Genomic DNA, 60,948 nt, shown 5'->3' with positions numbered 1-60,948 from the left:
GGTTTCTCTGTGTAGCCCTGGCTGTCCTGGAGCTCACGCTGTAGACTAGGCTGGCCTCGATCTCAGAAATCCTCCTGCCTCTGCCTCCCCAGTGCTGGGATTAATGGCGTGAGCCACCACCAGCTAAAAACTTCTGCTCTTTTGTCCACTAGATGTGACCTTAGTTCTCAGAGTTTGAAATCTCGCTTGGGAGAAAGTCAGGCAGTGCTTAAGTCATACTCATATATTCCACGTAACTTTTCTTGAAAAAAGATGTAGGCAGATGCGTAGGTACCTAAACGTGATTTGCCAGTCAGGACAGGGCCTCGTAGCCTGGAGAACCGCACGGAGCTGAGGTGGAGAGAGGTCAGCTGACCCAAGCTAAGCCAATAGGAATCCCCCAGTCAGAGCGCTAAGTTTGAAAAGGAACCCTTGGGGTCCTCAGAGGGGCTTTTGAGGACCCGCGCCCTTGCGCTTGCGCGTGCTTTCTCACTCTCCGCTTTTGAGGATCTCTTGACTAGAAATAAGCTGCTGCCGTGCGACAAAGGTGCCGGAAAAGTCAGAAGATTCTCCCGACCCTCTCACTGAGGTAAATGACAGACATTTCTTTTTAAATTGAACTTATTTGGGATGAAGGACATAGACACGGGGTTTTGGGACTTATCAATCTTACGGGTTTTTACGGGTTCCGCCTTGGATGCTCGAAGGTCAATTTTGTGTTACTGTGTAGAGGTATTGGTTCCTGAGGTGTGCGTCACTTCATTTTGTGACCAATCTCTTCACATTCTCTATTTAAAATATTCCACACATCGTTTCACCTCTTCTTCAAAGATTTATTTTAGTCCAGGTGTGATGGTGTACTGGTGGCTGAAGCAAGTGGATTTCGTGTTTTGTCACAGCCTGGGTAGAGAGTTAGGACTTGTCTCAAAAACAAACAAAAAAAACAAAAAAACTATTTTTTTCATCTTTTACTTGAGTCTATTTCGACAGTGAAGCCTTAGGGGGCCTGGTGGTGGTGGAGGGGGAGAAAAAGAAAAACCGCACCCAAATAAATAAATAAAACCAAAACCTACAGAACACCAATTTTTTTTTTAAATACAGAACACCTTTTTTTTTTTTTAATTTTTTTAATGCTTTGCATCAGCCTGGGTTTATGGTAAGACCTTGTGTTCCTGCCCTGATTAACTTGTAAATTAAAATAAACTCTTTCCTCCAAGAGGAAAAACTAACCAAGAAACAAATTAAAAACTCACAAATCCACTATTTTTTTTTCCATTGAGTCAGTATGGGTACATGGTGAAGCCTTATCACAAAGACAAAGGAAGAAACAAAAACAAAAAACAATTTTTTTCTTCCTTTGCCTCTTAGTCTTACTAGTTTTATATGACATGCTTTTTAAAATAGTAGAAAAGTGACCAGTGGAGATAATTTATTCATTTCCCTTTTAGTTTATTTAATTTATATTTTAAAATACTTTTGTGTCTAGTACAAATATCTGTTCATTTACCTGTTGGAGATAAGTGTGATTTCATTTCCAAGGCATTTTGAATTTTTTTCAGTGCCCTGCTGTGACTGGTCATCAACTTTGTGATCTTTTATCTCTGCATTCTGAGAGTAAGTGTTGCAGGTATTTTCTTCCATGACTGACTTTTATCTTTAAAGCTTTAAAAAATAATTTTAGGGTTCTAAAATATGTTCTCTCAGATATCTCTACTATGGACATTTTACAAATACCAAATCTAGGAGATTAGCATTGAAGTACAACTTATTATAGATTTCATTTTAATTTTTCAGTGTTTTTTATTTTATTATAAATTTTCCCTATGGAGAATTTTATATATGGATGCAATTAAATATGATCATATTCACCCCACATTTCTTCTCTCCAATTCTTCCCACATTCCCTCTCTAGCATGTCCTCTTCCAAACTTTGTCTGCATGTCTTTTTTTTTTCTTTTGATACTCCACTGACTCCAATTAGTGCTGCATATATGTTATTCTAATCGATTCCCTTTGTATTTCAGAACGCCATTCACAAGACTTGGCTGAATTTAGTTGTCATTTCTCCATAGTCCCATTCTGCCATATAAGCCTGAAACATTTGAAGAGGATTGGTAAGAATTTTTTTCAAGTTGCTGTGGGTTCATCCTTTTAAAAAATTATACATTGTGTTGTTATAGTATTACATTTCCAGTATGTACTTTCTGCTCCTTTGCTCCTGTTCTCTATCAGTGCCCACTCCTTCATTATTCTCCTTACTTCAAACAGACTCTATGTTGCTCTTATTGCATATTTTTGTGCAACTATGAATATATATTAAATCTAAGTTTTTCCTTAGAGAAAGTATGTAATATTTATCTCCTAAATCTGGAGGATTTTTGAGTAACCTGATGATTCTTTCTCATTGTTGTTGTTCTTTTTTTTTTTTTTTTTTTTTTTTTTTTTTTGAGACAGGGTTTCTCTGGCCTCAAACTCAGAAATCTGCCTGCCTCTGCCTCCCGAGTGCTGGGATTAAAGGCGTGAGCCACCACACCAGGCTGGTTCTTACTCCTATGTATTTTCCTACAAATGCCACCATTTTGTTTCTCTTTCCCACTTGGTCTTAACTCCAGTGCATGCATACACCTTACTTCTAGAATCTGTTCACAGTTGATAGAGTTCTAGGATGAATTCACTCCTGGATTATTGTAAAAAGCAACATCAGAAAAGTGAATGTGCAGGTATTTCTATGGTGTGTTCTTTTAGATTTCTTTGGATGCTATGCCTGGAGAGTAAAATACTTCTAGATTTCCTTTTCTACAGGAGCCTCAATAAGGATTTCCATATTTTCACCAGCATTATATAAGAGTTCCTTTCTCCCACATCATCACTAGCATTTTTTGTTATTTAGCATCACAAATGTACTTTTGATTATCAGTTTTATTAGGGCTAAGGAAGTTAAGCATTTATGAGTACATTTATTAACTATTTATATTTCTTCTCTCGAGCCAAGTTTAGTTAATTTGTTATTTACCAGTGTGGCAGCTTCTATATTTGATACTGAATGTTTTAGGTTCTTTAAAGTGTATATGAATTCTCTATAAAATGTTTATAGCTAGAAAATAATATTCCCGTCCTGTTTCTTGTCACATTGTTGTTTCTATTGCTCTGCAAATATTTTTCATTTCATCCAATTTAATTTGTCAGTAGCTGCTATTGTTTCCTGAGCTGTTTCCAGAATGTATCTTAGGGAAGCTTTACTATGCCTGTGCCTTAAAACTGTTTGCCTTGTACTTATTCTTTAAAAAGTTTCAAGATGTTGCAACTTACATTAGGACTTTCATTCATTCTAAATTGATTTTTGTAATTAGAGACAGGGATATGAGTTTATCTCTCCACATTTACATAGCTAGTTTCATTAGCTCTTTTTGTTTAAAAAGGTTTTCTATTCTGTCATTGTATATTTGGGCACTTTTTCCCACAAATCAGGTGATTGTGGATGTATAGTATTATTTCTGGGATATTTATTCTCTTCTAGCAACTTGGACATCTCCTTTTTTGGCACTAACATGCTATTTTTGTTTCTATTGTTCTAGGATCTAATTTGGACAATCTAATTTTTATTCCAGTGAAGAAATTGAAGAAGACAATTAAGAGGGACAGACCTTCTACAGTCAAGAACCAGTGAGTAAATATTAGCTGCTTTCAAATTATATCATAGAACGATAGCAACAAAACAGCATGCTATCGCCATGAAAAGAGCTGTGTTCATCTGCATAAGAGAGATCACTAATAACATGACAGAAAATACTGGGTTGTCTTGAAATCTCCTCTGTCAACACTACTAGTCTAACACTCCTCAATTTAGCCTCTGGCAGGTTATTTGGACAAGAGCAAAAAGCAGCCACATTCTTTGCCAAAACATCTTAAGTGTGGTCTCTAGGCCTGTTGCTATTGTTACCCTCTCAAACCTCTCCAGCTGAGACTATTTTTCTCTTTCAAGTTTCTACTAAGATTCCCATTGATCCTCACATAAAGAGTTTAACCACTTTCCTAATTGAAAACACCAAGGTACAAGTTCTATCCATAAATAGCATGGTCAGGCGAGTCACAGCAGTATAGCATTCTCTGGTACCCACTTCTTAGTTTCTTTTCTATTGTTATGACGAGACCCTATGATCAAGACAGTATAAAAGAAAATCACTTAATTGGGGCCTTGCTTATAGTTTCAAAGGGTTAGTTTATGATCATCATAGTAAGGAGTGTGGCAGCAGTAGGCAGAAAGACAGGCATGGAGCTGGAGGATTATCTGATAGCTCACATCTGAAATTTGCAGGCAGAGAGAGGGGGAAAGAAGAGACAGAAACTGAGACTGGGTCTGGCATGGGGTTTTGAATCCTCAAAGCCAATGACACGCCAAGAAGGGCAAACCTCTTAATCTTTCCCAAATAGTTCTACTAATTGTAGACCAAGTATTAAAATTTATGATTCTATAGGAGGCCATTCTTATTAAAAACACCATTTTATTTTAGTCTACAACTTATGAATATTGGTTCCTACAATTTTTACCCTTTTCATTTGAGATATGAGTTTGGTTGACAGATAACAATTAAGCTATGGCAGCAAGACAAGTCAGCAGGGCTTTTTTTGTCTTCTGTAGCCAGGGCATACTATCAGAAACTGTTAGTAAGTCACAGCTTATGCAAATGTAAGTCATGGAGAGGGCAGATTTTAGCCCAAGCAAGCAGTAGTTGTTAGCTTAAGCCATGTGGCTGCGGTTTTATGAAGGAAAATATGAGCAGAAAGAAGGTTTGGAAGCTTGCTGCATCCTTAAGGAAAGCTGATGATGTAGTCAACAACATGTGGAATTGTGGGATATAAAAGATCCATCCATCTAATAAGCCCTTTAACATCAGACACAGAGATAGCGAATTTTTACTGCTAAGTTTCATTCTTTCTTTGAGCCAGTATTTCCTCACCATGTCCCATTCCTCCTCTCTTTTGGAATAGTAATGTATATTTTGTGACATTATATGTTAGAAGTATGTGATTTGAGTTTTGGGTTTTGAATTTACAATGGTTACTGTTCAGAGATCACATTGAGTCTCAGGAAAAATAAAATCTTTAGGCCCTCTCCTCTACCTTTAAGCTGTCTTTAGATTGTGGAGGCTTTTGAAGTTTGACTGAATGTATTTTGCATTATGATATGGCTCCAGGCCTATGGGAGCCAGGGAATGGAATGTAGGGGTTAGAATGAGAATAGCCCCCATAGACTCAAGTATATGAGTATTTGGTTCCCTGTTGGTAGAGTGTTTAGGAAGGATTAGGAGGTGCGGCCTTGTTAAAGGAGACTTGTGTCACTGGGGAGTGAGTTTTGAGGTTTCAAAAGCCAGTGCCAGTCATGTTCTCACTTACTATCTTCCTCCTGCCTGCAGATCAGGAAGTAAGCTTTCAGCTACTCCTCCAACAACCATACCTGCCTGCCTGTCACCATACTCCTCCCCTTAATGGTTATGGACTAAACCTCGGAACTCTAAGCAAACCCCTTATTAAATGGTCTTATATTTTTCCTTGGCCATGGTGCCTCTTCTCAGCAATAGAAGTGTAACTAACACAATAAGCCTAAGGCTAATTCTGACTATTGATTGCTTTTCTCCCTCACATTGTGTACAACATTGAATGAGAACTCATCCTTAGGGAAGTGAGCTGAAGGCTGTTTCAAGCTCAGTTCCTCTAATTCCTGTGCCTGAAATGTGTGGTGTCTACCAAAATAGGGTCATAACTTTAAGTCCCGGTAGTCAGCTGTGGGTAATGGCAATAGCATATATTGCTTGTGGAATTCCTTATACTCCCCTAAACTGATAGCAGGAATTTTCAAAATCCTCCCTGATTTCTTCACAGAGCTATTGATCTCTAGGGTGTAATGTTTAATTTTATTTAAATTGTTTCATTTCTGCAATTTTTCTTTATGGGGATTTATAGTTTTACTGCTTTCTGATCAAACGAGATCAAAAATATATTTTTTTAATTTTAAATATATTTTACCTGCTTATTGACCTAAATTATCATCTATATCATGGAATATCCCATGAGCTGTTGAGAAGCTGTGTATTATGTAGCTATTGAGTATTCTATAGAGATTTTTTTTCTGGTTTGCTGTCTTGTGATGAACACCACAACCAAAAGGAATGTGAGGAGGAAAGCGTTTATTTCACCTTCTAGCTTTTAAGTCCATCATCCAGGGAAGTCAAGGCGGGAACCTGGAGGCAAGACCATGAAGAAAGGATGCTTACTGGCTTGTTTCTCCTGGCTTACTCAAATGCCTTTTTATACAATCCAGGACTACCTGCCCAAGAGTGGCTTCTCCATCAGAGAGCTGGGCAGGCCCTCACACATCAATCACTCATCAAAAACATGTTCCAAAGCCTTGCCTATAGGCAGTGTGATGGAGGCAACTCCTGAGTTCCTTCTTCTCATATTACCCTAGCTTTTGTTAATTTGACAAAAACTAAACCAGCATAATATCTAACTCTATTTGATCAATAGTGAATTGTGTCTACAGTATACTGTCAAATTTATGTTTGTCTTATTTATCATTTTACAAGATTTGGATATTGTCATCACACACTGAGTAGCTACAGGATTGTTTGTTTTATATTATATACATCAATATTCAGTGCTTACATATTTATATTGATAATAGCATATTGGTGGGTTCTTTTCTTTATTAATATTTATTGGCAGTCTGTGTCTTCTGAAAAATTTGTTTTGACTTGACATCTACTTTATCAGATGGGAGCATAGTCCTGGTTGTTTCCTGCTTCCAATAACCTAGTATTTTAAATTCAGCCCTTTCATTTTCAGTTTTTACTTTTTTGACCAAAAAGGTTGATTTCCTCCAGGCAGCAACCATCTATGCATATCTGAAATGCAGTCAGCGAGTTTATATCTTAAATTCATTATTTAGAACTGTTGTATTTAAGATTATTATTGAGAGCCTTTTTCATTCAGGGAAATCTTTTGTTTATTTCATGGTTTATTCAATTGTCCTTGCTATCCCCCCACCCCCATTGTACTGGACACATGATGGTTTACAGAATTGTAGAGCTTTTTCTACAGTCTTTATCTTATATGATCATGAAATTTGAGGAGTCTCTTGCTTCCTCACAATTAACACTGTATTTATTCCTCTCTTGTATGTATTTCTTTAAATGCATTTCTTATATGCTGGCTTAGTAGCATATATAGGTTATGCTATCAGGAAAATCTTTATTTGTTCATTGGTTTTAGGATATAACTCCTAGTTATAATGGCTCTTGACTTTTATGTACTTTAATGCTTAAATTACATCATTTGCTATTTTCAAGGCTTTTCCGTTTCTGCCAAGAAGACTGCTGTTATTAGGTTTGGTCTTCATTTTTAAGTGAAGTAGATGGCTTTTTTTCAGCTTTTAATGTTGTGTCTTTGTTCTTTAAACTTAGTATAATATCCATGGTTATATAGCCTTACATTTTATTCCTAATACATAGTACAAAAATTATTTTCTTGTCATGCCTGTTTTAGAGTTTAAGTGCCTCTTGTGATTAAAGTTCATTTCTTTCTGTAGCATCAGGAAATTTTCTGGTATAATTTAAGCGACTATATTTTCTATACCTTCAGGTTACATTTTGTCTTCTGGTCATATTCCAGAGCCTTGTGCTAAAGAGGTTTTTTTCTTTATTCATTTATAATTGTGAAATTTCTTTCAACTTTTCTTCAAAGCTTAACTTAGTAGTGACAGGCTCTGTGGTTTTTATCGATTGGAATTTCAGAATTTCTGCTTGTTTTCTTTTAAACCCATCATGACTTTCTCATCTATGTTTCTCCCCTATACACACATGTTCTGAGTTGATTTCTTCATTTCGTTCATATGTGTGAACGTTCCTGAACTTTTTTCAAGTATACTTTCCTGTTTTAATAATTGATGTAATTTTATTTATGTGCATTTGGTGTTTTGCGTGCATGTGCACCTGTATGGGGGTGTCAGATACCCTGGGAGTAGAGTTTCAGACAGTTCTACAGTACTGCTATATAGGTGCTGGGAGTTGAACCAATTTCTTCTAGAGGAGCAGCCAGTGATTTTAACTGCTGAGCCATCCCTCTAGCCCCCTCAAGTATTCCGTCAAACTATTTGTTCAGCATTTTAAACACTTCAGTATTTTTTTAAATGGTGTATGAGTATTTGTATTCATTTGCCCAGTTTTCCATAATTGTTATATTTTTGTGTTATGACTTCTATACTATTTTGGATGTGATATCTTCAAGTTTACCTTTCTCACAGTGGAGGGCTCATTCTCAAATCCAAAAAAGAAGAAAAGAGGCCACTGTAGTAGCTAACTAAACTATATAAAGAAACACAGAGAAAGAATTAAAGCCAGCGAATGTGCCCCAACAAATATGAAGCAGATACTGACAGAAATTATTATTATTGGACAGTAAACTGTGAAGTTTAAACTCAATTTGGTTAAAAGTAGAAGTTTTAATTGTACCCAATGGCTAAGAAAAGGAGCACATAGAGTTGCGAGGAGTTTAGAGGTGGGGTATATCTAGGATTTGTGGGCAGGACTGGTGTCAAATATGAACAGAATAGATTGCATGCATGTATGAAATTTTCAAGTAATTAATAAAAGTGTTCTATTTTAAAAGTAGAAGTAATAATGAACTATAAAATAAAAGAGTACAGACTAGGGGAAGGAAAGAGATCACCAAGATTCGTGTTGGAATTTGGGTCTCACTGAACTCATATATCACCCAACAGTAGAGCATCTGTGAGAGGAAGGAGGCTGCTGCAGCCTAAGGCCTTCGTGGGTCGGGAACTCGAGAATCTCAAGTCTCTGCAATCTTGACCCTTACTGAAGGTAAGTGGCACTACACGTAGAGCTGCTGCGTGGTCTCAAGCATGGGATTATATGAGTCCTAAGGTGTTACCTGGTGGTGGGGTTTACTCATTGACACACTGGTGATATGGCATCTGAGCTGTGGCTCATGAGGGTCTGCTGCTGGCAATGTTTTCAGCGTGTCCTTGTCTGTCATTCTCCAAACCTCATCATTGCCTTCTACAGGTGTCTCCCACAAAGCCAGTCTGGCAGCCTCTCTCGAGTCCTCATTTTGCAATTGTTCTTGGTTTCTTATTTACCAGAGTGTTTTGCCCCAAACAATTAGCCTCTCTCAAGATTGCACCTCTGAAACACTAAAAACAGGAAACATAAGTTTTTTTTTCTTTATTTTGACTAGTGCCAACTGCAGCTTCACTGTCCCTACATTTCTGAGATTGAGTTAATGCTTATGAGAATCATGGGCTTAACTTTGGGGCCAGAGTGTCTATCTTGTTCTGTTTTGTTTTTATCAGAAGCACATTATATTTGGAAGTGAATTTTCCTCAAACCAACTACCCCCACCATGGAACTAGTTTTGGAGTTTTGAGAGCTTGCTACTCTTGGATGAATCACCTTTCTGTGTCTCAATGACTTTTACTTGTCCTACCCCTTCCTGGTGTTTTAATGCTTGTCCATTTCAATAGTCTAATTTTCCTTACCCTGACTTCTCTTTTATTTGTTTATATAGATTTGTAATTTTAAAGGTATGATAGCCTGCAGCAAAGTGAATTTTTAACCCACTGTATGGTTGTGAACACCTTGAACTTCTTAGTCCATCTGCTTCTGTAAGACTCTGATAAGCCTTAGCTTACCAGGGATGCCCAGAGTGAACAACATGGAACCAGGGATTGATACAAAAGCAAGAGGAATTTTTTTTTTGTTTCAGCATGCTGGGGTCGTCATCCTGCAGAGAAAGACAGGTGGTGACCCCAAGCAGCATTTTTGGCAAGTTTTTATATCGTTTCCAGGGCAAAATAGAGCATCAGCAACTAGGCACAGTACGATTGGTGGAACAGTGTACCCTTTAAACTGATTGGTCTTTAGGGAATGACATAGTAGGGGTTAATTACCTCTTCATTCTTGCCTACATGCTCTCTGACCTGCCTCTTCCAGGAGGAAAGGGGTATCTGTGTGCTCTCTGTCCTGTCTCTTCTAGGAGGGGAGGGGTGTGATAAATTTTTCCATCTGCTGTGAGCTGACCTCTTCATTTTCCACTTTTTCTTGTGCTTGCTTTAATCCTGAAGCTATTGTGGATAGCCATGCAGCTCATATCCCTGTCCTCTGTACTGCTCTTGATATTTTTGTTTCAGGACCATCAACTGTACTTACCTATACGATCTTTAATGAAAGAAGCTAAGAGATTTAGAGTGTAAAGGGCAAAGGTCAGAATCAGAAACAAAATGATCAGGGGGTCCTAACAATGCAGAAATCCATGTAATAAACCAGGGGGAGCTGTTAAACCAAGACTCAAACCATCCTTGGGCTCCTTCCCTTTCTCTCATTCTCTTGAATAGTCCCTCTTTGTCCTTTGCCATAGAATCTTTAACAACCCCAGAATGGTCTATATAAAAGCAACACTCCTCAGCTGAGTCAGCAAGCACCTAGCCCTCCTTGCTGGAGGAAAAGTAGAGCCTAATCCCCTCCTATTCTGTAGTACTACTTCTGATAATGAAGACAATGATTCTTTAATGTGACCGATGAAAGTTTCTATTCTCTCTATATCTAAATCAATGGCTGCCCTCAGACTGTAAGACCAAAGTGGAGGTCCTGGTAGCTTCCCTGGCTGCCCTCAATCCCAAGAGAATGGAGACAATGAGTGCTCTAACAGGTTTGGCGGAAGGTCACATAGGATAGGGTAAGCAAACAGAATCCACAGGAACCACAAGGCTGTCGTGATCAAGATCAAGTTATCTTGAGCTTGAGCATATTGTCCATCTTCTGTACCATCCAGCAGGGGTCTCTCTCTAAGGTGCAGGGTGTTTGCAGGTTTCACATAGGAAGCATTCACCCAGGCAGAAATACTGTCCACATTGAGGGCTGTGGGAGTGGTTAGCAGTGCCAGGAAGGGTCCCTTCAACTGGGGTCCCAGTGACTGTACCCAATGCCTCCTTATATAAATCCAGTCACCAGTCTGGCAATCGTGAGGGGACTGGCATCCCTGGAGGATTTAAGGCAGTCATTTTGGGCCGAATCTCATGCTGTATTGGAGCTTCAAGAAGAGGTTCCTATCAGTGAGTTGGGATACCTCCAGGGAGGGCCCAGTGGACACCAAAGGAGCTGGGGTATGAAACAGGATCTCAAAAGGGGTCAGATTAAAATGCAAGAGGGTGTTCAGTGCTTGGAACAGGGACAAGGGAAGGAAGTACCACCAAGTCTGAGCCAGTCTCTAAGGTCAAATTAGTCAAGGTCTCTGTTAAGGTTCAATTTATTCTCTCTACCTGCTTTGAGTTCTGGGGATGTTATGCACAACAGAGCTTCCAAATAGTCCTCAATATCTCTGTCAATCCCTGTCTTACCTTAGAAACAAAAGCAGGACTGTTGTCCTATTCAATTACCTTGGGCACTCTGAACCTCTGGAAAATTTCCTCTAATATCTTCTTAGCTGCCATAGTAGCTGTTTCCCTCTTGATGGGGAAAGCCTGAAGCCATCCAGAGAAAGTATCTACAAACACTAGAAGGTATTTGTAACCATATTTTCCTAGCTTAAAATCTGTAAAATTGTCCTGCCAATATACTCTAGGCTGTTGTCCCTTAGGTCTTTTGCCCTGTTTACTCTTGGCTGCATAAGCATTCATCTGCTGGCATATTTCTCTGTCCCAATATCTGAGGTCTATGATATATATATATATATGTGTGTGTGTGTGTGTGTGTGTGTGTGTGTGTGTGTGTGTGTGTGTATGTGTACTGTCAATTTTTCCCCTGTGCCCATATCTTCAATGCTTTTCCCGACTTTCTCTTCTATAAGTTTCAGTGTCTCTGGTTTTATGTGGAGTTCCTTGCTCCACTTAGATTTGACCTTAGTACAAGGAGATAGGAATTGATCAGTTCGCATTCTTCTAGATGATAACCACCAGTTGTGCCAGTACCATTTGTTAAAAATGCTGTATTTTTTCCACTGGATGGTTTTAGTTCCCTTGTCTTAGAGCAAGTGACCATAGGAGTGTGGGTTTCATGTCTGTGTCTTCAATTCTATTCCATTGGTCTACCTGTCTGTCGCTGTACCACTACCATGCAATTTTTATCACAATGCTCTGTAGTACAGCTTGATGTAAGGCATAGTGATTCCACCAGAAGTTCTTTTTTTGTTGAGAATAGTTTTTTGCTATCTTAGGATTTTTGTTATTCCAGATGAATTTGCAAATTGCCCTTTCTAACTCTGTGAAGAATTGAGTTGGAATTTTAATGGGGATTGCATTGAATCTGTAGATTGCTTTTGGCAAGATACCCATTTTAACTATGTTAACCCTGCCAATCCATGATCATGGGAGATCTTTCCATCTTCTGAGATTTTCTTAGATTTCTTTCTTCGGAGACCTGAAGTTCTTATCATACAGATCTTTCCCTTCCTTAGAGTCACACCAAGATATATTATATTATTTGTGACTAGTGTGAACAGTGTTGTTTCCCTAATTTCTTTCTCAGCCTCTTTATCCTTTGTTTAGAGAAAGACCACTGATTTGTTTGAATTAATTTTATATCCAGCAACTGTACTGAAGCTGTTTATCAGGTTTAAGGGTTCTCTGATAGAATTTTTGGGGTCACTTATATATATACTATCATATCATCTGCAAATAGTGATATTTTAACTTCTTCCTTTCCAGTTTATATTCTTTTGATCTCCTTTTGTTTTCTAACTGTTCTGGCTAGGATTTCAAGTACTATGTTGAATAGGTAGGGAGAGAGTGGGAAGCCTTGTCTAGTCACTGATTTTAGTGGGATTGCTTCAAGTTTCTCTCCATTTAGTTTGATGTTGGCTATGGGTTTGCTGCATATTTCTTTTATTATGTTTAGGTATGGACCTTAAATTCCTGGTCTTTCCAAGACTTTTATCATGAATGAGTGTTTGATTTTATCAAATGCTTTCTCAGCAGCTAAGGAGATGATCCTGTGGTTTTTGTCTTTAAGTTTGTTTATATAGTGGAATACGTTGATGAATTTCCATATATTAAACCATCCATGCATCCCTGGGATGAAGCCTACTTTATCATGATGGATGATCATTTTCATGTGTTCTTGGATTTGATTAGCGAGGATTTTATTGAGTATTTTTGCATTGATATTCATAAGGAAAATTGGTCTGAAGTTCTCATTCTTTGTTGGGTCTTTGTGTGGTTTAGGTATTAGAGTAATCGTGGGTTCATAGAACTTAATGGGTAGAGTACTTTCTGTTTCTATTTGGTGGAATACTTGGAGGAGTTATTTGAATTAGGTCTTTTTTGAAGGTCTCTCTGCACTTAACCCATATTGTCCTGGCCTTTTTTTTTTTTTTTTTTTTTGATTGGGAGTCTATTATTGACTGTTCATATTTCTTTAGGGGATGTGGGGCTGTTTAGATCGGTAGTCTGATCCTGATTTAACTTTGGTACCTGGTATCTGTCTGGAAATTTGTCCATTTCATCCAGGTTTTCCAGTTTTGTTGAGTATAGCCTTTTGTAGTAGGATTTGATGATTTTTTGAATTTCCTCAGATTCTGTTGTTCTAACTCCCTTTTCATTTCTAATTTTGTTAATTAGGATACTGCCCCTGTTCCCTCTAGTTATACTTGCTAAAGGTTTATCTATCTTGTTGCTTTTCTCAAAGAACCAGCTCCTGGTTTGGTTGATTCTTTGTATAGTTCTTTTTGTTTGTACTGGTTTGATTTCAGCCCTGAGTTTGATTATTTCCTGCCCTCTACTCCTCTTGGTTGAGTTGGGTTCCTTTTCTTCTAGAGCTTTTAGGTGTACTGTCAATCTGCTGGTGTATGCTTGCTCCAGTTTCTTTTTGGAGGCACTCAGAGCTATGTGTTTTCCTCTTAGGAATACATATATTATGTCCCATATGTTTGGGTATGTTGTGACTTCATTATCATTAAACTCTAAAAGGTTTTTAATTTCTTTCATTATTTCTTCCTTGATCAAGTTATCATTGAGTAGAGTGTTGTTCAGTTTCCACAGGTATGTAGGCTTTCTATTATTTATGTTGTTATTGAAGACCAGCCTTAGTCTGTGTTCATCTGATAGGGTACATGGGATTATTTCAATATTTTTGTGTCTGTTGAGGCCTGTTTTGTGACCGAGTATATGGTCAATTTAGAGAAGGTACCATGAGGTGCTTAAAAGAAGGCATATCCGTTTGTTTTAGGATGAAATGTTCTATAGATATCTGTTAAATCCATTTGTTTTGTAACTTCTGTTAGTTTCAGTGTGTCTCTGTTTAGTTTGTGTTCCCATGACCTGTCCATTGCTGAGAGTGGGGTGTCAAAGTCTTCAATTATTATTGTGTGAGGTGCAATGTGTGCTTTGAGTTTTAGCAAAGTCTCTTTTATGAATGTGAGTGCCCTTCACTTGGAGCATAGATGTTCAGAATTGAGAGTTTTCTTAGTAGATGTGTGCTTTCATAAGAATGAAGTGTCCTTCCTTATCCTTTTTTGATAACTTTTGGTTAAAAGTTGCTTTTATTTGCTATTAAAATGGCTACTCCAGCTTGTTTCTTGGGACCATTTGCTAGGACAATTGTTTTCCAGCCCTTTATTCTAAGGAAGTGTTCTTCTTTGACTTTGAGGTGCGTTTCCTGTATGTAGTATAATGCTGGGTCCTGATTACATATCCAGTCTGTTATTCTATGTCTTTTTATTGGAAAATTGGGTCCATTGATGCTAAGAGGCATTAAGGAATAGTGATTGTTGCTTGCTGTTATTTTGGATGCTATTTTGATGTTTGTGTGGCTATCTTCTTTTGGGTTTGTTGAAAGAAGATTAACTTCTTGCTTTTTCTAGGGAGAAGTTTCCTTCCTTGTATTGGTGTTTTACACCTATTATCCTTTGTAGGACTGGATTTGTAGAGAGATATTGTGTATATTTGGTTTTGTCAAGGAATATCTTGTTTTCTCTGTCTATGGTAGTTGAGAGTTTTGCTGGGTAGAGTAGCCTGAGCTGGCATTTTTGTTCTCTTGGGGTCTGTATGGCATCTGCCCAGGATCTTCTGGCTTTCATAGTCTCTGGTGAGAAGTCTGGTGTAATTCTGAAAAGTCTGCCTTTATATGTTAGTTGACCTTCTATTCCTTACTGCTTTTAATATTCTGTCTTTGTTTAATGCATTTGGTGTTTTGATTATTAGGTGACAGGAGGAATTTCTTTTCTGGTCCAAACTATTTGGAGTTCTGTAGGCCTCTTGTATGTTCATGGGCATCTCTTTCTTTATGTTAGGAAAGTATTCTGTAATTTTGTTGAAGATATTACTGACCCTTAACGTTGGGAATCTTCTTCCTCTTCTATACTTGTGATCCGTAGGTTTGGCCTTCTCATTGTGTCCCATATTTCCTGGATGTTTTGAGTTAGCAGCTTTTTGCATTTGGCATTTTCTTCAACTGCTGTGTCAATGTTTTCTATGGCATCTTCTGCACCTGAGATTCTCTCTTCTAGATTTGTATTCTGTTGGTTATGCTTGCATCTATAACTCCTGATCTCCTTCCTAGGTTTTCGATTTCCAGAGTGGTCTTCCTTTGTTTCTTTTTCCAATTTTAGATCCTGGATGGTTTTGTTCAATTCCTTCACCCCTTTGCTGTGTTTTCCTGTAATACACTAAGGGATTTTTTTTTTGTTTCCTGTTTAATGTAAACTAGCTGTTTACCTGTGTCTCCTGTATTTCTTTAAGGGAGTTATTTATGTCCTTCTAACAGTCCTCTATCATCATCATGAGATGAGATTTTGAATCAGATTCTTTTCTCGTGTGTTGGGGTATCCAGGGCTCACTGTGGTGGGAGACCTAGGTTCTGATGATGCCAAGAAGCCTTGGTTTCTGTTGCTTATGTTCTTGCCCTTGCCACTCACCATCTGTTTATCTCTGGTGTTACCTGGTCTTGCTGTCTCTGACTGTGGCTTATACCTCTTGCAACCCTGTGTGTCAGTACTCCTGGGAGACAAGTTCTCTCTGGGAGGAATGTGGGTATGGAGAGCTGTGGCACAGGGTCAGCTTCGGGGTGCAAAAGAAAACCTGCTGTTACTTGGTTCCTGTGTTCTGATGGCTATGGGTGGATCCCTCCTGGGCCAGGAATTTGAACAGAAGTGTTGGCCTTACCTGTGCTCACAGGTGTATTGTCTCTCTGGAGATAACAGCTCTCTCCAGGAGGTATCCAATTGGGTATGGAGTGCTGTGGCACAGGATCACAGACAGAAACCAGAAGGATCCAATACTATCTTTTTAAAGCACAAATCATTCCTTTCTTGGCCTTGAAACATGTAGAGCAACGAATTTAAGCTTATTCCCTAATAGCTTATAAATAACCGAGACTCAGACTATGTTATTTAATTTGGATTTGACAATTACTGGGCTGTAATTCCTAATCTATTCTTCTAATTGCTGGCATAGCTACCTCCTCAGTGGAACCCCAGGTACTTACTCTTTCTCCTGGCCATGTGTTCATCATCCATCTTCCCCCATGGAGGCTCCCTCTCTCCTCCTTGTTTGAACTGTTAATCTGTATCTTTTCTTCATTTCTATATCTTTTTGTCCTTTGTTTCCTTAGTTTTTGAATTTTCTGTATAAGAAACATAATTTCCACTGATCTGTTATGTTACACTACGACATCATTTTAATCTGTAAACTACCTTTTGAAATTCTTGCATTTGATATTTTTTAATACATTGTTTTTTGTTTGGTCAGATTGCATATTGCTTCTTTTCATTACCTCTGAAATTTGAGTGCCATTTAAAAATCCCTTCAATTGATGGACCATCTAGAGACTGCCATATCCAGGGATCCACCCCACAATTAGCCTCCAAACGATGACACCCTTGCATACACTAGCAAGCGTTTGCTGAATGGACCAGGATATAGCTGTCTCTTGTGAGACTAGGCCGGGGCCTAGCAAACACAGAAGTGGATGCTCACAGTCAGCTATTGGATGGATCACAGGGCCCCCAATGGAGGAGCTAGAGAAAGTATTCAAGGAGCTAAAGAGATGTGCAACCCTGTAGGTACAACATTATGAACTAACCAGTATCCCAGAGCTCTTGACTCTAGCTGCATATGTATCAAAAGATGACCTAGTCGGCCATCACTGGAAAGAGAGGTCCATTGGACTTGCAAACTTTATATGCCCCAGTACAGGGGAACGCCAGGGCCAAAAAATGGGAATGGGTAGGTAGGGAAGTGGGGGGGAGGGTATGGGGAGACTTTTGGGATAGCATTGGAAATGTAATTGAGGAAAATATGTAATAAAAAAATTTAAAATTTTTTCTCAAAAAAAGAAAATATTTAATAATAAAGAAGACTGCAAAAAAAACCAAAAACAAAAAAAACAAAACAAACAAACAAACAAAAAACTTCACTATAGTAAGCTTAAAGAATACCTGTCATGTTTTCTTCAAGAAGCTGTGTAATTCAACATTTTGGTTAAGTCTTTAAATTTTCATCTACTTTTACACATGGCATGTGTCTTGGATTTACAAGTATCATTCTGCACATTGCATGTCTGTCTTTCCTCTAGTGGTTTGTCCATATCACCTTTATTTCTTTCTTTATATTATTTTTTATGTGTATGGGGTATTGCCTGCCTGTATGTCTGTGTAGCACATTTGTGAAATTCTCACAGTAGCCAAAAGAGGGCATCAGATCCCGTGGAATTGGAGTTATGGATGGTTGCAAGGAATTGAATTTGTGCCCTTGAATAGATAGCCAGTACACTAACTACTGCTGAGCCATCTCTTCAGCCCACTGCTTTTATTAAGCATCACTGTCCATTGGTGTGTTGACTTCTATTTCTAGGAATTCTATCCTACTTTATTAAACTATTTGTCGATTCCTGTAACAGTGACAAGATGCTGTAATTACAGTTGTCCACAGAGTTTATGCTTTCTTATTATGGTATCAGAAATCCCTACTCTGGTGTCTTCTTTCTTCTTAGCTATTCTTTTTTATATAAAAAAGTTTTTATTTATTTACATCTCAAATGTTGCCCACCTTCCACATCTCTCCCCCCAGTGTTTTTTTTTTTACCCCATCTCCCCTACCTTTTACCTCGGAGAGGGAGTTCCCCTACCCATGCCACCCACCCACCTCACAACCACCTTACATGTCCCCACCCTTTGCATCACCCTTCCCTGGGACATCAAGGATCTACAGAGTTAGGCACATCCTCTTCCACTGAGGCCAGACAAGCTCCTCTTCTGTTGTATACATGCCAGGGGCCACCAACCAGCCCTTGTATGCTCTTTGGTTGGTGGCTTAGTCTCTGGGAGCTCCCTGGGGCCAGGTTAATTGACTCTGTTGATCTCCTTATGCGGTTGTCACTTCACTCCTTCCCTAAGTTTTCAATCTCAGTCCATGATTGGCTGTAAGTATCTGTATCTGTGTTAGTCAAATTCTTTCTCTTGTTGGGGCAGACCTCTTGTGTCCCTTGTTCAAGCAATCCTCCTGCAATCCCGTGTCCCTGGCTAGGGCAGACCTCCAGTGAGACGGGCTGACTTTGGTGTCCATGAACAAGCATATTGATCTGCCAGGGGTTCCATCTGAAAGATGGAGATGCAGACAGGAAGGATGATGGGTCTCAGGCAGAGCAGGATAGACGAGTGGGGAAAGGGAAGCCAAACTGTATGGTTTAGGAGTCTTAAGTCTGATGAGGTAGGGGGAGGGCAGCTAGAGAATAGAGGTCCCCCACTCCAAGATGGCAGGCTGCTCAGGGCAGTTTGGCTTTACCTAGAGAGATCAGGCAGCAGGGAAGATGGGTGGGGGAAGGGAAGCATACCTGTATGATTCAGGAGTCTGGTAGAGGTGGAAGAAAGGCAGGGAGAGAAGGGAGATTGGTGGTCCCCCTAGACTGGCAGGTTGCTCAGGGTGGCTTAGCGTGGCCCAGAGGGCTCATCTTCTTAGCTATTCTTATGCACTTTGCCATCAGGCTGTCTAACACCATGAAATTTTGTAGGTATTTTTGAAATTGCATTAAATTTATATGTCAACTTATGCAGAGCAGACTGGTTTTTTGTTTGTTTGTTTTGTTTTTTAATGTTGAGTTTCTCAGGGAAAAGTCAAATTTGAATACCATTGCTCCACAATCTTTACAATGGAATCCAGAATCCTTATTAAATTATATCAGACATATCCACAAATAAATTTTAAACCAAAATGTTGGAATATTTTCAGATAATCCTGGGAACGCAGTGACCTTGTAACATAGCACCAACAGAAAATTCTTGAATATGTTTTACTAATGTTTATAATGTGTGAAATCAGTCACTTTGCTTCCTGAGACTGCCCAGTTCCTTTGTTTCAAGGCTGTTTGACTTTTCTTTTCGCACATAAGAAAGTTTGTGACTAGTAGGTTGTAATTAAACTCTCTTGCACATTGAGCGCTAACAAAAGCCCATCTTTTTAAAGACATGGAACATATTTTGATAGCTATTTAAATGCTCTCTTCCTGAAATTGGAATCCCTGAAGTCTCAAGAAATATAACATTTTTGTTCTTAAATATGATAAATTTATCTTAGTCATCAAGTTATTTTATCTAAGAACAGTGACATAATATGTACTGTGGCAAAGTGCCATACAAGGTAGGTGATAAGTAACAATAATCTTATTTTCTGGTGGTTTAATGTTTCTGCCTGGAATTTTCCTTCATTTTCTTATTCACGTAATACTACATTTTTATAGTCTATCTTATGTAATCACGACATTTTCTGTTCTTCAGTGTTATCTAGGCCTTTTAGAGGGTTTGTTCTTGCTGTTGTTGTTGTTGTTGTTGTTGTTGTTGCTGTTGTTCCAGGAGTAGAAGAAAAAGGCAGGAGCATTTGGACTCTTTTCTGTTATAAAATCCCTCCTTTGGTGTCTTTTCTCATCATTAACAAACTTGAATGTTTTTCATATCCACATTGACTTTTTCTTCCCCTCAGTCTGTGTGTTTCAGAGATAGCAGTTTTAAGCCATCTATATCACGTATTTGATATTAATTTGTTATTTATTATTTGTAATAAGTATTCATAATACAACTTAAAAAGATTCGTTGTGATATGTTCATATTAGCTCTAGCTTACATGAATCATATCTCTCTTTTTCCACCCTAACCCCTGGCACCATTCTCAAGCCCTAGAAGTCAGTATTGTATTATCAGATTGACTATTTCTTACTTTTCAACATATGGCACAAAATATTGAACAGTTCCTTTTAAGTCTTTGCCCTAAACAATATCCCATTCTTTGATTTTTCTGTATTTTTTTTCATCTTTAGGCTTAATTTTGACTAGAGTAGTTTTTTTGAATATGTTTAAGTTAAACTTTAAGTTCTTTTTTTCTTTTAACTTTAAGTTTTTATCCATCTTCTTTCATGTGTATCTTGTGCATTTTTGGTGTATCTTCATCTGCCACAAATATAGTGATACAGATGGGCTAGTGTGTCATTTTTTTCTCTTTAAGCACAATTTGATGTTTTAATATTTCCTATTGTACCACTTTTGTGCAGATTTATCTTTTATTTCATCATGGCCTGTATTCTATGAAGACGAATACTGGGAGCTCTGTACTCAGTGACCAAAACTGATTTCTGCTTATTTATGACCCACTTTTAATGTTATTTTATCGTATACACATGTCCAATACACATGTGAGGGAGTAGATGTTCTCCAAGGGGGTAAAGAGTAGCACATACTTTGTGCTACTATTACCTTTTATACTCATGAGTCAATTTCTAGTCTGTGTCTACAGTAGAACTATCTAGTAGTGGCCACCTGATTCACCATTTAGTCTTTAAATATTTTCTATTTTGCTAACACTGTTTGTATTTTCACAGAACTTCTACTGTCTCTCATCCTGGTGCAGGTTCACAAAGATGGGTAGAAAGACCCCAAACAGACTGTTGGATCTTGCTATACAGAGTCTGCTCAGCAACGAGTCTGCAGTAATCCAAGCTCTGGAGGACATTCCAAGAGAGCTTTTTGTTCCATTGTTCATTGCTGCCTTCAAGGGTGGGCATAAGAATACATTGAGTGCTATGGTGAAAGTTTGGCCCTTTTACTGTCTCCATATTGGGTCATTGAGAATACGGGGGCCTCAACATGCACTCCTAAAAGCCATTATTGAGAATCTTCCAGTATGTCCTGCACAGACTTCTGCTTTTTGGTAAGACTTTTTAGTAAAGACATGATAAGACACAGGAGGATATACCATAGCCTACTACCCTCCCAGAAGTCGTTTCTAGTGCATGTTGAAGATTTATGTGTGAGTCTGTTGTCCCAACACTTAAGTTGAAAACTGGTGTCTACAATGTTTGTTATATAATCTATTCTATTGAGGGTACTCTTGATGGGTTTATGTAACAGGTGTTATTACATAGAGGAAAGACAGGAAATTTAAGACTGGAGACAGTTTGAGGTATATAAAATAATGGGAGAAAGGAGGTTGGATTGTCATGGGAAAGGAATGTTTGTAATTAGTATAAGAAGTACCAGCTGTGGATACAAGGATTTGTCATCCTTGTGTCATTTTTATATACCATCATTGATGCTACTAGGTTTCATTATCATTTGCTATTTCTCATATATTCTATCTCCTCTTATCCTTACAGGAGACCTAAATTGAGGATCCTAGATTTAAGGCAAGACACAAAATGTAGGATCACGTGCCCTCAAGTCAGCACCAAATCACCTTCGTGTTTTCATTCTTGTACTTATTCTGACTCCTCTATCACAAAAATTGAAAGACAGCTTTGTTTCATAAATTCGGGGTGTAAGACTCTCTTACCCAGGCCTGTAGAACTAATATTGGATCTTTTCCTTGATAGCTCCTTAATTGAAAAGGATTTTTGGATTTTGCTTATGCGAAAAATTGAAGAGAGTTTGGGGTTTTTGCACGTGTGCTGTCGAGATTTGCAAATTGAAAAACTGCGTAAATGCAAATACACCCTGAAATTTCTTGATCTCCAATGTGTTGATCAGTTGTCAGTTGATAGAGGCTCACTGAGTGATATCACCAGCATCCTGTGCCAGATGGGCCACCTAGAAAGCCTGACTCTATCTAATGTGACTTTTAGATCTCTGAGAGGGAAAGTCTTTAAAAATTTTCTCAGTCACTTGCAGCGTATGGAACACCTTAAGGAACTCAGATTCTCTTCATTCCACCTCAAAAATCATCTGAACAGAGTGCTCAGGTAAGAGTTTGGGGTAGGGCTGGAGAGATGGATCAGTGGTTAAGAGCACCGACTGCTCTTCCTAAGGTCCTGAGTTCAAATCCCAGCAAGCACATTGTGCCTCACAACCATCTGTAAAGAGATCTGACTCTCTCTTCTGGTGCATCTGAAGACAGCTACAGTGTACCTAGATATAATAATAAATGAATCATAAAAAAGAGTTTGGGGTAGGTCCCTGGGCTTCCTGTACAGTCTATTGAGACAGGATAGAAAGCATTCTTGGATATTCCTAAACAACTCAAAACCTTTTATGCTTTCCACCTCCATCACTTCTGAGAATGTGAAACTGGAGAAAGACAGGATTACAAAAATTAAGCAACCAGCAATGTACAGATACTATTGTAAGTGCAGAACTATAAAGGTGAAAAAAATCACTAGCCCTCTAGACAGGAGGGAGAGGAGAAGGGAGAGGAATTCAGATGTAGAAAGACATTTTTTGCCACTGCACTGTTGTACATAATCTACAGATGTCCATAGTTCATAACGTCAGATTACTTTGCTGATCTATAATCTCCAAGGTAAAGACAATGAAAGTAGAAGTTGTTAGTTAGGTACTGGCCCAAAGGGAATTTTCAGTTGCCTGCTCTTTCTCATTCCTCCCCACTAAAAAGGAGAACAAAAAATCTACAATGGATATTATTGTAAATACTCCGTGGATTAATTTTTTTAACATTTCTTAGAATCATCTGGTATAATATATTGTACATGTTTTTAAGTTGAAAAGAAATTGAATTTCAGTGCTGAAAACTAAACTTTCAACTGGGCCTGCTGGCACATGCTTTTAATCTAAGCACTTGGGAGACAAAGGCAGGCATATTCTGAGTTCAAGGCTATCATGGTCTATATAGATCAAGGATAGCTATAGCTACATAATAATATCCTGTCTCAAAAAAAAAAAAAAAAAGAAAGAAGAAAGGAAAAAACAGGAAAACTGTCTTTCTCAGCGTCCCCCAAACTATTAAGTGAACTAAACATGGTGACACATTGACAGTTTTATTCTAGATATAACAGTATAGTTTTCCTAATTCAATCATCATTCTCCAGGATGTATTTTTGTTTCTCCCTACAGAGTCTTACCGCCTGGCTTGGATATCTTGTGGCTGCCATTCTGTGGTCTTTCATACAGAGACATCAAATTTATGTCCCAGAGTCCTCATGTCACTCACCTAAAACTATTAAATCTTAGTAACAACCTGATGCATTGGGATGACTTTGGGCCCTTTCACACTGTTCTGTCAAATCTCTCTGGTACTCTTCAGCATCTGGAGATAAATCATTGCCTTATAAATGATTCTGCAATCTCTGCTCTTATCCCTGCCCTGATTAGATGCACCCATCTCCGTGTGCTGGGATTTGCTTCTAACCCCATCACCATGCCTATGCTTGTGAATATCATGCATCATTTAACACCCATGATGGAGCTAAAATATGTGATTTATCCTGTTCCTGTACATTGCTTTGAAAGATGGCATTTTCAGGGCAGTTTAGACAGACAGAAACTTGCCATTGTACAACTACAAGTGAAAGCAATGCTAGAACTTGCACGGAGAGAGGACATGAAGTGGATTACTTACTCTTAGTAAATGTCACAGTCCAATGCATTTTTAAACTGATATGTACCGTTTAAGTACTAAATGTTATTTCCTGGACCCATAGACTCAATCTATAAGGCTCTTACATTGTACAGAATTGCACTTAGGAAGGATAGGTTTGTAGCTGAATCCTATAGAGAATAACTTAGCAAAAACTGAGAGACTTCAAGAGTTTCTTCTGAGTATTTCTTGTCACTATTGCCAGATTACTGACACCAGTGGCATTTATATTTTCAGGACGATCAGGTCCTGCAATGCTATATCCCTGGCCATCCTGTTTGGTTTGCTTGTGGGTACATCACACAAATCAAGACAATGACAGCCTTTCCTGTCTGTGTTTGTGAAAATGGCAGTGGCGTTTGAAGACTGTTATCATCCCATAAGTTAGTTTAGGCTGTTTGGGGTTGCTTATGGAAAACTATCAGGATTTACCAGTGGACCAGGAAAGAAGATAGCACAGGTTCTGAGATTTAGATAAACCCCCTCAAGAACATAAATACAATGACCTACTTCCTTGATGTAAGCCCATTGTAAAGTTTCCACACTCACCATGAAGTCTTCAGCTGAATATCCAGCCTTTGTCCCATAAATTTTGTGGTAGTGTTTAGGATCCTGGCCACAATATTTCCCCTATTTCCTCTAGATCTCTTGACACTGTACATTTATCAATATAAATCATTGCACATATATATATATATATATATGTGTGTGTGTGTGAGATATATATATATATATATGTATAGATATAGATATATATATAGATAGATATATATCCCTCATTTGATACAATACATACTAGCCACCTGTGGATACTGAGTCCAACATACTTCATTCTCTAAAATATGACATAATTAAGAATTCAGTTTGCATATCCTAGACTTACTTAGAAATGATGTATGCCACATCAGTAATTAGCAATTTACACAGGGCTAAGGAAATGCCTCATTTATCCAGCTGCTTCCCACACAAGCACACCAGTGCTCTGATGCCTAGCATACTTGTAAAAAGTTGAGCACCAAAGTCTACATTTGTAACTCCAGTACTTAAAGGGTGGAGGAATGAAGAGCCTTAGTTACACAACCAGACAGTCTAACAAATTAGTGGATTCAGGGTTCAATGAAAGCTCCTGCCTCAGAAAATATGTTTAAGAGTGGTTTAAGAAAATACCAGATAGCAATGCCCTGCTCCCACATGCATATACCGAAGCATATGTATCTTCCCCCTCCCACCAACATGGAAACAAAAAGATCTTACTTGTATTGTTAGTTTCTTGAGACAACACACTGCATTACAAAGGCATGGTAAAGATAGCAAATAGCACTTGTCCCTTTCACATATTGAAATGCCAAAATGACCACATTTAAAGTACTGAGTAACAAAAAGAACGGAAGTAACAACTTAAACATAATGTTTTTCTGCTGAAATAACTTAGTAAAAGCAATCACTTGTATCTTTTTTTTTTTACTATTAAAGTGAAGTCATACTCAGTTGCAGTCTGACCATAGACAAAAAGTAATAGAATTTTGTTTTTAGTAGTAATACTGACAGATAAGTCAAACTATAATTTATATGCTTAACACAATAAGAAAACTGTCAAGGCAGTTAACATGTTTTATTAATTTTTCTTTGGTGGAAAGAGATTGTATTTATAAATTAGTAAGGAAAACATATTAAAATATGCTATAAAATTTTGTCATATTTCCCTTGTATACAACATTTAATTTTGTTCATGTTTTTTGTAATGCTTGCATCATGGGATAGTGCACAAAACTTTAAAGATCCAATGAAATGCCACTGTAATGACCAATTTCCCTTACATTGTTTCCAATTTTAAAATTGCATGGTTTTAGAACTTTGTATTAAATAAAATGTTGTTATTTGAAATTAACCTTATCTGTTTCTTTGAACTTTGGTTTTTCGTTTTTACTTTTTCCCATCTGACTCTTATTATATATTCTCGAATAAGTGGGATTCTTATGCTCTCAGCAGTGCAATCCTCACTTGTGTGATAACACGATCACAGCACTGGGGAAGATGAAACTCGGTCCATATTGGCACGGTTTTGCCCTGTCCTCCATCCATCCTTGGTGCCATGATTTTGTCAGGGACTGTACCCTGATGTGAAAAACACACCCCAAAATGAAGAGAGAATTTGTATTCATTGTTGTACTGACAATGTGTATGGTATTCTAGGGAATTCCTATTATATGACAATGTTCTCGATATGTTGTTTTCAATAGATTTGAAATCTAACCTTAGTGACTGTTATAAAACAGGTCCAGGGAGGAAAAGGTGTGTTTGGCTTACAGTCCCAGTCTCAGCCCATCATTGGAGGAAGGCAGGAACTTGAACAGGAGCAGAGGCAGGAAAAGATGGAAGAAAACTGTTTAGTGGGCTTTTGTGGCTTGCTTAGCTCCTTGTCTCATACAACTTGGCCCAGTTGCTCATAGTAGCCTGGGCCCTCCTTCACCAACTCTTAACCAAGAAAATGCCCTACAAAGTTGCACACAGGCCAATCTGATGGAGGTAGTTCTTCCTCCATCTCTAATTTGGTGTCAGGTTGATAAAAGACTAGAAGTACAGTTGACCCTTGTCAACTTGACACACATAACTATTAAACTATAACTTTTATTTATCCCCAATATATATATATATATATATATATATATATATATATATATTGATATATATTGATATATATATGATATATATATATATCAATCAAACAGAGTATGATTTTTTTAAAATACCAGTCTTTAACTTTTTCAGTACATTAAAAGTCCGAGGTCTCTAAAAGGTCAGTCTTTTCACTGTGATTTCCTATAAAAATGAATAATAAGTTTTTGAAAATTCCATAATTAAATCTATTTTTTGAGTGGTGATTTAAGTGTGTGTGTGTGTGTGTGTGTGTGTGTGTGTCTGTGATTGTACCATCTATCAACGCGTTTCAATAATTTGTCACATTTAGTACGCAAGAATGTACCATTTATTTAAAAGATATTTCTTTTAAACTTGTGCATGTGGCACACGTACATATGTGGAGTTCAGAAGACAACTTGCAGGAGTTGGTTCTATCTTTCTGCCATGTGACTTTGAGGGATTGACGTCAGGATGTCAGGTGTGGCTGCAGGATGTTGTGGGACTGGCTTCGGAGTTAGCTCCCAAGGACTGGTCAGGACACTGCCCCAGGCCAGCAGGAACCCGTGCCACTGGTCAGGGAGAGTTCCTGGGTGCCTGGGTCCCACTGGTCACAGTTACTTCCGGTGTTGGTGCAGATGTTGTGTCCTCCTTACCTATGATCCTATGATCCTGGGCATGTTTGGGCACCTGGGAGTGCAGCTTCCTCTGGGTGTTGTGGGACTGGCTGTGGAGTTCGAGCCCAAGGTCTGCTCAGGGCACCAGAACAGAAGAAATTCATTCCACTGGTTGGGTGGAGTTTCTGGGTGCATGGGTCCCTGTTTTGACATTTTATTTGGTATGTGTACATGGATATAATATGTTTGAAGTGAATATATCCCCATTACCTTCCCTCCAGTTCTTTTCTCATGGTAGTGTGTCCCTGAGTCTCCAGCGCTGACTGATATGGACAGGTTGACCCCAGGACCCATTTGCTAGGCACTGCAGCAAAAATAGAGAGCTGCAGATTCAGGATGAGACCCTGTCTCAAAATAAGGTGAAGAAGTGATAAAAATGAAACACCTTAGTTTCAGTTTCTAGCACAAACACTCACATGTATACATACAAGTGTATGAGAAAATCTTTTTTACAAGGTAGCCCTCTTATATATTTGCCCTGGGTTCCCAGAGTGAAACCTGCACATAGAGATGTTACCCTTTAGAGTTGCCTAGCCATCAACTCAGCAGAAGTATTTTTTAAAATAGCTTCCTGCAGGGCTTTGTGGCTCAACTTTAATCCCAGTACACAATAGGCAGAGGCAGGCACATCTATGCCAGTTCTCTCTTTCCATGGTTTATATACAGAGTTCCAGGACAGTCAACGAGGTCTCTCTCAAAAAATCTTACCATTGCTCAGGTCAAATGCTAGATGTGTAGCTTTTCCCAAATTTTGTGCCTACCTTAGTATTCCCTGTCTCTGGGTTCCAATCACTGTTCGTTTTGGTAGTGCTCTTTGAATCTGTTCTGATTCTTGTCTTCTCTCCTTTTTTCAGCCCCTTTATCCTCTGCCATCTACATCTGCAGACTTGGGTCTTTTCTGTCTCTGTCCCTCTTGTACTCACTTTCTCTCATTCTCTCTCACTCTCTTGCTCTTTATCTCTCAGTCACTCTTGCTCATGCCCTCTCATTCTCTGTCTCTCAAAGTCTCTCTCTCTCTGTCTCCCAGTCTCTCGCTGTGTCTCAATGTGTGTGTCTGTCTCTCTGTTTTTCTTTCTGTCTATAAAGATACAAGATCAAAAATGGATTACTTGACTCTCTGTTGAGATCCTAAATGTCCCAGGAACTCTCAACTCCACTTCTGTCCCCCAATTGCAAAGGTGTTTTAGATTTGTCTTTTGATGTTGCTGTTTTGTTTTGTTTTTTGTTGTTGTTATTTTCCTCCAAGGGGGCAATCTTGTTTCTCTCTAGCTTTAAATTCAGCCATATACTGACAGTTACTTTTAATGTGCATTCCTTTGTCAACCCATTTTTCAATACTCAGTAAGTTCAGGACATTTTCCCACAGTTCAGAACAGTGGACTGAATACAATCTCAATTTCTTTCCCTCACTGACAGTGTAGTCACGAATTTTAGAGGTCCTTTTGGCCTCCATTTTTCAAGTTTTCACCTGTAAAAAGGCATGGATAGGAAGTTAACTTCACCTGGGTGATGTGAACACAGAGAGTATTTGACAAGGATGAGCACACATTTCAGTACAGGCACTTTGCCTGTTGTTCTGTGCCCTGGTTAGGAATTGCAAGGCAGGCCAGTCACAATGTGTAGCCTGATGGTAATTAATATTCAATCACTGTTTTATTTCTCAGTTTCATTGCTGTATAAAAATGAGTAGAAATGTATCCGTATAAGTGATGTAGAGAGTTGCTGTGATGTATGTATACCTAGTGAAATGATTATCTCATCAGAGCTACTGACCACATCCATTAAACCATAGAGCTAGCTCTTTGTGACAGGAATATATTCCTGATGTCTTAACAAATTTTGAGTATAATGCAGATCACTTTTTCCAACTGTCACCACCCCTATACTATACATTAGACCTGCAGAACTTATTCACGTTATAATTGAGAACTTCTGTCCTTGGTGACTATACCTTATTCTGTTTGCATACTCTCAACCTTTTAGGTGCTGCACGAATGTTGAAAGGAGCTCTTGGTTTTTATTTTTATTTCTATGTAATAGCAAAATCGGGGTCTGAGGCCAAGCACAGTGCAGTTTGGACATTCACTTCTCTGAATGATACTGTCTTTTCATGTACTTATTGGTCGTTTTAATATCTTATAGAAATGTGTAACTGAGTCCTTCATCCATATTTTTAAAATCACGTTGGTGGTCTGGGCCAAATGTGATCACAATGGGGAGATGGCAGCTCCATAATCTTTGACATCTCTCCCTACAAGGATGTCTGATTGCATGAGTCCCTCCAATCCCTCTCTCCACACTCAACCCTCTGGATAAAATGGCTTGAGCCATCCTGTACCCCTCACACCTCCCCCATAAAAACAACCATAAAATAATTTCTTCACTGTTGATACTTTGTTTACACATTCTGGATATTGACATGAAAAGGGACCTCGGAGCAGACACAACCAGACACAAAATTCTCAGCACAAAGGCCATTCATTGACTGGAAAGGGGGCAGGCAGGGGGAGGAGGGCTGCCTCTGAATTAGGCAAAAACAGCAGGTGTCTCATTGGGAGCAGTTTGTGAGCAGAAAATGGGGAAGTCTGTGCTAAGATAGGTTTGTATGTCCTGACTGGGCATTTTAATCAGTGTACCCAATAATGACATTTGATTGCTAGACCTTAGTGATTGACAGCCAGACCCTAGGGATGAGACTCAGGAATGCATTAGGAATAGGAAGGTGTCCAAATAAGGGAACAGACCTTGGTGCCTAATGATAAGAATGTAATCTAGTGCTGGAGAGATGACTCACTTATTAAGAGCACTGACTGCCCTTCCAGAGGTCCTGAGTTCAATTCCCAGCAGCACATGGTGTCTTACAACCATCAGTAATGGGATCGGATGCCCTCTTCTCTGTCTGAAGACAGCTGCAGTATACTTATATACATAAAGTAAGTAAATAATTCCGCGTACAAACAGATAAACGTTATACTAATAAATAAATGTAATCTAATGATTTAGCCGGGGAGAAGGAGAGTGGAGGACTTGCAGGCACCATGTTTGCAATGGTCTGGGCCTGTTAGAGACCCTGTCAGACACTCACTATATTAGACATATGGTTTACAAACACTTTCTCCCATCGGGTGTTGTAACTTTCACTCTCTGTAGCATCATGTGAGGTACTGAGTGTTCTAATCTATGGAGTTCAGCAGCAGATTGCATGGTTTCATATACAGGAGAAGGCATTACCACATACAATGGGCAACTTCCATTTGTACATAGTAGTTTACATGGTTAAGGTATGCAATGCTTACACTATACAGCTAAAAATATTCTACTATTTTAGGGAGGTTTTTTATAGGAAGTTTTATTACGTTTTATTGTATAAGGGTTGAGAACTTGAGTCTAATTTCATGAAAAGAATGGAAATCTGTGAAGTAGATGATGTCAGTTACACTCTAATGATTTCAGTAGGCAGCAGGTGGCTGAGGTCCTGATGTGATGTTGCTTTGGTACTGAAAGGGCTGAGGAGTCAGGTACTGGGGATTATGGATGTGTTGAATTTACCTCCAGGATCCCATGCTGTGAGGGAGCAGCAATTAAGCAAACCCTGTGTTTTGTTTATCAAGTGTGATCTGTTGCAGAATGTGCCAATCAGGGTCATAGACTCAATCAGCCATGCTCTTATTTTGTGATCTTTACTTTGGTTTCCTCAGAGGCAGTATGTGAAGGAGCCCTTGCCATGAACCCAAGACTCAGAAACTTGGTTCCAAAACACTGAATTCCAGACATCCAATGACATGGTGCTTTAGTGAACCTATCTGTGCTCTCCTTAGGAGAAACAATAAGAAATGGACGTCACGTGGTCAGCAGGACTTTAAGTCAGTACTAGTTAAGATTATCAGAATGAGGTGCTGATTTGGGGCAAATTTAACACGTTAGAAAAATGTGGGTTTTTTGATACCTTATTAACATAAGATTCTGGACTTTTTACTCTTCTCCATTTAAATTGTGGTTTTTATTAATTTCTTGACATGTCTCAAGACTTTGGAGAAACTGGAGCTCACCCACACCCCCACCTCCTGTAAAGCTTTTTCGGGTTTCCCTTCACTCTGGGCTCTGAAAGGAATCACAGCTGTAGGAACTACTAGTAAATCTCCCTTCAGGTAGAATGAAATTTTTCTAAAGAAATCAACTTATAAGTTCTATGTCACAGTAGTAATATTATTGGAAATTAAAACTACATCCAAACAGTATAATAACATTGGATTGTATCAACAAGGGAAACATACATGCAAGAGTATTCTAACTCCTGGGTTATTGTCTGTTATCTGTGAGATTCACTCACTAACAGGGAGGATAGGAAGTAATATTATCATGTAGTTAATACAACATTTTTACTATGTCAAAACACAAACACTGGTGAGTTACAGATGAATTGTGAGAATATTAAATGGAAAAGAATAACTTTGATGTTTGCTATGGTTCTCCTAATGGAAGACAGGTTGGATATGTGGAAGACATAACTCTGTGTAGACTACAACACTGTATCAGAAGACTGTGTGTCATTCCAGGGAAAGAATCACATTTGACTCAGGAGGAGGGAACTGGGCCACTGAGAAAATGATTTCACTCTAAGAGATCATTTTATCAGGTTTGTAAACTTCTGTAGTCAAGCAAATCATAATTTCACAATTTAAAAAGTCACAAAATTGTGAGTAGATTAACACAAATATTTGGGATAAACAGACCATTGAAAAAGCATTCGTTTTATTCAGTGCTATGGAAGAACAAAATGCATAAAAAATGTTTTGTTAGCATGACTGCGCACATGCCCTCCTGTTTGAGTCTGTGATAGTGTCTCCTCTAGCATCATACATTACCAAGTACACTTTCTCTCATTACAGAAAGTGCTCGGCTTGCCCGTTCAGGCTAAATGTCCTAGAAATGGATGGTCAAAAGCGAACCCTTCTAGTGATTGAAAACATTCCTAAAGCTCAGACTGATACCATCCCTACATGTTCCTTCTCTTGGTCTCTGTCCAGGCTACAGTCAGCTGTGCAGCCTCTCAGAGGTAAAATTCTGACTCTGGCCACTAGGTGGCATCACAGCTGAGTCCTGTAAGTTGTTTCCAGTTAAATATCTAAAAAAATGGTTTGTTCACTGTAACAGCGGTTCTGAGCAGTAAATCTCCGGGCACATTACCACAGATCTGTTTGCTGATGATCCCCAAACCTGCATTCCGTTCCCTGGTTCAGGCGCAGAGTGAGCTCTGCACAGGACAGAGATTTCTCCCAGGCAGTAGAGTGCTTGTTCTCCAACATCCCACCCTTTCACAGGTTGCTCCAAATTTCTGCAATCATTCCGAGTCTCTTCCTCTCTAGTATATTCTGCACACAGCTGCCAGGTCCCGAGGGAGCATCTCTATCGGCTCACTCTCCTCCTGTGTTCCCTGACACAGGCTGCCTTTTCCCAAGGGTCTCCCGGAACACCTAGCCTTTTGTAATGTGGACACTCAGCATAAACAACTCTAGCATATATATGGGATTGAACCTTGGATATTCTCCAATGATCTATTTGTTGAATCTCTGTTGTCAAGGTAACACTTCTGGAAGAAGGTAAACAAGGTATCTTTACTTGTCATAGGCAAGGCTTTGCCAGAGCCCTATGACATCAGACGTGTGCTTTTGAAGGGAAGGGCGTAGGGACCCTGTCCTGCCTCTTTTAGCCTATGCTCCCTAACCATGAGAGAGAGTTTTGCTCTATTGTGCACTCAAACCAAATGGTGCAAAACCAAAAGCCACAGAGTCAAACAGTTCAGGACTGGAGGTTTGCACACTAGGAGCAAAGGTGTGCCTTTTCTCCTTAGAAGCAATTAGGATTAGATAATTCTTACTGCAGTGGAGACCTGACCGAATGGTCTTGTCTTAAACCTATTGGGGTTTTGAGAATAATTAAATTTTGCACTAAGATTTATGAACTGAATTTTTAGACAGAGTCTTCAGTGGCCTGGAATTTGCTATAGACGAAAGGCTGCCCTCAGGTTCTTCAAAAATCTGCCTACTTATGTATGGTGAGTGTTTCAATTAAAATTGTGCAGTATCATGCCCGGTTAACTTGGGTTTTTAAGGAATCATTATACGTTCATGTCTGGGGTGTGGACAACATAAAACCTCAACAAAGTCTATGCTACATAGGGACACTCCTATGCCAGAACAGTTTTGCTGTTACTGAGTCCATGCAAGAAGAGAATTCTGCCACCCAGTACATACATCCCCACCACCTAGATTATTCTTTAGATCTTTATGAACACTAAGCTTCTTGTGTCTTAGTGCCACCTTGTGGTACAGCCCTGATGTGCACCAGAAGACAACAGCAATACTGGATGGAAGGAAGGGACCTTGTTCAAAACATTGAGAGAGGGGAACATGGTGGCCTCTGGGGAGAACTTAAGGTCATTTTCTGTATTGAATAAAACTTTCTATACTACTGGAAGTGAAAGAGTTTCCTGGTTATTGTTGCTGTTGTTATCATTACTTTAAAGCAAACACAGGTCTCACCTTAAAGGGATTAAAGAGTATTTAGTGCTGGAGCATTATGCATGACCATGGCATGGAAACACATATCTACCTTATCTCAAATTCCGTGTTCTGGAGAAGAAACAGTGTCATGTGTGTATTGTGTGTGTGTATGTTGTGTGTGTGTGTGTGTGTGTCTGTCTGTCTGTCTGTATATGATTACAGCTTGGGGGGAGTGTGTGTGTGTGTGTGTGTGTGTGTGTGTGTGCATGCTTACAACACAAAGAAATAAAGTCATAAATCAAGGCAAGTTTAAACTACATTGGTGGGTAACCAGAGAAGCAGATACATAGAGGTGAGAGAAGGTTTATATGTGTCTAAATCATTATCTGATGACATCCTAAGCTGGTGTTCTGGTGACAACTAGTAGTCTGCTATGTTGATAGCTTCTAGGGGGGTTTTGTTTCTTATTCCAAGATGTTAGTTCAAAGTAAATAGCTTCTACGAACCTTTTATTCTAAGAGGCAAGTTCAGATGCAGCGTGTGGCAAGGAATGGCTGTTTCTGAGGTTGAAAACCTGCCCATGAGAGCTGGCCTCTGAACCTAGGACGTTCCAATCTCTGCAGAACTGACATTCCAACCTGTCCTCCAGCCTGTGAACATGGAGGCTCCTTGCAGGAGTCTTGTGCTTAAGGCCACAGGAGACTGTGTATTTATGGCTTCTTATCTGGGGTTTTCTTTCACACAGTTGATAAGCTGTGTCAGCTCTTTACTTGACCACACTTACATGAGACTGGGTTTGTACCGCACCATTTTAAATGTTGTCAAATTTTCCTGTTTGAGTTTTATGTCAACAAAGAGATCCAGGACATCCCACCAGAGCTCAAAGTATGGGAATTTAGTTCCATTGCCATGCTTTCTATTGCTACAGCGGTACACCGTGTAAACAATTGTCTATAATAGAACATTTAAGGTGTTCTTTCCAAATCATAAAAATCTGTATTTTATATTAATAGTTTGCATCATAGAGCACACTGAAAAGTTATATTCCCTACAAGACAATATGGAAGTGTCTGCTCTCTCACACTTTGGAAAGCATGCGAAACTCTGATACCTTGACTGGTTAAAACTCATCTTCAGTTAGTTTTTATTATAATGTGTTTTCAAACCATGACTAGAAGTCAATAACATTAGGCATGATACCAGGTTATTTAGACTATTCTAACAATTCCACTAAGAATAGCATTCGGCTAGCATCCTTTCCACCTGTGTACCCTCCTAAAGAGCAGCGTTCATGCCAGCATTTACACCTGTGGGGACCCTTGTGTTGGATATCAATTGGTACTGAGGAAATCGGAGTTCCCTGTTTTGAGATCTCAGACTTGTTAATAAATTAACTGAGAAATGGAGTCAGAAGGAAGCTCAACGACATAGTTTATTCAATTTAGAGGGGCAAACTCCAGGGGAGGCAGGCAGTGGATCTTGGCAGCTGTCAAGGGTGGGTTTTCTGAGAGCAACAGACACAACATCACGTTAGAGGGTAACTGTTCTTATGTCCTCAGCATGGCTTCAGGAAAATGAGCCTGCTGGAAGGTTTGTCCCATTGCCAGGTGACTGACAGGCCCAGCTGAACTAACTCTTAGGGACAGTAAGTAACATTCCTTCATAGAGCTGTTCACAAGGTCCTGTTGCAAGCCACACCCAGAGGCAGATTCCATTCCCATAATCATACAGAAATAGCTTTCCCTTAAACCACACAGACACACACAGAGACACACACACACAGAGACACACAGACACACACACACAAACAACGTACAGCCTCTAAAATTCTTTAAGAAAAGGTGTAAAATAGGGAGTGGATACATTCCCATTTTACCATGAAATCCCAGATCAGTTTCAGAGGTTATCCCTGCAGGTCAGTGTCTCCACAGGAGCCTCAGTCATGCCTTCCTTCCCTTACATATCCTTCAAGGAGGAGTGCTCACTTAGAAGGAGGGGAACATCCCGAGTTTCGCTCTGACATCCCTGGGCAGTAGAACAAGGAAATTTCCTACTTGGAAAGGAGTAGGTTTATTTTTATTCACAACTGGCAGGTCACTGGACATTAGGGCAGGAACTCCAGCAGGGCAGTCACCAGAAAGTGAACCCTGAAGCAGAGCCCATGGAGGAACCCAGATTCCTCCTCATAAAGTGCTCATTCTGGTGTAACACCACAGAGAACCACCTGTCCAAGGATGGCCTCTTCCAGAGTGAGTAAGACACCCCCACATCAACTGTCAATCATGAAAATGCCTCCAGAGACTTGCCTACAGTTGGACAGGGACATTTTCTCAATTGCAGTTGGACTTCAAAGACAAATATAGCTCATGGCAAGATGACAGATCAAAACCAGATCATGTACAGAGAACATGATCTTATTCAAAGTCATTTTTCTTACACTTGTTTAGCTGTGCTTGTGCTGCATGCTCAAACACGGGAGGTAAAGGTCACCGTGCAGGGAGTGGTGCCAACTTAACAACATGTGGGTGCAGGGTATTGAACTCAGGTTTTCAGCCTCAGGGCAGTGACTTTACACATTGATCCAACCCTGGCCAGTTTCTAGTAGGGTATAAGAAGTGAAGACATAGCATCCAAAGACAGTATAGACAGACCTGGTGAGAGAAAGGTTAGTAAAATCCTAATTCTGTCTGTTGGAATGAGATAATCAGCTTCTGTTTTCATTTGCTAGCATTCATGTGGTTCCCTGATTTGGAAACCCAGAGTGACTCTGGATTTTAGCTCTCAGCCTAAACTTCCAGGTTTAACCTTTGAAAGTGCTAAACCTGGGTACACCATGAGGGGGCTCAAGCTATTTTGGTGTTCACTTTTCAGTTTGACCTGACCAAGACAATGACCTTGGAGAGGAAAAACAAACACCACCAACAACAACAGGACAGAGTAGCAGTATTCCTGGAATTCCACTTAGCATTGTCTTGAACAGACATGTCAGGAATAATCTAAGTAGGCATGTCAGAGTAAATTTAGAGTGGTGGTAACTTTAAACAGTCAGTAGAAACTAAGAGCACTGGCTGTTCTTCCAGGGGACTTGGGTTTGATGCTTAGCACACACATGGACCTCATACCCATCTCAAACCCTACTTGTAGGGATCTAACACCAGACCCTGGCCTCTGAGGGAAAGGGCAGGGGTGACATGGTACATAAACATGCATGTAGGCAAACACCTATGCAAATAAAATAAATAAATCTAGAATAATGCACTAAAATGGCCAGGGTGTACATACATTCGTGATTTTGGAGATTTCTAGAGACACATAAAGGTCAGCGGGTCATTTTGGTGGCTTAAGCAAAAGTTAATGGTAATGTGACCTATTACAGAAAAGCATCACATGATGATTGATGGGGATTCCATTCCAGAAGGCCACCATTGGGTAAGACCTTCCTTCTTGTGTTCCTTAGGAAGTCCTTGAAGCCGGAGGTATGGAGTATCTCAGTGACTAAACTTTATGTGCATCTCCCAAGTGAACTGTTGGAGATCATATCCAGACATGATGTTTGTGTAGCATTCTGATGTGATTCTCTATGATATCCTGGGGCCAGACCACTCCTGACAGTACTGTTAAATCTCTGCTCATTACAGTCTCCCATAGTGGGCTGAAAAGAGAAGTTATCTCTTCTCCTTGGTGTCCAGGGAATGCACATAAGGATCAGTCTCCAATAGGAAGATTGCTTCAAACATCAGCATAGCAGTCAGCATCAAGTCAGTTAACACAGACAGCTTAATACACAAATGTCACATAAAAGAGTTAAATTCATTCAGAGCACACTCTCAAACAATAAAAGGAGAAATTAACAGGACTGTTCCCTGGGGGGTGCCAGTATAGCATAGAATGTTTTTCATGCCTTCAAACTTACAAGAGAATTCCCCAAAAGGAATTAGCTCCAATTAACATGTAAGAAAAAATGTTAGTCATCATCGCACAATAAACCCAGGACCCCAGTGTTTTGTCAAGCAGCACACAGCAGAAATACCATCAGCTGGCGCATGAGTGACTCAAGATGAATACAAACATCTTGCATACTACAAACACGGACTTGACGATTAAATTACCCGCAGAGAGTTGCCAGACCATGCTATGGTGAAAAGCAATCAGATGGAGCATGCTGCCTACAAAATCAAAACTGTCCTGTCACATGAACATGTGCACAATAACTGGAAAAAGGATTCAAAGGGACCAACATTGCAGATTCTTCACACATGGATACGGAGAACACAAGAGAGTCCAGGGTCCAGATGGCAAGAGAGTGGGGACTGGAGTGCACAGTATCAAGAGAAGCAGTGGGGGATCCACGGGGCAGAGGAACTGAAAAGGCTGCCTCACCTGTACATCAAGGGGAACTTGTGCAGGAATGAGAAGGAAATACAAATGGGAGAGGGATGATATACCCATCACTGAAAGGGGACCAGAATCTTTGAACATTTGATGTCTCCCTGCTCACTAGCTCACTCGCACACAGTGTTTTCTTCATAACAAACTGTCTCTATTTCTATTTCTAACCAGGGGTCCCTGGTCCACTTCTTTAGCCTAGGACATGTGAAAACATCACCAGGTGTCTTCCAAAGTCATCTACAACTATACCAGCCAATACAGGATTAATAGCAGCTCTCCAGATCATAAAGACACAAACCTGCATCACATGTCACAAGTGAATCCAAATCAGTCCCAGTAGCATGGTCCTTTCCCCAGCTCAACCCGATATATCTGAGAGAGACACGGTTTTTACTAAGGAATTAAGAGTGGAATGGACATTAATTCCAGTCAGAGAACGGCTGCTTTTTCCAGCCTGTTTTATTCCCGTGTTGCACAAAGACAGGGTACTGTTTTAGATTTCATGATTTAGAGATGGACTGGTACTTGCATTTCTCCTCTGGTAGAGAGCAGAGTACTTATGGTGAACACTAACAGTACAGGTAAAAGCTCCAGTTAGACACTTGCTGGACTTAACTGTTTGAGCCTTAGTAGTATCAGATTGTGGAGAACAATGAGTAGCTTTGACAATAGCCTTGGTTGTTTTTCATGCCCATGGAATATTTTGGCTAAAACTTAGCTAGATATACTCCATTCCCAGTACTGCAGGTTTCTTTTGATGTAAGATAACTAGTTAAGACATGGCCTCTTCCATTATTTTGATGACTCCACTTAAATTTGATTCATGTCTTATACATTTTCAGAAACTTCTACAGTAGTAAGTTTCCAAGGGAACCCTCAAATGATGCTTAATGCTAGTTTTCCCTACCATAGGGCCTTCACTCCCCTCCCTCTTTAATCGTTGTGCTCCAGTCTCATCCTGTCTCTCCATAAACATACAATTCATTTTTCCTTCCTTGGGACATTGGCAGGATATCATTGCATCAATGTTAAACTCTATGTGTGTATTTCTGACAATTCTGATAAACTTGTATGCTGATCTCTGTTATAAAACATACACAACTGGGTTCAAACCACACCAGTGCCCACCATGGTTGTCAGTGAAAACCTTTGGAATTTAATCTCCAGATTACCATGTCGCCAAATCATTATGTTTGTGGTGATCACATGTTAGTCATCGGAGCTAGCAGACTGAACAGGTACCCAATTTTACCTTTTTTTCTTTGCAACCGATCCACCCTTAGATGGTCTTGCAGAAACTTAATTCTATCTGTCTCCTTACATAGCATTGATTTTTAAGGTCTGAAAGAGTATGCAAACTTTTTCAGGAGCAGCCAGACCAACTCCTTGCCCAACACCTCAAATGATTTTAGGGACTTAACTACTAGAGGGAATTGTATGGTATTCATGTATTAGGGCAGATTTGAAAGTAGTCAAGTATGAATTCCTCCCACATAATCAGCACTTTGCAAAACCAAAAACTGAAAGGCTGGACTTTAATTACTCATAGAGAAAAACCCAGGTGTAGTGATCTAAAAAATATTTCTGGTCCTGGGACAGGTGGAGTCAGTGATGTATGGAATTCTGAACTGGCTAAAACATCACAAGGTAATTATCTAGCAGATGATTTGAGGTAGAGCAAAAATATTGTCCTATCCTGCAAACATTATTTTAAATGGGCTCATAGATTATGGTGTCATGACAATGCCCTTCATGGAAATCTACAAGTCCTGGAGATTCCAAAGATACTGAAAAATCTGCCTGAAATGTACATCGACCCACTGGCTACTTTGGCCATTAAATCTATGTGGCATCTTCCCATCTAGGAAAGCCTTGGTGGCACCACCATACTGATAAGGTCATTCTCTTTGGCCCATATACTATTCCAGATGTACACCCATGCTTCACTTGACCTTCCAATTGAGTCTCCTTCATGATCTTACATATGGCCAAGATCTCAAGTCTGTGCGATGTCTCTATGGTTTTCTGGGCTGTACTTTAACATTCCCCACTCAGAAGACAGACCCTTTCCCATTCAAGGGTGTTGTTTCTCCTCTCTGCTCTCAAAGGACCTGTTGTTCCCCACTGCCACATCTGTTTATTCTATTCACCATCAATTTGCTCTGTCAGGAGCCAAGATGCTAATAATTAGCAGATGATCTTCCCTAAATGTCTTTGTCTTAGATTAATATCTAAAACAAGACTATGATAGGCAAGATCTAGAAGAAAATTATTTTAGGAAAGATTCCTGCTATCAATATGTTTTCCTGTTATTATTACCTATTCCTATTATTATTATCTATATAACATCCACTAGGTATTAGCTCACCATTTTGAGCAAATCTCTGCAGAACTACGAACATGTACAGTCATGTATTGATGCTATATAGACAAATAGATGACTTCATAATTCTTCACGATGATCCTATAAAAAATCCTAAAATTATATCAGTATTTATTAAGCTCTTTTTTAGTGGGACTGCTATTACATGGTCTTCTGATAGTCAAAACAGCAATGAGCATTCTGTCACCAGTTTATTGCTCTTAAATGGTGTAGTGGCTATTGCTGGTTGTCAATATGACTATATTTGGAATGAACTACAATCCAGATTGGAAGGCTCACCAGTGACCCTTATCTGGAGACTTGGAGATAGACATTTAAGATTAAATCTCCGAGTTCAAGGTCATCTGGGATTAAAGGTGTGGTGGAACACACCATTAATCTGGGCTACACCTTCTGCTGGAGACATTATAAGGACATTAGATGAAGGAAGTCTTGCTCTTGCTATCTTGCCTGCTTGTTGTGTGGGACTGAGTAACTGTTAGATCCTTGAACTTTCATTCACAGCTACTACTGAACCATTGTTGGGCATTGGACTTCATCAATAAATTCCTTTACTGAACCATTGTTGGGAAATGGACTGTACACTGTCAGTCATCAATAAATTCCTTTACTATATAGAGACTATCCATAAGTTCTGTGACTCTAGAGAACCCTAACTAATACAAATGGCAACCAGATTTTCTCCTACTCAGCTCACATTCCAAGAGGTTGTAAAACCATTAAGAAGAGATCATAAAAATGGAAGTAACATTTATAGGTGTTATGACAGAAGATAAAATATTGACTGAATTTATCTATACAAAACTTCACTAATAACTTAGATTTGGTTTTTAACTCTCAGTGAACCTGTGGAGCTGCAACAGGTGATGAATATTTATTCCTAATCCAATGCATATGCATGTAACATTCAGTGCTGTGAACTTCTATTTCAATTTATGATTAGAATTTCATGTCTGAACTTGTGATGAACTTTTACCATGTGATCATGTATTCTGAAAGATGTCTATGTACTCAGGACAACGATAGGAGTGCGAAGAAGAATTTTCTCTTAACCCCGTTTTCATTCATTCCGTTTTAGCCCCCTTCTCTTAGAGAGCTTTCATGGGAAACCTTTAACAGCTTAGTAATTAATGCTCAATCACTTGTCAATGTGTCCCTTTTTCTTCCAGCCACTTCTACTAGCAGGCTGAATGTTAGAGCTGTGCAGTTCTGCAGAGATAGAACAAAGGCTGCATTAGTCAATCTCCCTATGTCAGGCTACAGGTTTTAATCACCTAAACCAGCAGCCTTTTACCCTCAGAAAGAGCAAGGAAGTTTGTAGCACTTTTTAGAAGTTATCCTTAGCATTTCAGTATAGTTAGAGAGCCAGAGCATCTGGAGACCCTCAGACTTTAAAGCAACCCTAGAGTCCTCCTCTGTGTCCTGTTTCAACCAGCTCCAGTCCCAGAAGCTCCCAGCATTGCTCTACAAAGGAATTCTCTTACTTATATTCATCCAGGGTCACAGAGAATTCTCTTTACCCTTAACTCAATACAAGTGAATTGCCAGCAGGATCCTGTATAAGGCCAGCTGTGCACATAGCAGAAATCCTGGCCACTGCAGCTGCTGGAAACAACTCTAAGATTTGGTCTTTTACATGTTGAGAGATCTGACCACATATCTGGGCAGCAGAAATTGGTCTTGAATGGATAAAAAGAGGTCTAGAAGGAACTGTGCCCCTTCACAGAGCCCTCAGCATGCACTATGAGAAATTGCTAAAGAAAAAGCAATGACATTTCACTGGAGACATTGAAGTCTTGTCACTTTCCAAAAGATGTAGTGTGCAAAAAATCAGCAGAGGACTGTACTGTATGCATGTGTTCATGTGTGTTTACGTGTGTGTACATATGTATGTGTACATGTATTTGTGTGTCTGTGTGTATACATGTATGTGATCATATTTAAATGTTTGTGTGGAGGCACTGTTTTCCAAAACACACTAGTTCGTGGGAGTCTCTCGAATGGGAAGGCTTCTTTCTTCAGGTGTGAGTCAAGAGAAAGAGAAGCCAGTATACAAAGTGTTGTGAGTGGACTCCCAAGATCCTCCTACAGGTCATTCACATCATGGCAGGCATTCAGATGCCAGGAGCTGAGGCACATACTGTGGTCTAGTCAGGGACGAAATTATCCTTCTTGGCACAGCAGCAGCTGGAGGGACTCCCTGGAGACATATTCAATTCACCATTTGACAGCCTACACAGTTGTTGGGCTGAGAGTATGTATGCATCACAGGGTCCATGAATGTCACTCTGCATGGTTGTTTTAGGGAGGAGGCTGGCACATACGGGGAGTGACTTTCTTAAGGACTTTGAGGATGCCTGACTATGTTCCAGATGTAAGGAAGTCAGTGCATGTAGTGTGGGGCTGGAGATTGGCACATGGTCCTCTGGGTGCTAATCAAACAGCACAGCACCACTAAGGCCCTTGCCTCTCAGGTCTCCAGATGTCTCCCTGTAAAGACTATGCCAGGGCTATATGGCCAAGAAGGAAGAGATCAGACAGGAATTTGACCTGTGATTGACACCCCTCTGAGATCTCTTGTGCCAGATCTGGCTCGCTCTGACTTCAGCATGTAGCATTTCTTACATCTGGAATCTTCTCATTAAGATGACCTTGGTACCACGTGGCTGTCATAGTGCCCATGCTGGGCTGAAACTGGAATAGGTGGCCACTCCCCACTCCCAAATTGCTTTAGCACTATAGAAACTCCAAATCATTACTGCCTGTACTCTGCCTGGGACAGTCTCTGACTGTGTGCACTCACGTAAATGTCTGGCAGCTCAGGTGGACCTGCCTCATACCTGTTTACTGTCTTTGGCTATCAGGGTCAGCAGAGCATCTGGAGCTGCATGGGTCATTGTGGTGCTCGAGAACTCCCATTTGTGCATGTTTACAGCCTGAAATAGCCTGAAAAGCATGTCAGATTTAACTTTACTCTTTTCCAATGTGACCTCCTGGTGATGTTTCCTTTACAGCTGAGACTCCATGCACTCTGGATGTGAGATTCCCTTCTGCAGCTAATCTTCCAGGTGAGGCTTCCTAGGGCCATCAACACCTCTGTCCAGGTTTCATCAGCATATTTAAACTTCCATGTGAGAGTCCCTGGGGCATCTTCATGCCCAGATGAGACTCCCTAGGAAATGCACTTGGAGTTGGACCTGATCAATCTGGCTGCTGTTTATGCATATGAAGGGTGATGATTGTTCTGATCAAGACCCCTGTCCCTAGCTACACATGAAGGACTGTGCTTGTGACTCTCAGTGCAGACCTTCACATAAATGAAGGGAGTGCTTGAACAATTCACAGGCCTATTGTTCTATCAGTATAAGTGCTCCCCCTGTGGCCTGGGGGAAAAAAGACGTCACTAATGTTCTACAAGTCTCTGGTGGCAAAGTGCCAGGGCAAGCTGTCTTGAAAGAGCCTTTGCTGTGGCATTGCCTTCTAATGGCAGAGCTGTGTTATGACAACAATCAGCTCTATTTACTGTGTAATGAGCTCAGGGTGTTTGCAGTGTTCAGTAGAATCCATGCTGACATGAAGACAGGCTAGCTGGCTGCTTGGCTGAGTTCCCTTCACTGAAGACAGGCAGGACATGAGGAGGAAATCTCACAGCTATTAATTAAGAAGCTAAATTTCCATGCTCTCTTATATATTGGTAAATTTAAAGGAAATGGGAACAATTCTTAAAGAAATTGTTTACCTTTAATCCCAGCACTTGGGAGGCAGCGGCAGGTGGATTTCTGAGTTTGAGGCCAGATTCGTCTACAAAGTGAATTCCAGGACAGTCAGGGCTATACAAAGAAACCCTGTCTAAAAAACCCAAAAACCAAAAACCAAAAGCTAAACAAAAACAAACAAACAAACAAACAAAACCCCAAAAACCTATCATTGTCATGAGCAGCAATTTATACATTCTGTTAACTCCTGTACCACTGCCCTCAAGTAATTGGTCCTTTCAAATATTTGAATGTTAATAGGACACTGGTAGCATCATTATTTTAACACACACACACATACACACAAACACACACACACACATACACACACACACACACACACACACACACACACACACACATATATATATATATATATATATATATATATATATATATATATATTCATACAACAAAATTCACCTATCTTTCCATAGTACATTCCTGAGAGTATTACATACAATTCCAAGTGCTAATGCATCAATAGCCAACGTGGTTTTAATTTGGTCTTTATGGTGCTGATAACCTTATATGAGTCATGGGGTTAGGATGCTGATCTGCTGCTGTCATTGTTTATAGTTGGTAACAGACTGGGATACCCTACCCTCCTGCCTAGCCCAGTGAGAACATAGTATGAGGATGGTCATTTGCAAGCCAGGAAGACAGATCTCGTGTGTGTGTGTGTGTGTGTGTGTGTGTTTGTGTGTGTGTGTGTGTGAGTGTTATATCAGCATAATTTTGTATTTTTTAAGATGTGTGTATGTGTTTGTGGAGGTTGTATGTCCTGTGCCGATTATTCTGTCTTCTTGCATGTCCTATTTTGGATGTTATTGCCTGAAGCAGAGGTTTTTCCTTTGTGGCATTCCTCAGTAATGTTCAAGGAGAGAGTGACCACTGCCTGCAGATCTATGAAACCTCAGCCTTTTCCACCAACATCCAAGTTCCTGAAATAATCACTATGAGACTGCATTATTTATGACTAGCTACCTATGCCCAAAGCTTGACTTTGTTTCTGCTATCTCTTAACTCAAGTATCCTGTTTATTATATACTGGACAGAGATGGTACACACCGTTAATCCTGTTTATTATATTCTAAACTCTGCCACGTGGTTAGTTACCTCTCCTTAGTCTCCTAAGACCATTATCTGCAGAGTGTGAAGAGAATCTCCTGCTGACACCATCTTTTGTATAGTGTGAAGTGAATCTCCTGCTGAGAGCATCTTCTGTATAGTGTGAAGTGAATCTCCTGCTGAGAGCATCTTCTGTATAGTGTGAAGTGAATCTCCTGCTGAGAGCATCTTCTGTATGGTGTGAAGTGAATCTCCTGCTGAGAGCATCTTCTGTATAGTGTGAAGGGAATCTCCTACTGAGAGCATCTTCTGTATAGTGTGAAGTGAATCTCCTGCTGAGAGCGTCTTCTGTATAGTGTGAAGGGAATCTCCTGCTGAGAGCGTCTTCTGTATAGTGTGAAGGGAATCTCCTGCTGAGAGCATCTTCTGTATGGTGTGAAGTGAATCTCCTGCTGAGAGCATCTTCTGTATAGTGTGAAGTGAATCTCCTGCTGAGAGCATCTTCTGTATGGTCTGAAGTGAATCTCCTGCTGAGAGCATCTTCTGTATAGTGTGAAGTGAATCTCCTACTGAGAGCATCTTCTGTATAGTGTGAAGTGAATCTCCTGCTGAGAGCGTTTTCTGTATAGTGTGAAGTGAATCTCCTGCTGAGAGTGTCTTCTGTATAGTGTGAAGTGAATCTCCTGCTGAGAGCGTTTTCTGTATGGTGTGAAGTGAATCTCCTGCTGAGAGCATCTTCTGTATAGTGTGAAGTGAATCTCCTGCTGAGAGCATCTTCTGTATAGTGTGAAGTGAATCTCCTGCTGAGAACGTCTTCTGTATAGTGTGAAGGGAATCTCCTGCTGAGAGCATCTTCTGTACAGTGTGAAGTCAATCTCCTGCTGAGAACGTCTTCTGTATAGTGTGAAGGGAATCTCCTGCTGAGAGCATCTTCTGTATGGTGTGAAGTGAATCTCCTGCTGAGAGCATCTTCTGTATAGTGTGAAGTGAATCTCCTACTGAGAGCATCTTCTGTATAGTGTGAAGTGAATCTCCTGCTGAGAGCGTTTTCTGTATAGTGTGAAGGGAATCTCCTGCTGAGAGTGTCTTCTGTATAGTGTGAAGTGAATCTCCTGCTGAGAGCATCTTCTGTATGGTGTGAAGTGAATCTCCTGCTGAGAGCATCTTCTGTATAGTGTGAAGTGAATCTCCTGCTGAGAGCATCTTCTGTATAGTGTGAAGTGAATCTCCTGCTGAGAACGTCTTCTGTATAGTGTGAAGGGAATCTCCTGCTGAGAGCATCTTCTGTATAGTGTGAAGTGAATCTCCTGCTGAGAACGTCTTCTGTATAGTGTGAAGGGAATCTCCTGCTGAGAGCATCTTCTGTATAGTGTGAAGTCAATCTCCTGCTGAGAACGTCTTCTGTATAGTGTGAAGGGAATCTCCTGCTGAGAGCATCTTCTGTATAGTGTGAAGTGAATCTCCTGCTGAGAGCATCTTCTGTATAGTGTGAAGTGAATCTCCTGCTGAGAGCATCTTCTGTATGGTGTGAAGTGAATCTCCTGCTGAGAGCATCTTCTGTATGGTGTGAAGTGAATCTCCTGCTGAGAGCATCTTCTGTATAGTGTGAAGTGAATCTCCTGCTGAGAGCATCTTCTGTATAGTGTGAAGTGAATCTCCTGCTGAGAACGTCTTCTGTATAGTGTGAAGTGAATCTCCTGCTGAGAGCATCTTCTGTATAGTGTGAAGTGAATCTCCTGCTGAGAGCATCTTCTGTATAGTGTGAAGTGAATCTCCTGCTGAGAGCATCTTCTGTATAGTGTGAAGTGAATCTCCTGCTGAGAGCATCTTTTGTATAGTGTGAAGTGTATCTCCTGCTGAGAGCATCTTCTGTATAGTGTGAAGTGAATCTCCTGCTGAGAGCATCTTCTGTATAGTGTGAAGTGAATCTCCTGCTGAGAGCATCTTCTGTATAGTGTGAAGTGAATCTCCTGCTGAGAGCATCTTCTGTATAGTGTGAAGTGAATCTCCTGCTGAGAGCATCTTCTGTAGAGTGTGAAGTGAATCTCCTGCTGACACCATCTTCTGTATAGTGTGAAATGAATCTCCTGCTGAGAGCATCTTCTGTATAGTGTGAAGTGAATCTCCTGCTGAGAGCATCTTCTGTATGGTGTGAAGTGAATCTCCTGCTGAGAGAGTCTTCTGTATAGTGTGAAGTGAATCTCCTGCTGAGAGCATCTTCTGTATAGTGTGAAGTGTATCTCCTGCTGAGAGCATTTTCTGTATAGTGTGAAGTGAATCTCCTGCTGAGAGCATCTTCTGTATAGTGTGAAGTGAATCTCCTGCTGAGAGCATCTTCTGTATAGTGTGAAGTGAATCTCCTGCTGAGAGCATCTTCTGTAAAGTGTGAAGTGAATCTCCTGCTGAGAGCATATTCTGTATAGTGTGAAGTCAATCTCCTGCTGAGAGCGTCTTCTGTATAGTGTGAAGTGAATCTCCTGCTGAGAGCATCTTCTGTATAGTGTGAAGTGAATCTCCTGTTGTTACACAGATGCCTTCAGATGAAACTTCCTGCTGTACTTTCATGCAGAGACAAGAATAACTGATGTACTGGTTTTCTCAATTGAGGACTGTAGTTGTTTGAATATGCTTGACCCAGGGTGTGGCACTATTAGGAGGTGTGGCTTTGTAATATACAATATGTGTGGCCTTGTTGGAGGAAGTATGTCACCATGTAGGTAGGCTTCGAGGTCTCCTGCTGCTCAAGCTCCACCCAAGATAGAATGGGAACCTCCCCCTGTCTGCCTCTTGCAGAAGACAGTTTCCTTTAGATCAAGATGTAGAACTCTTGGCTCCTCCTGCACCAGCTCTGCCTGCATGCAGCCGTGCTTCCTATCATGAGGGTAATGGACTGAACCTCTGAAACTGTAAGACAGCTACAGTTAAATGCTTTTTTTTACAACAGTTGCCTTGGTCATAGTGTGTGTTCACAGTAATAGAATCCAAACTAAGGTAAGTATTCTTGGAGGATCTCAATTTCCAAGTAGCTCCTCTCTAGTTCACCTGCATTCACAAAGGAATGTCCCTGGTGCAGCTCCATCCCATATGATCACCACTGGTGCATCTGCCCTTGCAGCTGAGCCTTTCTCCTGCTCCTGTGCTCCCAATCAAGTCACCATGGAGCACCTAACAAGTAATGTCAATCATGTTGCTGCATCTGCAATTGCAAATGACACTCCTTGAAATGCCTGCACGTGTGATGAGGACGGCTGGTGCTTACATATCCAAGCACTGCTGCATGGGGCACCTGCACTTCTGGATACCACATCCTGGTGTATCTTCCCTCTGATGTCCGAGCTGATGGGACACATGCCCTCCAGGTGAGACAGCCTTATGGATACGTATTCATTCACTGGAGTCCTGCACTTGCACAAGACTGCAGGGCCCTGAAGTGTGCATTTCTGGGTGACTTCTTCTGTACCCTGAGACTCGTATGCACCATTCTGAAAGCAGCAGCAGGACACTATCTTCTGCAGGCAGCCAGGAGGGGACTCTCACTCAACACTGAGTGGAACCTGAGCACTAGGAATCCTCAAAGCCCACCTACAAGGTGACACACTTCCTGCAACATGGCCACAACTCCTGTGTTACCCAAGTAATGATTGTTTGCCTGCACTTCTAGCTGAGTCTCCTCACTGAACCTGAATGCCATACTTAGACTCTCTGGAAAAGATGAGCCCCGAGAAGAACAACTGTCATAGGTACCAACAGCGAGTCACCATTGCTTCCTATTTAAGTTTTAACTAGCCTTCAGTGCAGTTAAGTTACTGTGTTATTTTCTTTTACCTTCTTCTATTCCATTTCCCATGAATCCTTTCCTTGTTGAGATCTAAGTTTCTATTTAATATCCCTTCTGCCTAGAGAACTGTTCCCGATAATCTTGAAGAGGGCCTTCTCCAATGTTCTAGTTTGCTTTTTGGTGCTGTGAGGAGACACTGACCAAAACCAGCCTGGGGAGGAAAATGTCCATTACATCCTAAAGGCCCAGGCCACAATTCCTCATGGAGGGAGGTCAAGGCAGGTCTCAAGGCAGGAGGTAGGAAGTGAAGCAGACAGTATGGATAATATTGCTCACCAGCTTGCAGATTGCTTCTCCAGCTGCTGTGTTTGATGCAGCGCAGAACCACCTGCTGGTGATGGAACCTTTCATAGTGGACAGGCTCTGCCACACCAATCAGTAATCAAGATCATTTCTCACAGACATGGCTACAGGGCAATCTGATCTGGGCACTTCCACAGTGAGACACTCTCAAATGACTAGACTAAGTTAAATCTACAGCAGTAACTAAGTGGAATACCTGGTAAAGAGTTCTCCAACTCCTGCTTGAGAAAGAGTCTCATTCTCCATATATATGTATATGTGAAATTTGTGTACATGTTTATAAATATTTGTATGTTGTATTTATATATCCTTTTGACTGTGATGAGAAATTATTGGAAATTGTCATCATGGAAAAGATTTTAGGCACAATCACATGATTATAAATGGCCTAGGTATCCTCCCCCTATCAGAATTCAGGCCATGTGCCCCCTATAGCATAGAGCATAGTGCTGCTCCTCTTTCTTTCTCTTTCTCTCTCTCTCTCTCTCTCTCTCTCTCTCTCTCTCTCTCTCTCTCTCTCTCTCTCTCTCTCTCTCTCTCTCTCTCTCTCTCCCTCCCTCCCTGCCTCCCTCAGAGAGTTAATAATGAAACATGCTGTGTTCTGAAACCCCTTCCTTATATTTGTTTCTGCAAAATACACACACACACACACACACACACACACACACACCTACCTAACATATGCATGCACACACACACCTATGTATGCATACACACACCTAACATATGAATGCATACACACACACACCTAACATATGCACACACAACACACACACTCACTCCTAACATATGCATGCATACACACACACCCCTAACATATGCATGCATTTACACATACACCCCAACATATGCATGCGTACACACCTAACATATACATGCATACATACATATACCTAACATATGAATGCATACACACAAATGCACACACCCCTAACATATGTATGCATACACACACACCTAACATATGCATGTGTACACACCTAACATATACATGCATACATACACACACCTAACATATGAATGCATACACACACCTAACATATGCATGCATACACACACACCTAACATATGCATGCATACACAACTAACATATACATGTATACATACACAAACCTAAAACATGCATGCACACACACACACCTAACATATGCATACACACACACACACATAACATATGCATGCACACACACACACACATACACACACACACACACACACACACACACACACCTAACATACGCATGCTTTCCTGGTAGTTTTTCTCTTCTCCACTCCAGGACTGCAGTGGTGAACACAGTGCTCTATGACTTGTTCACCAGGCTTCTTGATTCCACCCCCAAGAATCTCTAATTTTCCTCCTTTCCTCCTCTGATGCAAATGGAGCGATTTAGAATACTCTTTACCTATTAAGTCCAGTAGCTCTTTCCTTTTCCTTGGTGGAGGCGGATATACAACTCTTGGCTTCTTGCGTGGAGAGAAACCACATCATCACAAGCCACCCACCAGCCTCTGTGATTCTTGGATTTGGAGTCTGATCAGCAGCTCATAAAGAGACCTTGAGAATTCAGTGAAATTCTCATTTTGTTCCTTTTAGGATAATGTGTGTGTCTGCTGACAGTCTCCATCCAGTCATGCACTGTGGTCATCTAACACTTGGTTTTCTATCGAATCTATTGGTAGCTGTTTCTTCTCTGTGGTTTTCTTGGTTCCCACATCTCTAGTGTGTATCTGTTGACAGACAGATCCCTTCCTTAGTATGGCTCACGGTATGCTGAATCTCTACATACAAACTTTTTCTCACTATAAGCAATGGCTGCTACTCTGTCTCACACAGTTTGTTGAAGTGAGCCCAGGCTGCTGAATGAGCTTGGCTCTCCACAAGTCCAGTTCAAGCCTGGTTGGCATGTATATGTGGTGTCCCTTGCTCTGGAGGCTAGAGGTCTCCTCTTCCTGCCTCACCTTCTGGTTGAGTGCCCACAACTCCCAGAATGTATTTATACACTTTGCTGCCTGAGTGGGAGGCAATTCTCAGCACTGAGGGACATCAGGGGTGTTCTCTGGAGACCCCAAGATGGCTTCCATTACACAGAGAGAGCTTGGAGGTCTCAAGGCATTGTGTATTTCTGTATCTCTATTCTGTGCAGGCTCTCTCCTCTGATTCTCTGCCCCCAAGGTATCCAGCTACCCCAGTCTCCGCAAGAAACCCAAGGGAGAGACCTCTTGGCTCCATCTGGTGGAATTGAAACTCTTGCATGCAGAAACAGTGGAGAATGTGTGGCTCTTTGGAATAACCCCATGCTTCCTGTCAGCTGCTACCTGCCCTGTGCTTCTTGGGTTTGTCCCTTGCTAACAGCTAGTTCTGGTGGGGATGGCCATTGCTTGTGACTGGCAGAAGTCACAATGTAAGTGTGTATTTTCTATTGCACAAAAGGTTGTGTTCTCTAGGTCTGGCCCTGCTGCTTGTACTTAGGTCTTTAAATTCGTTTAATTAAAGGAGAGTTGCACCATCCCCCACTCCTCTCTCCAACCCCTGTCCTGTCATCTCTATTCCCTCTTACCTGCTGTGTGTTTTTAGTGTTGCCATGGGTGTAGCTTCCCTGACATGGATAGAAGGCCCAATCGTGCACCAGACCTTCCTGGTATCTTACACTTTCTGCCTCCTCTGCCACTATGGTCTCTGTGCCTAGCATATTAGGGCTGTGTTGTATGTGGATGTATCAGTTTGGCCTGAGCAACCACAAAAAGATTTTCTCTGAGGTAGGAGTACTACAGATTTCAGCAATGGTCTGTGTGTGAAAGAAAAACAAGTTTCATTTTAAAATTAGTTTAGGTTTTGTTTTATTTTATCTTTTTGTGTGCATAGGTGTTAGGCCTGGACCAAGGTCTCTGTACTCTGTGCATGGGCATGCAGTTCCCTAAAAGTCCAGTAGAGGGAGACAGACCCCCCTGTTCCTGCAATTGCACAGAGATGTTTGCCAACATATTGGAGCTCAGGCATTGAATACAGGTTTTCTGGAAGAGCTGCAGTGCACTGACCTGCTGGGCCATGTCTTTGGCTGCCATCACCTGAAGAGAGGATATATTTAATGAGTAGCCATATCAACACTTGTCTGTGGCTATAAGTATTTGGAAAGCAGTGAGGAATTACCCTGGTTCAAGAAGGTGCCTGTAGCATGTTCTCCTGTATGGGCCCAACTTCACTAGACACAAGTAGTTGGCTAGGTCTGTAGTCCCACATGTGATCTGTCTCCTATTGACCAAGCTGTCAGTCCAATTGCTGCTTCTCCCCATGATTTAAATGCCACCATTGCACATTTAGGACAATGCTGTTTAAATGCCACTATTGCACATTTAGGACAATGCTGGTCATTGTTAAGATTCACAGGCAACAAGGCTGGGGTGATTGCTTTCTACACGTGGCTACTTGCACGGCACCTTCTGATACTTTGTCAGCTAGACCCACAGGAGGATGCTTTTAGTCAGACCTAGCTTTAGTCCTCGAAGTCCTATGTCCAAAGTGCCAGGTGTCTTCAACAATATGGGCTTTGCTTAAATTCTGGGAGGCAAAAAGGGGGAGTGATGATCAACCATATTGTCTGTGGCCGTCTCCTGGTCTCCTCTGAGCAAACACTCAAGAGGATATTATTCATGCCTGGTACTGTGCATTTATTTTTCAACAGTCTATGGCTCTTGGAGGAAGAATTTTATTTAAAAATGAATGTGTATGTTCATGTGTACATGCAATGTTTTGTAAATATAAAATAATAAGAGCACTGTGTATATCTCAAGTGTCCTTATTGCTATTTATGTCTGCTCCCTCTTTAAGCGCGCCCAAATTTTTTTCTAGTTTCCTTTTCATATCTCATGTTCAGCACTATGGTCCTTTCTGCTTTCATGGTTTCTCTAACTCCAGACATATACTCACATCCGAGGCTCTAGAGTTAGGAACCACAGACGATTGGGAACCTGTGGCTTTCATGTTTCTGGGTCTGGGCTACCTCACCCAATGCCTTTCTTTTCTAGTTCAGACCATTTGGCTGCAGAGTTCATGATTTCATTTTTCTTTCCAGCTGAACAGTATTCAGTACTAGCGTGCAAGGACCAAATCATCATTGTCTGTGGATCTTCTGAAGGACATTAAAGTTGTTACCATGCCTTAGATAGTGTGAATCAAGTGGTAAGGAATATGGCTGAGCAAATATCTGTGGGGTAGGATGTCGGATCTTTTGGACATGTGCCTGCCAAGGAGTGGAATAGCTGGACCAAGGTCACACAGTATATTCATAGGTAGGTTGCTAAGAATTCTGACACCGCACTATCTCCTAGGCACAACACAAAGAGACATAGCCAGCTTCCTGGTGCTATATGACTATCCAGTGACACGTTGTGTGCCTGACTCTTGGTTAAATCAGCTGGTGCCTGGAGACACTGACATTTTACTATCACTAGTGACACCAGTGGGGACACTCTTGGTCTCCTGTTCTTCCCATTTCTGTAAAGTCATGATCCCCCTGCCTCGGTTTTCAAAGTGTTGGGATTACATCTCTACCTCAGGGAAACTTGAGAGGACATGGCCAAAGAACATTACACATGCCCTTTGGTTACCTCTTGGACACTCTGCCCTTTGGTTACCTTTTGAAGACTTCCCTTTGGTTATACCTTGAACACTCCCTGTAGCAGAATACTGTCTTCAAGGGGAGCTCGGCCATTATTCCATATTCTGTCTGCATGAGTGAAAGGAGAGTCCTCTGCAAAGATAGGCAGAGTGAGCAGCCTTGGGGTAGAAGGGACCACATGGCAAGGAAGAATGCCATATTTCAGCAGCTGGAACACTTGCTTTTGTCTTCCTAGAGACTGGGTTTGGTCTATTGGAAACATTCCTTGGCCACCTGCTTTTCCAAGTTTCTCTTGCTGAACTGGACTGCTTGCCTGTTCCTTTGGCCTAGGACTTTCCTTTCACAGAAGGTCACACCATCATCCAAGCTAGCCAGCAGCTCTTGATCTTCCTGCCTTTCTTGGTTTTCAAGTGTTGCTGTTATCGGCGTCCATCACCGCAGCTCACCATCAGATTGCATGTCATACACAGCTCCGTTCCTTGTATGTCAGAAACATCATGATATGAACAATACGCACTGTATCTTTGCCCGGTGCTTCTCTTGGCTTTTCAATTTCCTTTCTGCTACTTTCTCAGACTTCTGTGTACCAATATAAATTCATCTGTCATTACTCCCACCAGCTTCCTTTATGGGTTCTGGTTTTGCTGACATATATAGAAACCTTTCCCCCCTGGCAGCTTACAAGGGACTCCCCAATTAGGAATTATCAAGTCAGTGTGTGCTTTCATTTGCTATGAACAATCTGTAACCTGTTGCTATTTGTTTGAGATACACCAGGAAGTACAGATCCATTCTTCACCTTCAAATGTCTATGCCGTTTTCCCAGTACATTTGTCTTAACCTTCACCTAAGACGCCTAGGAAAACAGGAGAGGCTACACTCACCCTTCCCTGTGTTCTGCAGGCAAATGACTACAAAGACTCTGTCAGTGTGACTTACAGCACACTGCTAACCCTTCCCAACTGACACCATAGTAGACTCAGACCCTACAAGTAAAAATACTTAGATTCCCTGAAGATGAAATGAAGCTCTCTTTCCCAATGCTTCATCAGAGGAAAACGGCTATGAGCTCAACTCTGAGCCATCTCTCCTTCCAGGTCTTAAGAAGGGGCTCACTGGATCCTGAGAGCTACACACACAACACCACCTGAGAATAGGCTTCCCGAGGGAAACGTGTCCTTCTTCCATACTCTCCTGAGATCCCTGATGCCAGTGTCCCCACACTCTTCCTTTAAATACCTATCTATATAGGACAATGGCCTCCAGCTGGCAACCCCAGGGAGCTCAGAGTCACAGCACTGTTCTAGGCCACTGACCCCACCTTACACATCCCCTGCCCACTGCAATGGACCTCTTCTTCTACAGTGCTCCCTCCACACTTCAGCGTCTCTTCCCACTTCCTTACTTGCCTGTCCAATAAGCTACCACCTGTCCCCACTACAAGGATCCCTCCTTGCTCCCTTTAAATAATCCTCTCAAATGAATTCCCTCCTGTTAGCCCAGATAGCTTTAGTTGAGTGTAGTGCCATTTATTAAAGTTCTCTCCCCAGGAACCAAAGTGCCCTCCACAGAATGTATACAATTACCACACCCAAGGATTTGTTCTCATGTGGGCTCACCTGAATCAATATAGTTTATGTACAGCGCGTATCCACAGCAGCACACGCTCCACCTTCTGCAGCAGGGTTTCTGGTACATTCTTTGTTTCTCCACCAGATGTAACCTGTCTGTTGTAGCTGGTCGATGGTGGCACATGCCTTTAATTCCAGCACTTGGGAGGTAGAGGCAGTCAGATTTCTGAGTTCGAGGCCAGCCTGGTCTACAGAGTGAATTCTAGGACATACAGGGCTATATAGAGAAACCCTGTCTCAAAACAAAGCAAAACAAAAGAAAACAAAACAAAACAAAACAACAACAACAAAAACAACCAAACAAAAAAGAGTCTATTGAAAAGTTATAATCAAAGGTGTGTGTTGATTTGTACTGTTAGTTGAGGGTGAACTTAGAAGGTAGAATGGAGTTTAATTGTTCAGAGTTGTGTGGGCACCTCCTCTAAGAGTTTTCCTCTGTTAAAGGGTTTCCTAGAAGGCCAGAATTTGGGGGTGAAGCCCTATAGAAGGCCACAGGATATCCCTAGCTGCATCCTGCCTGGGGTGGTCTGCTGTGATCTCCTTACCCCCTCAAGAGGAAGCCCCATATTAGACTGTCTCTGGAAGCAACAGCTGCACCTCTCATCAGAATGCAGGTAAGGGGTAGCTGCCCCCTCGTCCCCAACTGCTCCCCAGGAACTTGAGATGATTCTCCAAGGAAAAGGAGCCAGTGCTTGCTCAGTCTCTGTCCCGGAAAGGGGGTGGTGAGAGTTTTCAATCAGTGCTGTGAGTCGCCCATGCCTTTGAAATGTGGGTTTCCTTGATAAGCATTGAGCAGTTTCGTGGCTTTGTTCACCAGCCTGAGGCAAGCATGCAGATGGACTCTGAGGAGGAACTGTTTGCTGAGTGTGGGCCTGCAGATCCTCGGTGACAGTCATTGTTGGGCTATCTGAAGGGCTTTGGGGGTTCTGGGTCATGAAGACTAAAAGGCTTTGCTGCCAATGTTCTCCAGAATTGCAGTGAGTGTGGTAAGTGAAGCCACTTTCCCTGGTTGTGGGCAATCTCTAGGGAGGTGGCTGTGCTGTGTGTGGAGTGAGTATCTGACCCAGTGCAGTTCTTGCTCAGCCCCTTTGCAGACCCCGCCTCCTGTGGCATTCTTGCTCTGCCCCTTTGCAGACCATGCCTCCTGTGGCAGTGTAGCTCAGCCCCTTTGCAGACCACTCCTCCTGTGGTAGTCTTGCTCTGCCCCTTTGCAGACCACGCCTCCTGTGGCAGTCTTGCCCTGCCCCTTTGCAGACTAAGCCTCCTGTGGCAGTGTAGCTCAGCCCCTTTGCAGACCACGCCTCCTGTGGCAGTCTTGCTCTGCCCCTTTGCAGACCAACCACTCCTCATTTGGCAGTCTTGCTCAGCCCCTTGGCAGACCAGGACTCCTGTGGCAGGAGTGCTTTCAGGAGAAGCTGAAGCTTCTTGTCTCTCTTGCCTCCACAGCCCCTTTTATCCCCCTCCTCCTTACAGGTCACTTTCCCACATTCATGCATTCACATCTTTTTTATTTCAAGACAAAACCTCTGTTTTTGACCAGATCTCTCTGTGTGGTCAGAGGTTTGGCGCTGTCCATTAATACATGAGCGCGCATTTTCTGGTACACAACCCAAGCAAGGAGTGTCCAGTCCCGGAATCTTTCAGTTGGCCAACGTTCACCCAGGAGGGGCAGAGCCCCCTGGAGCCGTTCCTCATTCTCTGCCCTGCTGCTGGCAGGCCCAGCTTTGTACCTAACCAGTGAAGGCAACCGCCAGAGCTGCTGTGAGTGAGAGCATGCTCAAAATGGGTGTGTGATAGTCTGAAGATAACATTTCACATCCCTCGCATTCTTTCCACTCCTTCTGCAAGTGCTCTGTAAGCCTTAGGCTAGGGCTGATCTGTGAACCACTTCACATAAGGAAAAACATACCTGCTACTTTAAACACAGTCTGAAACCCAGGGGGAAACTCCCATATGTAGAAGAGATTTAAAATTTCAAATATTTTTGAGAAAATAACATGGAGTACGGTGGATGGTAACCACAGGCAGCTGATGGTCTGATAAGCACTCTCCTTGCCTCCTTCTCCGAAGACTGGCTTATCTGCCCAGTCCTGAAGCTGTTCTTTGTTGGTTCTGCCTTTCCTTTTGATGCATTATCTCAAGAAACCACAAAATCACCCTGGAAGCACAGGAGATTTTCAGTCCTGGGAAACTACTGCTCAGTGAGGTTGAATTTGAATCCCAAGGATACCCAGCAACAGAACTGTGGTGTTGGTGTGAGTTTCTCTACTTCGTGCTTCATCTCAGGTGTCTCTGATCAAGAAAGTTGGGACTCTTCCAGGACCAGGAAGTGGGAGTCCGTGGGTTGCGGAGCAGGATGGGGGAGGGTATAGGGGGATTTGGAGATACCATTTGAAATGTAAATGAAGAAAATATCTAATAAAAATCAAAAAAGAGAAAGGAAGACAAAAATAACTAGAGCTCAAGTACTAACACACACATACTCACACACACACAAAGACTTGTTCCTCCATGTAAGAGGTATCATGGGAAGTGACCATGAGCATTGAAGGAAGTTGCAACATGTAAATAAATATGACATACTTGGACCTAGCCAAGAAGAGTCATCCTTGGGGCTCTGGGGGGGGAGGGGAGCAAAGCAACTTCTTATTGAATCTGCAGCCCTTGGAAACTCTGAGATTCCTTCCCACATTGCCCCAGTCTTCCCTCATAGGAATCAGGCCAACTGTGCCTGGGCTGTATGTGAGGAGTAGCCCTTCCTTGTGGGCAGAAGACTCAGGAAGCATCTGCTAGTGCCAAGTCTCATGGTCTACCAGTTACCCAGGGATACCGTCCCTGCCTCACCTAGCCACCTTTAAGAATGCTCTGCGCATCCATCTCTCACTCACTAGGCACCTTTCAGATGATTCTGCACAGCTGGAATGCTCTGCGCATCCATCCCTCACTCACTAGCCTCCTTTCAGATCCTTCTGCACAGCTGGAGTGCTCTGCACATCCATCCCTCACTCACTAGCATCCTTCCAGATAGTTCTGCACAGCTGGAGTGCTCTGTGCATCCATCCCTCAGTCACTAGCCAACTTTCAGATAGTTCTGCACAGCTGGAACGCTCTATTTATCCATCCCTCACTCACTAGCCTCCTTTCAGATAGTTCTGCACAGCTGGAATGCTCTGCGCATCCATCCCTCACTCACTAGCCTCCTTTCAGATAGTTCTGCACAGCTGGAGTGCTCTGTGCATCCATCCCTCACTCACTAGCCTCCTTTCAGATCCTTCTACACAGCTGGTGTGCTCTGCGCATCCATCCCTCACCCACTAGCCTCCTTTCAGATAGTTCTGCACAGCTGGAACGCTCTGTGCATCCATCCCTCACTCACTAGCCTCCTTTCAGATAGTTCTACACAGCTGGAACACTCTATTTATCCATCCCTCACTCACTAGCCTCCTTTCAGATAGTTCTGCACAGCTGGAGTGCTCTGTGCATCCATCCCTCACTCACTAGCCTCCTTTCAGATAGTTCTGCACAGCTGGAACGCTCTGTGCATCCATCCCTCACTCACTAGCCTCCTTTCAGATAGTTCTACACAGCTGGAACGCTCTATTTATCCATCCCTCACTCACTAGCCTCCTTTCAGATAGTTCTGCACAGCTGGAATGCTCTGCGCATCCATCCCTCACTCACTAGCCTCCTTTCAGATAGTTCTGCACAGCTGGAGTGCTCTGTGCATCCATCCCTCACTCACTAGCCTCCTTTCAGATCCTTCTACACAGCTGGTGTGCTCTGCGCATCCATCCCTCACTCACTAGCCCACTTCCAGATAGTTCTGCACAGCTGGAGTGCTCTGCACATCCATCCCTCACTCACTAGCCTCCTTTCAGATAGTTCTGCACAGCTGGAACGCTCTGTGCATCCATCCCTCATTCACTAGCCTCCTTTCAGATAGTTCTGCACAGCTGGAATGCTCTGCGCATCCATCCCTCACTCACTAGCCTCCTTTCAGATAGTTCTGCACAGCTGGAGAATGCAAATCCAAATCCCTGTGCAGGATCTGAACTCAGAAGTCCAAAATGGGGTCCTTCGTGCATTTCCTCAACTCCTTTCTGGTTAGAGGCTTGAGCCAGCAGATCATGTCTGAGGAATGTGAAAATCAGTCTGTAGGAAGTGATGGGATTAAGGAATCTGGTGGATCTATGCTCAGGAGCAAGACATGCCCTGCTCTGTTAACATACATAGGCAGGTCTATCATAATTCCATCCAACATCTCTACAGAGACTCTGAAAGCTATAAGGGTCTAGTAAGATATTTTGTAACCTATAAAAAACCGTAGGTGTCAACCTAGACTAATATACCCTGGAATACTCTCCACCATCATACCTTGAGACAGCGAGATATAGATATTTCAAGATGACCTAGATTACTTTACCCAACAAAAATCTCCATCACCATACATGGATAAAACACGATATTTCAAGACCAATCCAAATTCAAACAATATCCACCCACAAATCCAAGCAAATGGACGCAGGAAATAAGCTGGAAGTTAAACATGAACAACCCAAATAACCCAATTTAAAAATGGTGCACAGTACTCAACAGAGGAATCTCAAATGGCCAAGAAGCACTTAAAGAAGTGTTCAAAGTCCTTAGTCATCAGGGCAATGCAAATGAAACATCTCTGAGATTCCTGTTATACCCATTAAAATGGCTAATATAGAAAAAACAAGAGATAGCACATGCTGGAAAGGATGTGGAGTAAGCAGAACACTCTTTCACTGCTGGTGGGAGGGCAAACTGGCACAACAACTCTGGAAATCATTTTGTTGGTTCCTCAGAAAATTGGGCATAGTACTACCTTAAGAACCAGCAATACCACTCCTGGGCATATACCCAGAAGATGTTCCAACTTGTAATGAGGACACATGTTCCACTATGTTCATAGCAGCCTTATTTATAATAGCCAGAAGCTGGAAAGAACACAGATGTCCCTCAACAGAAGAATGGATACAGAAAATGTGGTACATTTACACAATGGAGTACTACTCAGCTATTAAAAATCAATTAATTTATGAAATCCTTAGGGAAAAGGAAGTATCTGGAGGATATCATCCTGAGTGAAGTAACTCATTCACAAAAAATACACATGATATTCACTCACTGATAAGGGGATATTTGCCCAGAAATTGAGAATACCCAGGACACAATTTACAAAACACATTAAACTCAAGTAGAAGGAAGATCAAAGATAGGATACTTCATTCCTTCTTAGAATGGGGAACAAAATACCCATGGATCCAGTTACAGAGGCAAAG

The 60,948-nt window shown here is 41.2% G+C and overlaps 1 protein-coding gene across 2 annotated transcripts; it reads left to right on the top strand.

Moving 5' to 3' along the window:
• Positions 1-485: 485 nt before the first annotated feature.
• Positions 486-24,469, top strand: LOC147004556 (melanoma antigen preferentially expressed in tumors-like). 2 transcript variants are annotated; one of them, XM_085837590.1, is made up of 8 exons: positions 486-568; positions 1,539-1,593; positions 2,004-2,093; positions 3,555-3,642; positions 8,756-8,855; positions 20,879-21,178; positions 21,624-22,205; positions 23,314-24,469. In XM_085837590.1, exons 6-8 carry the CDS (start codon positions 20,889-20,891, stop codon positions 23,822-23,824), a joined length of 1,383 nt encoding a protein of 460 aa, XP_085693716.1. In that variant the 5' UTR covers positions 486-568; positions 1,539-1,593; positions 2,004-2,093; positions 3,555-3,642; positions 8,756-8,855; positions 20,879-20,888; the 3' UTR covers positions 23,825-24,469. The 2 variants fall into 2 exon arrangements, with proteins under 2 accessions (XP_085693716.1, XP_085693717.1); XM_085837591.1 differs by lacking the exon at positions 1,539-1,593.
• The last annotated feature ends 36,479 nt before the right edge of the window (positions 24,470-60,948 follow it).

Source organism: Mus caroli, unplaced genomic scaffold, assembly GCF_978045245.1.
Source record: "Mus caroli unplaced genomic scaffold, Mus_caroli_1 scaffold_5, whole genome shotgun sequence".
Lineage (NCBI taxonomy): Eukaryota > Metazoa > Chordata > Mammalia > Rodentia > Muridae > Mus > Mus caroli.
This window is presented reverse-complemented; position numbering and strand designations above follow the sequence as displayed.

Coding starts and splice junctions, on each gene's coding strand:
- LOC147004556 (XM_085837591.1), top strand. CDS start 20,889: ATGGGTAGAAAGACCCCAAACAGACTGTTGGATCTTGCTATACAGAGT. Junction 21,179..21,623: donor GCACAGACTTCTGCTTTTTG/GTAAGACTTTTT, acceptor TTATCCTTACAG/GAGACCTAAATTGAGGATCC. Junction 22,206..23,313: donor CATCTGAACAGAGTGCTCAG/GTAAGAGTTTGG, acceptor TTCTCCCTACAG/AGTCTTACCGCCTGGCTTGG.